Below are 72,089 nucleotides of genomic sequence, written 5' to 3'. Positions count from 1 at the left end.
TGAGGTTTTCGCCGCTCTGAGGAGGCGGTCGGCGGTTGAGCGGGAGACGAACTCAGCGGGGTAACGCCCACTCGGCTTGTCCGCCTCCACGAATGGTTGTAACCTGTGATTGACATCGCTTCGCACCAATGGGAATAGCGCAGCTCCTGAATCCTCTGTTGACAGCGGTGCGGGAGGGGCTGGTCACGTGATTATTAGCCCAGCCGTTTAACCGATAAAGCTCGAGCACAGCAGCGCGTGGGTGACGTAAGACAGGGCGCACGGGAGTGCAGATCCCGGTGTGGGGAGCCCATGTGTGACGTCAAGCGCGTGGGGGGAGGAGCTGTGTGACGTCACCTGTGGGAGAGCGCTGGCATTTAAAAGCACCTTAATGGACTTTTCAGTGGGACAACAACATTAATCACGGGTTTCATCACTGAATCCAGTGTTGTGGGATGTAAAGTCCGCTGTTATGTGTCCGGCTGTGCCGTGTTGTTGGTGGAGTGGGCAGCGTGGTGTTTGTCTCGATTCGGGTCACAACACCAGAATTGCCAGCGGGGTCCACACACAGTTATTAGTCAACAGAAAACCTCTCGTCCCTGCAGTCTTTGTCTCCTGGTAAACTCAACACCCTGACAGTGTGGACCATAGATACCCCTTCCTCTCAGAATCAGGGAATCACTCAGACAGCTGATCGCTGAGAGGAATTATATTTATTGGTCATTAAAGTTCACCCAGATTTGTTTGGACGGATTTGATGTGGAGTTCGGGGTGTCACAGTGAAAGGGCCGGACGGTCGAACTCTCTCCATTGTCCAAACATCCTTCCAGGTGAGGCGACACTTCACCTGTGAATCTTCCGGGGTCGCCTGTTGTGTCCGCTGCTCCCGTGCGGCCGCCTCTACACTGGTGCTTATCCCCACCCCCCTTTATCTTTCCTCTGATTGGTTCTCCACCTGGCGTCTCTAGCCCTTCCCCCTCCCCTATCTCTATTACTGGGCTTCGGCCCTCTCTTCCCCCCCCATTCCTGATGAAGGGTCTCGTCCCGAAACGTTGGCTACTCTTTTCTCACGGATGCTGAGTTCTTCCAGCGTTGTGTACGTATTATTTGTGATTTACCTCTCCGGTGCCCCTTCCGCCTCCGGCCACTGGTGCCGCTGTGCAGACCTCTGTCCACCGGTGTTGCTTCGGAGTACCTCCTGCTAAACGCAGGCGCGGCGTTTTCCTATTCGGGCAGCGGTGAGTAAGGGGCTGCTCCCGGGGTTGTGTAAATCGGGGCCGACTGCAGAGGGAAAGGCCTGGGATCGAGCTCTGCCGGACGGCTGGAAGCTCCGGGCTCTCCGGTACGGCAGCCCCGGTTTTAGCTTTGCGCCCGAACCCTGTGGGATCGGTAAGTTGTGGTTCCCCGAGCCGGAAGGATGCTTGGAACGAAGGGGATCTGTCTGTGTGTGTGGATAGAGCTGATAGGTGGATGTATAGGTGTGGGGTGAGTGGTCGGATGAGGGATGTGGGAGCAGAGTGGTGATCGGACGTTCCGTAACCCGGGGAAGAGAGGTCCCGGGACAAAATAAGTTGTTAATTAGGGAGAATCTGAGCAATTGGATGAGCCAGTTGGCGTGTCCTTTCAGGAAGCAGCAATTCTCTGTTCATATTAATTACTGTGCAATCTTGCTGTTAACATTGTGTTTGTTACAAAGCCGTAGAGTCTGCGAGCCGCTGTCACCATCATGGGCTGCGACTGCAGATTGGGAAGGGGGGGGGAGAGGTCAGTGACCTTTGCATCAGAGGAGGACACGGGTTTGTACAGATGGTTCGGATCTAGTGGGACATCTGGAGTTTGCAAAGGGAGAAAGAGTTATAACCAGCGCAGCATGGTCAGAGGTGGAGGGGTACAGGAGCTGTCTGATAGATCGTTTTAATAGTGTTTTTATAATCTCACAGGTGGTGACTGAGGAAGAGGTTTGTTGATGGAGGATACCCGGAGGTGAGCAGGTCAGACACGGTATCAGGAGAGTGACAGTGATGTGATTTCCTGTGTCACGGGTACAGACAGTCGTCTCAAGTGAGGAGTTTGTGTGGAGATGCAGCTTCCCTGGAGGTGGAGGAAAGAGGACACACCAACAGGTGGAACCAGCTGTGGGAAGACATGGTTTGTCAGGTCTGACGACGAGCTGAATGTACCATAACCTTCAGACTGAATGAGAAAACCATTCTGAGGGTATTTGAAATGTCAGAAGCAGGGGAGATGTGATCCCATGTCTCCATCAGACCCTCAGTGAGATGGTTCCAGTTATAACGTGCAGGGGTGAAAGCACAGTGTTTGGGGTCTGATTTAATCACTGATTCTGACACAGTGAGAGGGTTAGTTTTGCTGTAAGGCAGCAACATTAATGTAAGAAGACACAGAAACTTCATCAATTGCCAGTTGTTTAGCAGAAGTGACCAATCTCTATGCTACCTTGACAGAAACTGATACTCACAGTGGTGACAAAAGGGTGCAGTCTGGTTTATTTCAGGTTGGAGAGGGGTGTGGAGTTTTGAAATCAATGCCTTGCGGTGCCACCATCGTTAATTTAGCATGTCCGGAGTGGTGGATCACACAGCACGGAAACAGGCCTTTGGCCGGCCATACCTGTTCTGACCATCCACTCACTGTCTACACTGGCCCCATTTATCAGCACTTGGTTCATAGCCGACTGTATCTCGGCAGTTTCAATGCTCATCCTCTTCATAAATGTTGTGAAGGGACCTGCTTCCACCACCACCTCGGGCAGTGAGTTCCAGATTCCAACTACCCTCTGAGTGAGAAATCTCTTCCTCAGATCCCTCTAAACCTCTTCATCCTCTGCTTAAATCCATGCCCTCTGATCGGTGACACCTCTGTCCCAGGATCGGGGCTGATATGGGCATCAGTGAGGCCTTTGATAAGGTTCAGCATGGTAAGTTGCTGTGGAAAGTCAGATCACACGGGATCCAGGGAGAGCTAGCTCACTGGATGCACAGTTGTCTTGATGGTAGGAAGCAGAGAGTGATGGTGGGAGGCTGTTTATTGGACTCGAGGCCCCGGCCTAGTGAGGTTCCCCAGGGTTACAACCCATTGCTCTCATTATTCATTGATATTTAATTATATTTGCATTTGCACAGTTGAATTCGATGCTTCACTTGATCTTTCATTGATCCTGTTATTATTCTAAAGATTTGCTAAGTGTTCCTGTAGGAAAAACTATCTCAGGGTTTTATGTGGTATGTGACTATATAAAATTTATGTACTCTGATAATAAAATTTACTTTGAACATCAACCATTGCTACTTGTCATCTCGATCAATAATCTGGTTAAGAATATACAGGATATGGGGAGTAGGTTTGCAGCAAGTTCAAACAATTAGTTTTTCTCAAAAATATTAAGTATAAACACTTCGCTCTGTTTCCCTCTCCGCACTCGACCACCCCTCCCCTTACTGTCTTCCCTCTCTGCCCCATCCTCACTCTCACCCTAACATTGGACATAAGTTCAGGGTGAAAGTGAATTATTTTCGGGGAATCTGAAGGGGAATTCTTCACTCGGAGGTTGGTGAGAGTGTGGAATGAGCTGCCTGTGGATTTGGAGGATGTGGGTTTGATTTAGACACTAAAGAGGAATTTGGGTGAGGACGTGGATGGGAGGTGTATGGAGGCTCTGGTGCAGGTAGCTGGAAATGGGCAGTAACAACAAAAACAGGTCGGCATTGACTAGAAGGGCTGATGGGCCTGTTTCATTGCTGCTTGGCTCTGTGATTCTAATAATATTGTGATTTGTAATTTCCACAGTAAGTACATTGCTACTAATGTCTGAACCCAGAAATTTGCCCAAACAGGAATTGAAAGACTCTTGGCTGGCTACAAAAAGTGTCTACAAGCTGTGATACTTGCCAAAGGGAGTGCTACTGAACATGTAGGGCGCCCAAACATTTGCTTCTGGCCCTTTTCCTTTTGTTGTTATTTTCAAACTGTAATAGATTGAAATAAAAATGTAATCTTCCTTAAATATTAAAGAAATTTGTCATCTCTAACTTTATGCCTTTTGGAAATCAGGTCGTCTTTTACTCGCTGATCTATTCACAGTAGCAGACATTTTGACAAGGGGTCAAAATCAAGGAAAATCATTGGGAAAATCAGATCGCTACTGGAAGAGTGGATTGGGAAAATCAGGTCGGCAATGGAACTCAAGAGAGTGAATTTCTAGAATGTCTACGAGACGGCTTTTTAGAACAGCTTGTTGTTGAGCCCACTAGGGGATCGTCTGTACTGGATTTGGTATTGTGTAATGAACCAGAGGTAATTAGAGAGATGGAAGTGAAGGAACCCTTAGTGATGACAACATGATTGAGTTCACTGTGAAATTTGAGAAAGAGAAGCTGAAATCAGATGTGTCAATATTTCAGTGGAGTAAAGGAAATTACAGTGGCATGAGAGAGGAACTGGCCAAGGTTGACTGGAAAGGGACACTAGCAGGAAGGACGACAGAGCAGCAGTGGCTGGAGTTTATGCAAGAAGTGAGGAAAGTGCAAGACAGATATATTTCAAAGAAAAAGAAGTTTTCGAATGGATAAAGGATGTAACCGTGGCTGACAAGAGAAGTCAAAGTCAAAGTAAAAGCAAAGCAGAGGGCATACAAGGAAGCAAAACTTAGTGTGAAGACAGAGGATTGGGAAGTTTTTTAAAAAACTTATGAAAGGAAAGTATGAAGGTCATTAATATAGAAACGAAGAACTATGAAAGAAAGATAGCAAATAATATCAAAAAGGATACTAAAAGCTTTTTCAAGTATATAAAGAGTAAAAGACAGGTGAGAGTAGATATAGGACCAAAAGAAAATGATGCTGGAGAAATTGTAAATGGAGATAATGATATGGCGGAGGAACTGAACAGACTCCATGTGTGTATATGCAATTATGATAAGAAATACAGATCAGAAAACTTAAATGAGAAGCTGGCTCAGAAAAATAAATCATCACTCTGGAAGAAAACATTAACCAGTGAAATGAGTATGACCCTCCATGGGAGACATCCCAATGATCTGAGCAGATAAGATGGTGACAAGGAAGCATCGAGCACCTAACTGAGTGTTGGAGACCTCTTCCCGAAAACAGAGGAGTTCCTTGCGGAAATACAGGACGAGGTGGGTAACAAAAGTAAAACAAATCAAAACTTCATGAAATACAAACAAACAAGGCAGTACGTGCAGAAAAGGCCAAGATAAACCAGACACAGTCCAACACATTCCAGGATCCTGCAGCAGTTTAACTCAATCTGATTACTTACGCAGGTACAATCAAGTGGCAAATATCATTCACCAAAATCTTGCTTTAAAATACAAATGGATGAATGACCACGGTAACTTCATTAAGGCACCCTAAATTCAAGCCTGATTCAGTTAAGGACATAATCCACCAATTTATATGATAATCAATACATTATTTCAGATAGGATCATCTCAAATAACCATTTGGATATAATATTACAGGATAAACAAGCAGGAATAACTCCCTCAATAGGTATAACCATTCTCAACACACACATGTGCCTCCACCACAGGCATTGTTCGTCAGTCAGATAACCAAATTATTTTGTCTGCCAATTAGCGTCCAAATACAGGACAAAGTGGTTAACAAAAGAAAAAAAATGCAGAATACTTGAAATATAAACAAACAAGGCAGTAAGTGCAGAAAAGGCCAAGTGAAACCAGACACAATCCAACACTTTCCAGGATCCTGCAGCAGTTTAACTCAATCTGATTACTTACAAAGGTACAATCAAGTGGCAAATATCATTCACCAAAATCTTGCTTTAAAACACAAACTCACGAATGCCCTCCATCACCTCATGAAGGCACCATAAATTCAAGCCTGATCCAGTTTTAGAGTCAAAATCTTACAAATTATATGATCATCAATACATTATTTCAGATAGGTCAATCCATCTGGTTATATTACAGGATAAACAAGCAGGAGCATCTCCCCCAATAGATAAAACCATTCCCAACACACGTGTTCCTCAACCAGTGGAGCACCTCACCACAGGTAGTGTTTGTGTCATCAGTCAGATAACCTAGTTACTTTCTCCGTCAATCTGCTTCCAAATGTCATTCGTTGCCATGCCCTGCTGCTGAATCCCTTCTCCTCATCATACGTTCTTACCCCGACCATCGTTTAGAGCCCCAAACTCTGCTCTGTGCAGACTCGCCTCTGGTTTCTGAACCAGCTTCGTTGAAAATCCAATTGATGGTTTCCCACTCTGCTTTCAGTCTTTAGAGGACAGTGATGTTCGCTAACAACACTTTAGAAGTGGGGAAAGTGATCCATAATGTGGACATGAATCGTGATTAAGGAGGTTAACTCCCAATGTCATTCTTCCTCAGCCCGGAGATTAGAGGGGCGAAGAACATCTCAGACAGAACTGCAGTCAGCTCGACTTCTTCAGTCTGCAGAAAATTCAAGGGAAACCTCTTCACCCACACAGTGGTGACTATTTGGACCTCATCCCAGGGAGAGTGAGAGGTGAACAACAGGGGAAGATTTGAAAGATCTGTTGTGGAACAGAATCAATGGCAGGGTTCAGCTGGCCTGAGTTGACTCTCTACTGTATACTAGGTGTGTTATAAATTCACTAAGTACCGGAGACAGTGTTTAAGATAGAACTGATTCATTTGTCACAGATCTAGTCCCATTAAAGGTGAATATGCAGCAGAAGAAACTCCTCCCATGCCTGGGGAGCAGCAGCAATTACTGCAGAGTTCAACACCTACAGTCACTCTCAAAATTGCATTCAGCAACATTGATGGACAAATATCCAGCATGCAGCTTATTGAAACTTTCTCCCCTGTGTGAACCCGGTAGTGTGTTGTAAGTGTAACACGCTGTAAGGTTTCACTGTTGATTTAATGGCCTCTCTGTAATGTTTCACTGCTAAGGTAATGGTTTCTCTGTAGCAGCAATGTCTAGGTTACAACTAGAGATAAGAAGGTTTTGGAGTGCTGGGCTATCCAATGACAGAAATGTTCCTTCTTGTGAGTCTGGATGAGAGAATTTCATGGGCTTTTGCTTAGGAGAGATGAGAAGCCACGAATGGGGAGAGTGGGCCCTGTTTTTTTTTACTTCACTAACCCTATAGTCAAAGTAAGAATTATTAATCACATATTGTGTACCTTTTGTTATTTTGGGGTACTGATTTGTAACAGGGGACACGGCACAGCATCCACCCAAATTTGGCCGAGGTAGGGGGCTATCACCCCTATATTAAGCTGCTAGCCGGAGCGAGAGTTACATAAGGTTAGATGACTGAGTGAATACATTCCCACATTAACAGGGGGTGAATGGCCTCTCCCCAGTGTGAATTCGCTCATGTACCTTCAATTGTGATGACTGAGTGAATCCCTTCCCACAGTCTGAGCAGGTGAACGGCCTCTCCCCAGTGTGAACTCGCTGGTGTCTCTGTAGGTTGCATGACAGAGTGAATCTCTTCCCACAGACTGAGCAGGTGAATGGCCTCTCCCCAGTGTGAATTCGCTCATGTACCTTCAATTGAGATGATTGAGTGAATCCCTTCCCACAGAATGTGCAGGTGAACGGCCTCTCCCCAGTGTGAATTCGCTCATGTACCTTCAATTGAGATGATTGAGTGAATCCCTTCCCACAGAATGTGCAGGTGAACAGCCTCTCCCCAGTGTGAACTGACTGGTGTGCTTGTAGGACAGATAACTGTGTGAATCCCTTCCCACAGTCTGAGCAGGTGAACGGCCTCTCCCCAGTGTGAACTCGCTGGTGTCTCTGTAGGTTGCATGACAGAGTGAATCTCTTCCCACAGTCTGTGCAGGTGAATGGCCTCTCCCCAGTGTGAATTCGCTCATGTACCTTCAATTGAGATGATTGAGTGAATCCCTTCCCACAGTCTGAGCAGGTGAACGGCCTCTCCCCAGTGTGAACTCGCTGGTGTTTCTGTAGGTTGCATGGCAGAGTGAATCTCTTCCCACAGTCTGAGCAGGTGAACGGCCTCTCCCCAGTGTGAACTGACTGGTGTGCTTGTAGGGTAGCTAACTGTGTGAATCCCTTCCCACAGTCTGAGCAGGTGAACGGCCTCTCCCCAGTGTGAACTCGCTGATGTACCTTCAGTTGAGATGACCGAGTGAATCCCTTCCCACATTCCAAGCAGGTGAATGGCCTCTCTCCAGTGTGAACTGACTGGTGTGTCAGTAGGCAAGATGACAGAGTGAATCCCTTCCCACAGTCTGAGCAGGTGAACGGCCTCTTGCCGGTGTGAACTGACTGGTGTGCTTGCAGGCCAGACAACTGTGTGAATCCCTTCCCACAGTCTGAGCAGGTGAACGGCCTCTCCCCAGTGTGAACTCGCTGATGTACCTTCAGTTGAGATGACCGAGTGAATCCCTTCCCACACTCCGAGCAGGTGAATGGCCACTCTCCAGTGTGAACTGACTGGTGTGTCAGTAGGTAAGATAACAGAGTGAATCCCTTCCCACAGTCTGAGCAGATGAACGTCCTCTCTCCGGTGTGAACTCGTTGATGTACCTTCAGTTGAGATGACGAAGTGAATCCCTTCCCACAGTCTGAGCAGGTGAATGGCCTCTCCCCAGTGTGAACTCGCTGATGTACCTTCAGTTGAGATGACCGAGTGAATCCCTTCCCACACTCCGAGCAAGTGAATGGCCACTCTCCAGTGTGAACTGACTGGTGTGTCAGTAGGTAAGATGACAGAGTGAATCCCTTCCCACAGTCTGAGCAGGTGAACGGCCTCTTGCCAGTGTGAACTGACTTGTGTGCTTGCAGGCCAGAGAACTCTGTGAATCCCTCCCCACAGTCTGAGCAGGTGAATGGCCTCTCTCCGGTGTGAACTCGCTGATGTACCATCAGTTGGGATGAGTAAGTGAATCCTTTCCCACAGTCCGAGCAGGTGAACGGCTGCTCCCCGTTATGAACTCGCTGGTGAGCCATTAGGTCAGAAGACCGAGTGAATCCTGCCCCACAACTTCAGCAGATGAGCAGCCTCTGCCCAGTGTGAACTGACTGGTGTGTCCACAGGTGGGAAGACGACTGAATCCCTTCCCACACACAGAATAGGTGAATGGCCTTGTCCAGAGTTAACTTGCTGATGTACCTTCAGTTGAGAAGACCCACTGAATCCATTCTCACAGTCACAGCAGATGAACGGCCTCTCCCCTGTGTAAAATGACCGCTGTGCCAGTCGGTCAGTTGACTAAATGAATCCCTCCCCACAGTCTGAGCAGGAAGGATGATCGAGTGTATCCCTTGCTTCACTTACTAAATATCTGGACAGAGACAGCAAAATTGGCGTGTTGTGTTCGAGATTCCCATAGATAAATTCCTTGTTGTTTTTAGCCTGTAAAAAGATTTACAAAATCCATCAATTTGTGTAGGACAACTTTTCATATGAGATCACTTGAGTTGTTAAGGTGTGATCTGGCAACACACTCTTACAGTGAAGTTCATCCCAAGTTGGAGAGGGAAATCATCTTCTAACTGGGCAGAGTGCTGGTATCTGGAATGATCATCAAACTCTCTGATGCTCTTCCCGTCTCTATAAGAATGGGGCATTTCTGCCATCTCCAATCTGTGACCTGACTCAGTTTGACTCTTTCCATTGGTATTATTCCCTGTTCCCACTGAGCTGCATGGGCTCCTGGCCCCACAGTAACTGAAACACTCTCACACAAATAGCCTGCAGTGCATTCTACGCACCCACCACTCTCTGTGTAAAAAACTTGCCCCTGACATCCCCTCGGTATCTATTTCCAAGTACCATAAAACTATGCGCCCTCATGTTAGCCATTTCAGCCCTGGGAATAAACCTCTGGCTATCCACACGATCAATGCCCCTCATCATCTTATACACCTAAAAAAGGCTCTAAACATAAACAAGGAAATTGTACATTGCTTTGGGAAATTGTTAGAAGTATACAAGATTATGAGGGTATAGATAAGGTAAATGTAAACAGCTTTTTCCACCAAGGTTGTGTGGGATGACAACCAGAGGCCATGGGTAAGTGGGGAAGATGAAAATTTAATGGGAACATTTGGAAAAGCTCTTTACTGAAATGGTCGTGAGAGTGTGGAATGAGATGTCAGCACGTGGTGAATATGAGCTCGGTTTCACCATTTCAAAGAGGTTTTGAAGGAAGCCTGGATGGTAGGGGTATGGAGGGCGATGGTCTCGGTGCAGGTACTTGCAATAGACAGCTTAAGTGTTTTTTTGGCATTGACTAGATGGGCCAAATGGCCTGTTTCCATATTGAACGTCTCCATGATTCTATGACAGAGAAGCTGGACAAACTTGTTTGGAAGGGAAAAGGTTGGAGTGACAATGAAGCAGCAATGGCTGGAGTTTCTGGGAGCAATTCGGGAGCTGAGCGATCGATACATCCCAAAGAAATGCAAGCATTGGAAAGGCAGGAGGACACAACAGTGGCTGTAATGAGGAGCCAAAGCCAACATAAAAGCCAAAGAGAGGGCAAACAAAAATGCAAAAGCTATTGGGAAGCTAGAAACCAACAGACAACAAAGAAAGAAGAAGTTCAGATGAGCTCAGAGCATGGATGATGATTAAAGAGTCTTGGTAGCACCCAAAAGTCTGAGGCATTTAAAAGAACAAAATATCCAGGGCTTCAGTATCTCCTGAAAGCCAAGGTTCCCTGCACCAGTTACATTTCAACTTTTACATTGTTAGGCACATAGAAACTCTACACCCTCAAAATTTCACTTTTGAAGGCCTCCCACTTACAAAGTACTCCTTTATCAGAAAACAGCCTGTCCCAAACCACACCTGTCAGATCCTTTCTGACACCATCAAAATTGACCTCTCTCCAATTTAGAATCTAAACTCATGCTCCAGACCTCTCTTTTTCCATCTTTATTTTGAATTTCTTGGCATTATGATCACTAATTTCTGTCGCCAGCCCTGATCATTGCCTAACAGCTTATTACACACTTCTACATCGGGAATTTTACGTACCGATTAAGGGCACATTTGACAAACTCTATCCTATCTAGTTCTTTTACAGTATGGGAGTCCCAGTCAACACATGGAAAGTTAAAATCACTTACTGAATCAACTTTTGTTTCTTGGGATGGTCTGCAATCTCTCTACAAATTTGTTCCCCTGAATCCCTCAGACTGTTGGGTGCCACCACATCCCAATGATGTCTACAAATTCCCTTTCCTGAACTCATCTGGCTTTCCTAAGATGCTTCTTGCATTGTGACATATGGAGCTCAGCACATTCATCGCACCATGCTCAACCATTTGATTGCTGACTCTGTCTGAAGTCTGAACAACATCTGACTGGTATGTGTAGAGATAACATCTGAAGTTTGTGTAGAGATAGCAGGAGCTCTGACGGAGATCTTTCAGATGTCATTAGAAACGTGGATTGTGCCGGAGGATTGGCGTATTGCTCATGTGGTTCCATTGTTTAAAAAGGGTTCTAGAAGTAAGCCTAGCAATTATAGACCTGTCAGTTTGACATCAGTGGTGGGTAAATCAATGGAAAGTATTCTTAGAGATAGTATTTATAATTATCTGGATAGACGGGATCTGATTAGGAGTAGCCAGCATGGATTTGTGCGTGGAAGGTCATGTTTGACAAACCTTATTGAATTTTTTGAAGAAGTTACGAGGAATGTTGATGAGGGTAAGGCAGTGGATTATAGATAGATAGATAGATAGATAGATAGATAGATACTTTATTCATCCCCATGGGGAAATTCAACATTTTTTCCAATGTCCCATACACTTGTTGTAGCAAAACTAATTACATACAATACTTAACTCAGTAAAAATATGATATGCATCTAAATCACTATCTCAATAAGCATTAATAAATAGCTTTTAAAAAGTTCTTAAGTAGTTTACTTAAATACATTGAGTCCTAACCCCGGCACTTTAACATATCTTACTCCTGGCGGTTGAATTGTAAAGCCAAATGGCATTGGGGAGTAATGATCTCTTCATCCTGTCTGAGGAGCATTGCATCGATAGCAACCTGTCGCTGAAACTGCTTCTCTGTCTCTGGATGGTGCTATGTAGAGGATGTTCAGGGTTTTCCATGATTGACCGTAGCCTACTCAGCGCCCTTCGCTCTGCTACCGATGTCATACTCTCCAGTACTTTGCCCACGACAGAGCCCGCCTTCCTTACCAGCTTATTAAGACGTGAGGCGTCCCTCTTCTTAATGCTGCCTCCCCAACACGCCACCACAAAGAAGAGGGCGCTCTCCACAACTGACCTATAGAACATCCTCAGCATCTCACTACAAACATTGAATGACGCCAACCTTCTAAGGAAGTACAGTCGACTCTGTGCCTTCCTGCACAAGGCATCTGTGTTGCAGTCCAGTCTAGCTTCTCGTCTAACTGCACTCCCAGTACTTGTAGGTCTTAACCTGCTCCACACATTCTCCATTAATGATCACTGGCTCCATATGAGGCCTAGATCTCCTAAAGTCCACCACCATCTCCTTGGTCTATATATGTAGTCTATATGGACTTCAGCAAGGCCTTTGACAAAGTTCCACATGGAAGGTTAGTTAAGAAGGTTCAGTCGTTAGGTATTAATGCTGGAGTAATAAAATGGATTCAATAGTGGCTAGATGGGAGATGCCAGAGAGTAGTGGTGGATAATTGTTTAGCGGGATGGAGGCCGGTGACTAGCGGGGTGCCTCAGGGATCTGTTTTGGTCCCAATGTTGTTTGTAATATAAATAAATGATCGGATGATGGGGTGGTAAATTGGATTAGTAAGTATGCCGATGATACTAAGGTAGGAGGTGTTGTGGATAATGAGGTGGGTTTTCAAAGCTTGCAGGGAGATTTATGCCAGTTAGAAGAATGGGCTGAACGTTGGCAGATGGAGTTTAATGCTGAGAAGTGTGAGGTTCTACATTTTGGCAGGAATAATCCAAATAGAACATACAGGGTAAATGGTAGGGCATTGAGGAATGCAGTGGAACAGAGAGATCTAGGAATAACAGTGCATAGTTCCCTGTAGGTGGAGTCTCATGTAGACAGGGTGGTGAAGAAGGCTTTTGGAAGGCTGGCCTTTATAAATCAGAGCATTGAGTACAGATGTTGGGATGTAATGTTAAAATTGTACAAGGCATTGGTAAGGCCAAATTTGGAATATTGTGTACAGTTCTGGTCACTGAATTATAGGAAAGATATCAATAAATTAGAGAGAGTGCAGAGACGATTTACTTGGATGTTACCTGGGTTTCAGCACTTAAGTTACAGAGAAAGGTTGAACGTTAGGTCTCTATTCATTGGAGCGTAGAAGGTTGAGGGGGGATTTGATCGAGGTATTTAAAATTTTGAGAGGGATAGATAGAGTTAACGTGAATAGGCTGTTTCCATTGAGAGTAGGGGAGATTCAAACGAGAGGACATGATTTGAGAGTTAAGGGGCAAAAGTTTAGGGGAAACACGAGGGGGTATTTCTTTACTCAGAGAGTGATAGCTGTGTGGAATGAGCTTCCTGTAGAAGTAGTAGAGGCCAGTTCCGTTGTGTCATTTAAGGTAAAATTGGATAGGTATATGGACAGGAAAGGAGTGGAGTGTTATGGGCTGAGTGTGGGTAGGTGGGACTAGGTGAGATTAAGAGTTCGGCACGGTCTAGGAGGGCCGAGATGGCCTGTTTCTGTGCTGTGATTGTTATATGGCATCAAGAAAACAAACTCTCCCTCATTGTCACAAAAACAAAGGAGCTGATTGTGGAGGACAGGGGGAAAGGAGAGACAGACAATGCTGTCACCCTGTGACAGGTGAACAACCGACAGCTTCCCCAGTTTCCGAATCCCCAGTGGTGGGCACTTAATCTGGACTCCACCACATTTGAACCCCTTCTGCCAGCGGCCGACCCCTACGTGACTCTGTGCTATGACCCTACGGGGTGCTCAACTGAGGAAAGTCAATATCATGCACCCCACGAGGGACAGAAGTTCCCAGTCACGGTGATTGGACAGGATTAAGGAAAAGAGGGCAGTGCATTACTGGCCGAAGTTCCGGATTTCCTTTGGCGACAGACAGGACTGGTGGCTGCCCATACCTTCGTTAGGGTTTGCCCTGGGTTCAAGTCCAAGAGCCTAGGGTTCCTTGCCTACATCCTGACGAAACAAGCCTCCAGCAACAAGGGAGACTGGCAAGACTTGGCCGCGGGCCAACTCTGATACTGGAAGGAGTCTGAGGTGAAGACAGGACATCTGGTAAGTCTCTCGTTTAATATTGACTGAACCCAAGACATGGCACATAATCTCTGCTCAATTTCAGACAATGAAGTTGACAGCACCAACTGCCCCGCATCCAGATCACCATGAAAGAAGGACAGACTCTCCCATCCCTTCCTCAATATCCTCTCAAGCCTGAGGCAACATTTTCTGAGGATGGAAGCTCTTTTGTGGATCCAGCAGGGAAACGATGTGATAGTGACGGACAGTGAAGTAATTGAACAGGCCTCTTTTGAAGCAGTTGTCTCCGCCCAGAAGGCTGAGCTGTTTGCTCTGACTCGTGCCTGTATCCCAGCAACAGACTAAAGTGGGAACGTTTATACAGACTCCATTATGCATTTGGAATTGTACATGACTACGGGGATCTCTGGGAACATGGGGATTCCTGACTTCCTCTGGCCACCCCATTAGTAATGCCACCTTTGTAAACAACTTACTCACCGCTCTACACCGCTCACGTTTTGGTTGTTATTAAATGAGCAGCCCACACCCACATGTCGACTGAGTCACTAAATGCAATTCTTTAGTGGATGAGACAGCGAAAAGTACGGCACAATCCTCGGTAGTTGTAGTCCCCTCGGGTTCCCGTCAAGCATCCCTCTGTGACTTAAGCAGAACAGGTTTGCCAGACATGAGGGAGGTACGTACTTTTCAGGGGGACGTCTCTGAGGAGGACGCAAATTGTGGTCCCAGATGGGATGCCAGAAAGAACCCAACCTAGCTTTTTGGATTATCCAGCGGGACAGGTTTGTGTTCCTACACAATTTTTACCGATATTGGTCGATCATATACACAATTGTACACCCCTGGGAAAGGAGGGAATGGTTGGTAACCTATACCCTGCACACCGGGTATGTCTCCCTTGCTAGGTGGATCTTTTTGTGTCTACAAGTTGAATTGCCTAGAGTACATTGCTATAGATACTGCTTAGTTATTATCTGCTTAGTAGGTGGATTGAAGCTATTCCAACTACCAATAATACTGCTATGACAGCTATGAAGATATTATTACGGGAAATAATTCCCAGGTACGGCCTGCCAGAGATGCTGAGCTCTCACAATGGCCCACACTTTGTGGTGAAAGTAAACAAAGGGGTACGTAACGAACTAGCTATCAAGCAACAATTCCGCTGTGTACACCAACCACGGGCCGCTGGCAGAGTGGAAAGAGCCAATGGCACGCTGAAGAGTAAACTAGCCAGACTAACAGCGGAGACTGGACTCACTTGGTTGAAGGTCCGACCATTAGCCCGATTCCACATGAGGGTTACCCCACAGGGGAAAACAGGGTTGTCACCAGCTGAAATCATTTCTGGACGGCCCATGAGGACACCCTGGGAACAAAGTCTCAGGATTAAAGGCAAAGTGAATAAGAATAAGGAACCTTGGTTCTTGAGGGATATTGGAACTCTGATAAAGAAGAGAGAGATGTATGACATGTATAAGAAACAGGGAGTGTATAAAAAGTGCAAACAAATACTTAAGGAAGAAATCAGGAGGGCTGAAAGAAGACATGAGGTAGCGTTGGCAGTCAATGTGAAGGATAGTAAGAGCTTCCACAGGTATATTAATAGCAAAAGGATAGTTAAGGGATAAAATTGATCCTCTTGAAGATCAGAGCGGTTGGCTATGTATGGAACCAAAAGAAATTGGGGAGATGTTAAATGGTTTTTTTGTGTCTGAATTTACTAACGAAATTGGCATGGAGTCAATGGAAATAAGGCAAACAAGTATTGAGATCATGGAACCTATACAGATAGAAGAGGAGGAGGTGCTTGCTATCTTGAGGTGAGTAGATAAATCTCCAGGACCTGACAGGATATTCCCTCGGACCTTGAAGGAGACTAGTGTTGAAATTGCAGGGGCCCTGGCAGATATATTTAAAAGTCGTTATCTACGGGTGAGGTGCCAGAGATTTGGAGGATAGCTCATGTTGTTCCATTGTTTAAAGAAGGCTCTAAAAGTAATCCGGGAAATTATAGGCTGGCAAGTTTGATGTCGGTCATGGGTAAATTATTGGAAGGAGTACTAAGAGATAGGATCGACAATTATTTAGATAGACAGGGACTTATTAAGGAGAGTCAACATGGCTTTGTGCCATGTTTAACAAATATATTAGAGATTTTCGAGGCGGTTACAAGGAAAGTGGATGAAGGCAAGGCAGTGGATGTTGTCTACATGGACTTCAGTAAGGCCTTTGACAAAGTCCCGCATGGGAGGTTAGTTAGGAAGATTCAGTCACAAGGTATACATGGTGAGGTAGTAAATTTGATTGGGAATTGAGAATGGGAGAAGTCAGAGAGTGGTAGTGGAGGATTGCTACTCTGAGTGGAGGCCTGTGACTAGTGGTGTACCACAGGGATCAATGCTGGGTCCATTGTTATTTGTCATCTATATCAATGATCTGGATAATAATTTGGTAAATTGAATCAGCAAATTTGTTGATGATACAAAGATTGGAGGTGTAGTGCACAGTGAATAAGGTTTTCAAAGCTTGCAGAGGGATCTGTACAAGCTGGAAAAATGGCAGATGGAGTTTAATACAGACAAGTGTGAGGTATTGCACTTTGGAAAGTCAAACCAAGGTAGAACATACAAGGTAAATTGTAGGGTACTGAGGAGGGCACTAGAACAGAGAGATCTAGGAATACAGATACAAAATCCCCTAAAAGTGTCATCACATGTAGATAGGGTAGTAAAGAGAGCTTTTGGTACATTGGCCTTTATAAATCAAAGTACTGGGTATAAGAGTTGGAATGTAATGGTGAGGTTGTATATTGCATTAGTGAGGGGGAATTTGCAGTACTGTGTGCAGTTTTGGTCACCGAATTACAGGAAGAATATTAATAAGGTCGAAAGAGTGCAGAGAAGGTTTACAAGGATGTTGCCGGGACTTGAGAAACTGAGTTACAGAGAAAGGTTGAATAGTTTAGGACTTTATTCCCTGGAGCATAGGAGAATGAGGGGTGACTTGATAGAGATGTATAAAATTATGATGGGTATAGATAGAGTGAATGCAAGCAGGCTTTTTCCACTGAGGCTAAGGGAGAAAAAAAACAGAGGACATGGGTTAAGGGTGAAGGGTGAAAAGTTTAAAGGGAATATTGGGGGGGGGGAGCTTCTTCACAACTGTGTCTGACTGGTACTGGCATAACTGGTTCTTCGGGGCACATTCAGTCTCACTCCCAACTATTTCCTACCTTCCTTTGTACAGGTATGTAATGTCTAAAGGACAGTGTTTGAGTAAATGAGACTCACCAAACTTTCTCCTGACTGAATCACTGGAATCTCTGAGTCAGATGGGTTCTCTCCAGTTGATGCTCTCAATCCTCGGGCTGGTTCACATGTTGCTGTTCCCTCGTCTTCAGTCGTGGTTTTTCTTCCAATAAATCTCTCACTGCAGGTCTAACGTTAACATGAAAGATAATGAAGCACGTTAACAATGAAAAGGAGGACCAAACATTTTTGCTTAATGTTACTAGGAACAAAACTCACTGAAATTTAAACGTTGGCAAATATAATGATCTCAGTGAACAATCTTTAATTGTCCCTCACACATCACAAAACAATACGGGATAAGAAGGAGCCATCATTCAGTCATGGTAAGACACAAGACACAGGAACAGAATTAGGTGATTCAATCTATCTGGTCTGCTCCACCACTCAACCATTCAATCATGGCTGATTTTTATTCCAACACCATATTCCTGCCTTCCTCCTGTGACCCTGAAGCTACTCAGCAATCATCAGTATATTAAACTTCACAAATAGACCCAAATGGCAGCCTCAAACAAATTCTGCGGCAACAAATTCCACAGATCAGACATCTTTTGGCCAATTTTTTTTTCTCATCTCAGTTTTAAAGGGAAGCAAGTTTATTCTGAGACCGTGCTGTCAGATCACAGACTCTCTGTCTAATGGAAACATCCTCTCCATGTCCACTGTATCCAGGCTTTTCAACATTGGTAGGTTTACTTAACCATACATCCCTCCACCACCCCCACCATCCCTCTGAACTCCATTGAGCACAGGTCCAGAACCATCAAATGCTCCTCACACATGAAGCCGATCATTCCTGAGATTATTCATGTGAACCGCATTAGCAACAACTGCACCGGACACATTTCCAGGAATAACAGACAAATCGGTTCCAGGATAATTTAAAGGGAAAAGTTGTGCTTCCTTTACTGTTATACTATCACTCCATTTCTAGGTTAAAACAGGACCATTTCAGGAAATTTGTATTACAGATCCTAGGATACAGATCTTGTCTTGTCTATACTGGACCGACCGCCGTCGCTGGTCTATAAACGTGCAGGAGTAATGTATGGCTCAGCTCTACTGCGGGGAGCTGAGGCTCGAACCATTCTCCCCCTAGACTTCCCAGTCCCTCGGTAAAGCAGGCAGTGAAACCAAAGATCCCCACAACCTGGGACGTTCTCCTTTCTCACCCACCCCACTCCGGAAGAAGACACAACAGCCATAAAGCTCCAGAACAAATGTGAGAAGCCTCAGGAAACAAGGCGAGTTCAGGTTAAGTTAATGGGACTCAGCGGCCAAAATCACACCATGTCATCGACAAAGTATGTGAATAATAAAGACAACACCCATGGAAGCTTGACTGTTAAGTTTGAAAGTAACATAAACATTTGTCTTTTGCATGAACCTTTGTAGATGTATGTAAGCTAAGATCACACCTCCTTAATTATGTTGCTGAAGAAAGCAAATAAATAAGGTGGTTATTGAGCTGAAGTTTGATGCGACCAGGCGTTAGTATGGCACGTGAGGTTAAGGTATTCAAGAAAAAGGAGCACTGTACTTGTTACCTGTTTAGATACTGACTTGAATGTATAACAGTAGTACTCTGTGAAGAGAAAAGCTTGTGTAGTATGTAGATTCAAAAAAAAAATCCTGTGTCAACCTGTTTTAAACCGCTGGTTAAAAACCCGTTATGGGGGGAGGTGTTATGCCGTTGGCCCCCTCCTTCATGAGAATCGCAAGAACCCTAGTTAAGGGGGGTCAACTGACCCAAAAAGAGAGAGAGACCATGTTCTCCCAAGAAGCAGAATGAAGGTGACCTTGACTATTGTCTCATGGAGACCACGTGAAAAGCCCTCGGGCAAAGTGGGCTGGTTGAGAGAGAGATCGCATTACCTGCAACTTGATTGACACCTGCGATCCCGTGAAGAAGTATAAAGGCGGGTCTGAGGGGGGGACAACCCTCAGATGCACCAAGGAGACACCAAGGAAACACGATATCGATTCCCGTGGGAGCGGGACGCCATTTTGAAGGAAGCCACGTGCGTTAGATTCCGAATTTGAATCTGTGGCTAGAACCAACGAAAGACTGCTTTTAAATAACAACGGGGAAGTCTGCTCCCCTGATTCCAAGGATTTGCTCTGCCAAGACGACGGGCAAGTGTTTATCTTTTCTAAATCATCTCTTTCTCTCTACAACGTGAAAACCCCAGCGGTTCCCAAAAAGGAAAAGCCTGCAAACTTCTGAGTGACTCTTTATATTTCCGTTGGACTCAGTATTAACCCCTAGACAACTGTAGAGCTTATTTCTGATTGATTATGGTTACACCGGTGTTTTAGATTGAGTTTTGATGATGTATATGATCTGAATGTTTTGTATTAACCATACGTTTGTGCCCTTTTTGAATAAAACGCTTGAAAATAGTAGCATCCGACTCAGCTGATCCATCTATCTTTGCTGGTAAGTTACCTGGTTACGGGGTTTCGTAACAAGTGGGGGCTCGTCGAATCTGGGGCAAACAGCCTCACGTGACCTGTCGGCGGGACTTCCATTTCAATTCTGTGAAAACAGACAGCCTGGGCTCCTGGTTTGGATCGTTCAATGCAGATTAAGTGAAGTCGACACATTTCTGACGAGCCCATATAGTTTGGAAACAAATGAATTCCTGGCCCACAGTTCGGGGCTCACGGCCAACATCGGATCTCCCCGCTCGGGATCGGTCTCAATACTCACCGATCGGAAAGTGATATCTTCGGCCCGCAGACAGTGATCCCGACGGAAGAGACGAAAGTCTTTCACGAACACACAGCCGACCCCCTTCAGCTCGGAGCGGAGATGAAAACACCGTCCACCCGGAGACTATGAACATGCGCGAAGAGATTGTTACATCATCGGGAGGCGGGGCCTCCGAAACAGACGCGCAGATGCTGCCCATCTGTGGTTATATGGGAGGGACAAACGGGATCACGTGTCAGGATTGGGGTCTCCAGTCTCACCTCAGCCTGCACCGCTCTGGAGAAAACAACACAAGTTTGTCCAGCCTCTCGTTATAGCTCATGCCCTCTAATCCAGGCAGTGTCCTGGTAAACCTCTTCTGCGCCCTGTCCAAAGCCCCGACATCCCTCCGAGAATGGGGGCGACCAGAACTGTATGAAACACTCCAGATATGGTCTAACTAGTTTTATAAAGCTGTGTTACGAACTGTAACGTTTCAGAAACGAACCCGCAGCAATAGAGTTCACACTGGAGTCTGGTTTAGATGTTAAAACCACTCTCTTTATTAGTATCTATTTATAATATAGTAACTTAACGAAATAAAGAAAAGTTAGCAGTGTACTCATGCCTGACTCCCAAAAGGTTAATTTACAGGTTGAGTCTGTGATAAAGAAGACAAATGCAATGTTGTCATTTATTTCAAGGGGAATAGAATATAAAAGCAAGAAGAAAATTCTGAGTCTTTATGAGACATTAATCGGGCCATATTTCAAATGTCAATAACAGTTTGGGCCCAATATCTCAGAAGGCATATGTTGTCATTGTTGAATCTCCATAGGAGGTTCATGAGGATGATTCCAGCAATGAAGGGGTTAACATATGAACAGCATTTGGCAGCTTTGGGTCTGTACTCACTGGAACTTAGAAAAATGCTGAGGAATCTCATTGAAACCTACCGAATGTTAAAAGGACTGGCTGGGGTGAATGTGGAGGGGATGGGTCCTGTGGTGAAGGTATCCAAATCTAGAGGGTGCAGCCTCAAAATTGAGGGGCAACCATTTAGAAAAGATTAAAGAAGGATTTGTTTTAGTCAGAGAGGAGTGAATCTATCACAGACTCTAGTGGAGGACGTCCATGGGTATATTTAAGGCAAAAGTTGATTGTCTCCTGATCGGTCAGGGCATCAAAGGATATGGCGAGTAGGCCATATGGGGCTGAGTGGGATCAGAGATCAGCCATGATGGAATGGCAGAGCAGAATCGATAGGCTGAATTCTGCTCCTGTGTCTTATGGTCTGGTGACTGTCACAAACTGATTTTTTTAAGGAATCATGAAAACATGTTTTAGAATCAACTACAGAGAATGTGAGTCGGAAGAAAAAAAATATAGAATTCCGGAAACTCGCAGCATCGACTGTAATAGGTAACATGGTTTTGAGATAATCGATTTTGTTCTTTGTATCAGTTTTCACATTCACTGATGTTCCCTGCAGCAGAAATAGTTAAGCAGACTAATAATGTGAATGTTTTCACACCTGAATCAGAGTGAAACATCAAACCAGTTGTATATGGTTTTAGCAGAACGGCCGCTCACAGTTCTGTGGAATGAGCAGGGCCAGACAGCTGCTTACACCAGACCCTAAGCTCAGAATCTCACAGAAAAAACAACCTGCAAATTTTCCCAGTACTCTTTCAACCTTCTGTAGGTAGGGTATCAAAACTGCAATCAATATGCCAAATTTGGATCACCAACGTCTGATACAACCTCAAAATAACATCCCATCTCTAGGATTCAGTACATTAATTTATGCAGGCAATCTGGCAAAGGCTCTTTTTTTATGACCCAATCTACCTGTGGCACTACTTTCAATGAATTATGGACCTGTATTCCCAAATCATTTTATTCCACTGCACTCTTTCGTGCACTATCATTTACTGTGTAAGACCTACATAGTGCAACACTTTGCACTTGCCAACATTAAACTCCATCTGCCATTTTCAGCTCAGTTTGCAGCTGCGTCAGATCCCACTGTAACCTGCCTCTCTGCTAACTACACCCCTGATCTTGCTGACATGCAAATGCACTTATTAAGTTAAACACATTATCATAGATGACAAGTAGCAACGACCCAACTGCCATTTCTGTGGCTCTCCACCGGTCATAAACCCCCAATCAGGGAGACAACCATCTACTATCATTGTCAGCCTTCGCCCAAAATGCCACTGTCTACTCCAATTTACTTCCTTACATTGAACGTGGAGCAAATGAATTTTCTTTACCAAACTCCCATGCAGGATTGTCAAACGCCTTGCAAAAGTTCATGTTGCCAACATCCACAGCATTGACTTTACATACTTCCCTCGTAACATTCCCCCTAACCTCATTGGAAAAAAACTCTATGTCATTGCCAAGCACACAGGAAATCATGCTGATCATGCCAAATTAGTCCTGTCTTTTCAAATAATTATGTATGTGGTGCTTCCAACACTGTTTACACTACTGATGTCAGAATCACTGGCCTATAGTTTTCTGGTTTAATTTTTCAGCATTTCTTAAACAGAACAATGTTAGCTATCCTCCAATCCTCCAGTACCTCACATCACCAAGTATAATTTAAATATACCTGCCACAACCCCTGCCTTTCCTGCATTTGCTCAGTGTCTAAGGGAACAATTTGTCAGTCACTGGAGATTTAATACACTAATTTGGCACAAGACAGCAAACTCCTCGTCTGTAATTTCATTGGGTTTATGACCTCGCTTTTGCTTTGCCTCACTTCTGGAGATTTGGTGTCCCTTTCCCAAGTAAACACAGATGCAAAAAAAAAATCAATTTAAGATCACCCCCTTTGTGATCACTTGATGTAGACAGTTATACTGCACAAACTTCTGTCATGTGTCCTATCTCATTCCCTAACAGGAGATCAAGTGTCACACACTCTCTCATTAGAACATCAATATATTGATGAAGAAAACCTCCCTGAACTCATTCGACAAACTCAAGTCCATCCAGCCATTTCACAGTATGTGAGTCCCAATCCATATGTAGAAATTTATCTAGTATAACAAATTATTTTTCTTGCAATAGTCTGCGATTATCTCTAAAAAAAAAGTTCCTTTAAATCCCTCAAACTATAAAGGGATCTGTAACATAGCCTAATTAATGTGAACATAACTTTTTTTAAAATTTGTTTGGTCTTTCTATAACACCTCACTGTCCCGATTGAGCACCTCCGCAACATTTTCTCTCGATAGTAATGCCCCCCCCTTTAATTCTGCACACTTGGTCACGACTAAAACAAAGGAGACCCGGAATATTGAGCTGCCAGCCCTCCCATCCAGCAACCAAGTCTCACTAACTTTATAATATCACAATTCCATGTGTTGATCCATGCCCATAGCTCATCTGACTTTTCCATCAATACTTACTGCATTGAGATCATTAATACATCGCATTTCACTGAATAAACCATCCGGTGTGGGATGTGGAGAATGGCAGTGCTGCACGGAGCAGATACGGAGACTGGGAATCGGGTGCAGTAAAACTCCCAGTGTGGAATACGGACACCAGAAACTGTAATCTCACCATCGATTTGCTCACTGACTTGTGATTAAACATAACTCACTGCCCAACATCAGATCTCCAGACTTGACACTGGCCTCAGTACTCACCGATGGGAATCTGAATCCCTGCCCGAGGGGGCGAGGACCCGTTCCCTCCCTCTCCCCCACCCCCCGCAGACGATCCGCTTCAACAACGAACGGGATGAAAATAAACCACCGCCCACCGGGGGCTGTGTGAGCATGCGCAGTGATTATTGCGGACGGAGCAAATTCCAGTGACCGACCCAGCAGACTCTGTGAGGAAAACAAACTCGCCCCTCACATCTTCTGCAACCTACCTTATCAGACACATTTGAACTCTGGGGGAAAAGTTATCGTCTGTCTATTCTACGTATTCCGCTCGTAATCTTTAAACGTCCATCCAGTCTCACCCCAGCCTGCGCCGCTGTGGAGAAAACAACACAAGTTTGTCCAGCCTCTCGTTATAGCTCATGCCCTCTAATCCAGGCAGGGTCCTGGTAAACCTCTTCCCCGCCCTGTCCAAAGCCCCGACATCCTTCCGAGAATGGGGGCGACCAGAACAGTATGAAACACACACAACCCGGACCGACCCCGGCAGATTCTGTGAAGGAAGCGAGGCGAGGCCGCCAATTCGGGAAAGTTCATCCCCTCCCCCTTCAGGTTTCACCGATCATATTGTGTTTCTCTCTCCCTCCCCACCCCCACCTTTTATTCTCCAGTCCTGCCGAAGGGTTTCGGCCGCTGATGTCGACTGTACTCTTTTCCTGGATTCTGCCCGGCCTGCTGAGTTCCTCCAGCATTTTGTGCGCATTGCTCACATTTCCAGCATCTGCAGATTTTCTATTGTTTGAGTTCGGGAAAGCTAACGGGACTCTGAAGTTTAAAGGGACTTTTAAGTTAAAGGGAAAGTTAAAGCTCGGGACAGGCATCAACACTCACCAATTGAAAGTCATTGGTGTCGCTCCGCAGAGAATTATCCGTCTCCGGCTCCCCCCGCCCAGGGGGCGATGATCCGGACCCGATGCCGATCCGACCACCGACCCGCTTCAACAAAGAACGAAAAACAACACCGCCCCTGCTGCACTGAGCATGCGCGATGTCTTCAGGGCGTCATCACAGCGGTGGGCGGGGCCTCGGCTACGAACCACCCGATGCTGCTGCTCCGCGGTAAAACGGGATCACCTGACGGTGGAGGGTCTCCCAGGTGACCCGGTGACTCTGCTCATCGCCCCTCACACGCTGCCCGACCCTCAGCCGCATTTCCCACATTATTTCATATTTACACCAGATACGTTTTGCATTTTCCTTATGTATCTCCCCGTCCGATCCTCCACCTCCCTGGGTCGTGGTTACGGGTTCGATTCCCATTCCGGTCCGACACACAGTTCAGACCCAAAACAGAATTGCTCACACAAAATGCAGGAGGAACACAGCAGGAACGTCAGGAACGAAACGTCGACAGGGCCTCTCCCTATAGATGCTGCCTGGCCTGCTGTGTTCCACCAGCATTTTGTGTGTGTTGTTTGAATTTACAGCATTTGCAGATGTCCTCGTGTTTGCTCCAAAACAGAATTGTTCTGGTTTCATTTAAATAAATCTGTGTTTATAAATACTAATTTCTATTCACATTCCTCAGGCCTCACTGGACAGGAACACTGAAGCATCAAGTGAGAAACAGCAGGATGTGGCCATTCGGCCCCTCTAACCATCAACAAGATGGCGGCTGCTCTCCCATCTCAGCCACATGTTTCTGTCCGATCCTCATTTTCCCGATCCCTTCGCTCTCCACACATCTGCCGACCTCTGTTTTACGTGGGGACGATCACTGAGTCTTCACCGCCCTCTGTGGTGGGGACTTACAGACATTTACCACCCTCGGAGTGGAGACATTTCCCCTCATCTCAGTCCCGGACAGTCCATCCCCTTTTTCAGAGAGTGGGATCCCTGGTTCAATGGGTTCACCTCTCAGTCCTCGATTCTCGAAATAAAAGGGTTATCGCATTTGATCTTTCTTCATATGATGACCCCACCACTCCAGGGATCAGTCTGGTGAATCTTCATTGCACTCTCTATAACAAATACTCTCTAACCTCTTTGTTAATCCTCTATGGAATTAATTTCCATCTTCTGCAGCCCCGTGTTGCCCCAACTACTCACCTCCCACCCCTATCACTATTTCCACCTTCCCACCTCCCCCTCACCTGGATCCACCTCTCACTCCCCAGCTCTTGCCCCATCCCCACCCCTCACCTCTTTTCTCTGACTATTTCCCGTCCACTCTCAGTCCAGAGGGAGGGTCTCGGCCCGAAATGTTGACGGTCCATTTCCCTCCACAGATGCTGCCCAACCCACTGAGTTCCTCCGGCAGTTTGTTCTTTGGTCTGTATAACCCGTGTTAGTATGGGGAGCGGGATTTTACACCATATTCCTGGTACAATCTCAACAAAGCCCAAATAATTGTCACTTTGCCCGGACCATTGTCCCCGCTTGCAGGGCAACAGTCTGCCGGTGTTTACCCCCAATGTGGTGAATCCCTCTGCTCGACACCACCGTGGGCCCAGACATTTCCACAGATGAGCCCCTCCTGTCCCCACCGGGACAAACATCCTGTCCACCCCTCTCTCACCATCTTCATCCTTTCAATAAAATCCCCCTCTCTCCCTCCCTCCATGGGGAACTGGCATCAAACCGATGGGCCGAGCGGTCTCCTCCTACCTCTCAGCGATACATCAGACTCCGGCCGCAGGAGACGCTTCACAAACGCCCCAACTTCCCTCGGAGGGAAATGGAAATAAATCGGAAAGCGGACATTTACTTTGAGGGGTTGTGTGGCGTCACCTGTGGGAGAGCGCTGGTATTCAAAAGCACCTTAATGGACTTTTCAGTGGGACAACAACATTAATCACGGGTTTTATCACTGAATCCAGTGTTGTGGGATGTAAAATCCCCTGTTATGTGTCCGGCTGTGCCGTGTTGTTGGTGGAGTGGTGTTTGTCTCGATTCGGGTCACAACACCAGAATTGCCAGCGGGGTCCACACACAGTGTATTAGTCAACAGAAAACCTCCCGTCCCTGCAGTCTTTGTCTCCTGGTAAACTCAACACCCTGACAGTGTGGACCATAGATACCCCTTCCTCTCAGAGTCAGGGAATCAGTCAGACAGCTGATCGCTGAGAGGAATTATATTTATTGGTCATTAAAGTTCACCCAGATTCGTTTGGACGGATTTGATATGGAGTTCGGGGTGTCACAGTGAAAGGGCCGGACGGCCGAACTCTCTCCGTTGTCCAAACATCCTTCCAGGTGAGGCAACACTTCACCTGTGAATCTTCCGGGGTCGCCTGTTGTGACCGCTGCTCCCGATGCGGCCGCCTCTACACTGGTGACACCGGCTCCTCTGCAGTTGTGCGGGGTAGGGATTTTTTTTGCGGGGGGGGGGGGAAATCGATGATATTATTCCCTTTTGTACGGGAGGGGTGGGTTTGGGGGTTGATGATTGGGATGACGTTCTTTTTTATGCGGGGGAAAGAGTGTGATTTTTCTCTCTGATAGATGCTGCCCGGCCGGCTGAGTTCCGCCAGCATTTTGTTTGTGTTGCTCCGAATTTCCAGCATCTGCAGACTTAGTCGTGTTTGTGATTTACCTCTCCGTTGTCCCTCCCGCTTCCGGCCAGTGGTCCCTCTGTAGGGACCCCCGACCACGGCTGGTGCAGCCCAGAACCTCCTGCTAAACGCAGGCGCAGTGCCGACCGTAGCTATTATTCTGTTCAGGCGTCCGTGAAGAAGGGTCTGATCTCGGGTTTGTGGAAATCGGGGGCCGGCTGCCGTGGAACCACAACTTTGTGGGCCGAAGGGCCTGTATCGTGTTGTAGGTTTTCTATGTTTCTATGAAAAGTGCCGGGAACGAGCTCTGCCGGACGGCTGGAGGCTCCGGGCTCTCCGGTCCCGCAGCCCCGGTTTTAGCTTTGCGCCCGAGCCCGGGCTGTGGGATCAGTTAGTTGTGGTTCCCAGGCTCGGAGGGGTTTGGGGTGAAGGGGATCTGTCTATGGGTGTGGGTAGAGGTTATGGGTGGACTGTAGTCGGGGTGGGGGGGGGGGGGAGGAGTTGCTGTTGTGAGGAAGTTGGAGGATCGGATGTTCCGTGACCCGGGTAAAATAAAGTTGTGAACAGGGGAGGATCTGCTCCGTTGTATCGGACGCTCGAGTGTCCTTTCAGGAGGCAGCAATTCTCTCTTCAAATGAATTACTGTCTAATCTTGCTGCTAACATTGTGTTTGTTACAAAGCCCCAGTGTCTGGAAGAGCTGTCACTGTCATGGACTGTTGGTGCAGACTGGGATGGCGGTGGGGTGTCAGTGACCTCTGTATCAGAGAACAACACGGGTTTCTACATCCTCCTGTGAGATATAAATGTCCTCACAGTGGATTCGGATCAGCTGGCATAGCTGGAGTTTGCAAGGGGAAAGGGAATAGTGAGGGGTCTGAGGACAGAGTGTTTTAGTCAGCAAACAATCGTCCGGGATGGAGGGGTACAGGAGCTGTCTGATAGATCGTTTTACAGTAATTGTGTTTTTATATAATCTCACAGACGGTGACTGAGGAAGCGGCTTGTTGAGGGCGGATACCCGGGGGGTGAGCAGGTCAGACACGGGATCAGGAGAGTGACAGTGATGTGATTTCCTGTGTCACGGGTACAGACAGTCGTCTCAAGTGAGAAGTTTGTGTGGAGATGCAGCTTCCCTGGAGGTGGAGGAAAGAGGACACACCAACAGGTGGAACCAGCTGCGGGAAGACACGGTTTGTCAGGTCTGACGATGAGCTGAATGTACCATAACCTTCAGACTGAATCAGAAAGCCATTCTGAGGGTATTTGAAATGTCAGAAGCAGGGGAGATGTGATCCCATGTCTCCATCAGTCCCTCAGTGAGATGGTTCCAGTTATAACGTGCAGGGGTGAAAGCACAGTGTTTGGGGTCTGATTTAATCACTGATTCTGACACAGTGAGAGGGTTAGTTTTGCTGTAAGGCAGCAACATTAATGGAAGAAGACACAGAAACTTCATCAATTGCCAGTTGTTCAGCAGAAGTGACCAATCGTTACGTTACCTTGAGAGAAACAGATATTCCCAGTGGTGACAAAGGGGTTTATTTCAGGTTGGAGAGGGGTGTGGTGTTTTGAAATCAATGCCTTGTGTTGCCACCATCGTTAATTTAGCATGTCCGGAGTGGTGGGTCACACAGCACGGAAACAGGCCTTTGGCTGGCCATACCTGTTCTGACCATCCACTCACTGTCTACACTGGTCCCATTTATCAGCACTTGGTTCATAGCCGACTGTATCTCCGCAGTTTCAATGCTCATCCACTTCGTAAATGTTGTGAAGGGACCTGTCTCCACCACCACCTCGGGCAGTGAGTTCCAGATTTCAGCTACTCTTTCTGATCGGTGACACCTCTGTCCCAGGATCTGGGCCGATATGGGCATCAGTGAGGCCTTTGATAAGGTTCACATGGTAAGTTGCTGTGGAAAGTCAGATCACACGGGATCCAGGGAGAGCTGGCTCACAGGATGCACAGTTGTCTTGATGGTAGGAAGCAGAGAGTGATGGTGGGAGGCTGTTTATTGGACTCGAGGCCCTGGCCTAGTGAGGTTCCCCAGGGTTACACCACATTGCTCTCAATATTCATTGATATTTAATTATATTTGCATTTGCACAGTTTGTTGAACTCTATGCTCCACTTGATCTTTCATTGATTCTGTTATTATTCTAAAGATTTGCTAAGTGTTCCTGTAGGAAAAACAATCTCAGGGTTGTATGTGGTGTCATATATGTACTCTGATAACAACATTTACTTTGAACGTCAACCATTATTGTCATCTGGATCAATAATTTGGTTGAGAATGTACAGGATATGGAGAGTAGGTTTGCAGCAAGTTCAATTACATTTTTCTGAAAGATATTAAGTATAAACTCTTCACTCTGTTTCCCTCTCTGCACTCGAACACCCCCTCCCTTTACCGTCTTCCCTCTCTGCCCCGTCCTCCCTCTCACCCTGACATTGGACATACGTTCATGGTGAAAGTCAATTATTTTTGAGGAATCTGAAGGGGAATTCTTCACTCGGAGGTTGGTGAGAGTGTGGAATGAGCTGCCAGTGGAAGTGGAGGATGTGGGTTTGATTTAGACACTAAAGAGGAATTTGGGTGAGGACGTGGATGGGAGGTGTATGGAGGCTCTGGTGCAGGTAGCTGGAACCAGGCAGTAACAACAAAAACAGGTCAGCAAGGACTAGAAGGGCCTGTTTCGGTACGGCTGCTCTCTGTAACTCGAATAATATTCTCATTTGTAATTTCCACAGTCAGTACTTTGCTACTTATGAGTGAACCCAGAAATTTACTCAAACAAGAACTGAAAGACTGTTGGTTGGCTACAAATAGTGTTTACAAGCTGTGATACTTGCCAAAGGGGGTGCTACTCAGTAATGACCATGCAGGGCGCCCAAACTTTTGCTTCGGGCCCTTTTCCGTTTTTGTTATTTTGAAATTTTAAAAGATGGAAATAAAAATGTAATCTTGCTTAAAATATATTTTTAAAAAGTGTCATCTTTAACTTTATGCCTTTTGTAATCAGGTCATTGTTTACTCGCTTAGCTATTCACAGTAACAGAAATTTTGAACAGGGGTGCCCAAACTTTTGCATGCCACTGTATATATCCTGTGCCTTCCAAAAATTCCAGACATTGCTGCTCTGTTTTCGTCCCGGCCCATGTTTTTTTAGATCAATTTTGACCAATTTTTCTCTCGTGCCTCTCTAATTCTCTTTATTCCATCTGACTTTAGCTTCTCCTTCTCTAATGTCAGGGTGAATTTGATCACATTAAGATCACTTACCCCTAAAGGTTCTTTGGACTTAAGTGACCTAATTAATTCTGGTTTATTACAACACCCAATCCAGAAAAGCTGACCCCCAAGTGGGCTCAATCATGAGCTGCTCTAAAAAAGCATTTTGTAGGCATTCAAGGAATTCCTCCTCTTGAGACCAACACCATCCCAATTTTCCTAATCACCTGCATGACAATCCCCATGACTACTGTAACATTGCCCTCTTGGCACGCATTTTCTATCTCCCATTGTAATTTGAGGACCACATACTTACTACTGTTTGGGGGTCTCTGTACAATTCTCATCAGGGATTCTTTTTTACATTTGCTGTTCCTTAATTCTACCCACAGATTTTACACCTTCCAACCCTATGCCACTTCTTTCTAATGATTTTATTTAATATTTTACCAACAGAGCCACACAACCCCACTACCAGCTTGTTCTTGGCTTCTTCTTTCAAGAAACATATAAGTATCTGGGAAACAAAAGGACCTGCAAATGCTAGAAATCTAGAGAGCCACACACAAACTGCTGGAGGAGCTCAGCATGTCAGGCAGCATCTATGGATGGGAATCAACATTTCGGGCCAAGACCCTTCATCGGGACTCTTGATACCCACGTATCTGGAATATCAACAAGTGAAGAAAATAGAAAGTAGTGCAAAATAGGGAAAACCTTTGACAAAATTCAGTTCAAGGCTTTAAAAAAAACTACCAAATAGAGCTCAGTAATTAACAAATACAACACAGGCAATAAACACTTCCATCAATACTGACATCGACATTTTTTTTTAATAAAAATATCTTGGTCCCATTTCAATCAGTAAAATTTAGAAAGATAAACAAGAACTTAAGAAAGCTTTAGAAAAGACTATTTACACTCAAACCCACTGAGATTAACACTACCTTGGACAGATGGAGGAAGAGAAATAACACACATGAAATAAAAAATATCACATAATAGTCAGATAAAACTTCTAGGTATATATATTTTCATCAAAAATGAACTGGATTCAGCACTCCATGTGTGTATATGCAATTGTGATAAGAAATACAGACTGGAAATCTTAAATGAGAGGCCAATTCAGAAAAATGAATCATCACTCTGGAAGAAAACATTAACCAGTGGAATGAGTATGACCCTCCATGGGAGACATCCCAACGATCTGAGAAGATGAGATGGTGACAAAATTATACATTAAGCAATACGTTATTTAGAATAGGACAATCCATAATAACCATCCGGATACAATATTACAAGATAAACAAGCAGGAACAACTCCCTTAATAGATAAAGCATTTCCCAACACACACATGTTCCTCGACCAGTGGAGCACTTCACCACAGGTATTGTTCGTGTCATCAGTCAGACAAACAAAAGATTTTCTCTGTCAATCAGCTTCAAAATGTTTCTACTCTGACATTGCCACGCCCCACTTCTGATTTCCTTCTCCTCGACTTCTTCACTCTGCAGAAAACTCAAAGGAAACCTCTTCACCACAGAGTGGTGTCTGTTTGGAATCCGTCACCACTGGATGATGGATCCAGTGGTGGATCTCACCATCCAGGGAGAGCGAGAGATGAACAACAGGAGAGGATTTAAAAGGACTGTCGTGGAACTGAATCACCGGCAGGGTCCAGCTGGCCTGAGTTGATTCTCTACTGTACACTAGGTGTGTTATAAATTCAGTAAGTACCAGAGACAGAGTTTAAAATAGAACTGATTTATTTGTCTCAGATCCAGAATATTAAACTCCAGTTTAAACACCATTAAAGGTGAATATGCAGCAGAAGAAATTCCTCCCATGCCCAGTGACCAGGGTGCAGAACCGGGTGTGGTGAGCAGCAGCAATAGTTGCAGAGTTCAGCACCGACAGTCACTCTCGAAATTGCATTCAGCAACGGTGATGGACAAATATCCAGCATGCAGCTCATTGAAACTTTCCCCCCAGTGTGAACCGGCAGTGTGTCACAAGTCTTACATGCTGTAAGGTTTCACTGCTGATGTAACAACCTCTCAGTAATGTTTCCCAGCTGAGGTAATGGTTTCTCAGTAGCAGCAATGTTTAGGCTATGACTAGAGATAACAGGGTTTTGGAGTGTGGGACTATCCAATGACAGAAATGTCCTTTCTTGTGAGTCTGGAAGAGTGATTTTCATGGTCTTTTGCCAGGGAGAGATGAGAAAATGCAAATGGAGAGAGTGGGCCCTTTTTCTTTTTTTTATTTGTTTTCTTTACTAACCCTCTGGTCAAAGTAAGAATTACAAAGCTCAATTGTTTAATCACATATTGTTTACTGCTATTTCAGGGTACTGATTTGTAGCAGGGGACACATCACACAGCATCCATCCAAACGAGATTTCTTAAGTTTAGCCAGGCTGGGGTCTATCACCCCTTATATTAAGCTGCTAGCTGAAGTGAGAGTTACGCAAGGATAATTCACTGAGTGAATCGCTTCCCACATTCACAGCAGGTGAACGGAATCTCCCCAGTGTCAACAGTGATACACATTTGGTGGATTTGGCTGAGAGAATTTTTTCCCAAAGTCTGAGCATGAAATCGGCCTCTACCCAGTGTGAACTCGCTGGTGTCTCTGTAGTTGAGATGTCCGAGTGAATCCCTTCCCACAGTCTGAGCAGGTGAACGGCCTCTCCCCAGTGTGAACTCTCTGATGTACCTTCAGTTGAGATGACGAAGTGAATCCCTTCCCACAGTCTGAGCAGGTGAATGGCCTCTCCCCAGTGTGAACTCTCTGATGTACCTTCAGATGAGATGACATAGTGAATCCCTTCCCACAGTCTGTGCAGGAGAACGGTCTCTCCCCAGTGTGAAATCGCTGATGTATCTTCAGTTGAGATGACGAAATGAAACCCTTCCCACAGACTGAGCAGGTGAACGGCCCTTTCCCTGTATGGGCTGACTGGTGTGACAGCAGGTGAGATAACCGATTGAATCCCTTCCCACAGTCTGAGCAGGTGAACCGCCACTTCCCAGTGTGAACTGACTGGTGTCTCTGCAGGAAAGATGATTCAGTGAATCCCTTTCCACAGACTGAGCAAGTGAATGGCCACTCCCCAGTGTGAACTCGCTGATGTACCTTCAGTTGAGATGAGCAAGTGAATCCCTTCCCACAGTCTGAGCAAGTGAACGGCCGCTCCCCAGTGTGAACTCGCTGATGTAACTTCAGTAGACATGACTGAGTGAATCCCTTCCCACAGTCCAAGCAGGTGAATGGCCTCTCTCCAGTGTGAACTCGCTGATGTACCTTCAGTTTATATGACCGAGTGAACCCCCTCCCACAGTCCGAGCAGGTGAACAGCCGCTCCCCACTATGAACTCGCTGGTGAGCCATTAGGGTGGATGATTGAGTAAATCCTTTCCCACACACTGAGCAGGTGAACGGCCTTTCCCCAGTGTGAACTGACTGGTGTACCAGTAGGTAGGATGACTGAGTGAATCCCTTCCCACAGTCTGAGCAGGTGAATGGCCTCTCTCCAGTGTGAACTCTCTGATGTATCTTCAGCTTAGATGACGAAATGAATCCCTTCCCACAGTCTGAGCAGATGAACGGCCTCTCCCCAGTGTGAACTCGCTGGTGAGCCATTAGGTCAGATGACCGAGTGAATCCCTTCCCACAGTCTGAGCAGGTGAACGGCCTCTTCCCAGTGTGAACTCGCTGGTGAGCCATTAGGTCAGATGACCGAGTGAATCCTTTCCCACAAATTCAGCAGATGACCAGCCTCTGCCCAGTGTGAACTTGCTGAAGTACCTTCAGTTGAAATGACCGAGTGAATCCATTCCCACTGTCTGAGCAGGTGAACTCCCATGTAAAATGACGGGCATGCCAGTGAGTTAGATGATAGAGTGAATCCCTCCCCACCGTCTCAGCAGGAAGGATGATCGTGTGAATCCCTTGCTGCACTTCTTAAATATCTGGACAAAGACAGCAAAACTGACGTGTTGTGTTTGAGATTCCCGTAGACAAATTCCTTGTCATTTTTAACCTGTAAAAAAGATTTACAAAATCCATCAATGGGTGTAGGACAACATTTCAGATGAGATCACTTGAGTTGTCAAGGTGTGATCTGACATCACACTGTTACAGTGAAGTTCATCCCAAGTTGGAGAGAGAAATCATCTTCTAACTGGGCACAATGCTGGTATCTGGAATGACCATCAAACTCTCTGATGCTCCTCCTGTCTCTATAAGAATGGGGCATTTCTGCCATCTCCAATCTGTGACTTGGCTCAGTTTGACTCTCTCCATTGGTGTTATTCCCTGTTACCACTGAGCTGCATGGGCTGCTGGCCCCACAGTAACTGAACACTCTGACGCAAATAACCTTTGCTAACATGCAGATGGGAATCTCACACAAATGTCTGGAAGCGCATTTCACGCACCCACCACTACCTGTGTAGAAAACGTACCCCAAAATCCCCTCGGTATCTATTTCCAAGCAGCTTAAAACTATGCCCCCTCATGTTAGCCATTTCATCCCTGGGAAATTTCAACCATAGAAACATAGAGCATTACAGCACAGAAAGAGGCCTTTTGACTCTTCTTGGTTGTGCCGAACCATTTTTCTGCCTAGTCCCAATGACCTGCACCTGGGCCATATCCCTCCAAACCCATCTCATCCACATACCTGTCCAAGTTTTTCTTAAATGTCAAAAGTGAGCCCACATTCACCACTTCATCTGGCAGCTCATTCCACACCTCCACCACTCTCTGAGTGAAGAAGACACCCCAATGTTCCCTTTAAACTTTTACCCCTTCACCCTTAACCCATGACCTCTGGGTTTATTCTCCCCTGGCCTCAGTGGAAAAAGCCTGCTTGCATTCACTCTATTTATACCCATCATATTCTTATACACCTCTATCAAATCACCCCTCATTCTCCTACGTTCCAGGGAATAAAGTCCTAACCTATTCAACCATTCTCTGTAACTCAGTTTCTCAAGTCCCAGCAACATCCTTGTAAACCGTCTCTGCACTCTTTCAACCTTATTAATATCCTTCCTGTAATTAGGTGACCAAAACTGCACCCAATTCTCCAAATTCAGTCTCACCAATGTCTGATACAACCTCACCATTACATTCCAACTCTTATACTCAATACTTTGATTTATAAACACTAATGTAACAAACCTTTGGCTATCCACACGATCAACATCCCTCATCATTCTATAAAATTAAAAAAGTCTCTAAACATAAACAAGGAAATTACACATTGCTTTGAGGATTTGTTAGAAGTAAACAAAATTATGAGGGTATAGATAGGGTAAATGCAAGCAGCTTTTTCCACTGAGGTTGGGTGGGACTACAACCAGTGGTCATGGGTAAGCGGGGAAGGTGAAAATTTAATAGGAACATGTGGAAAAGCTCTTCACTGAAATGGTTGTGACAGTGTGGAATGAGATGTCAGCAAAGTGTTGGATATGAGTTTGGTTTCACCATTTAAAAGAAGTTTGGATGGGAGCCTGGATGGTAGGGGTATGGCCGGCGATGGTCCCAGTGCAGTTAGTTGCATTAGACAGCTTAAATGGAAGCATTGGAAAGTCAGGAGGACACAACCATGGCTGAAATGAGAAGCCAAAGCCAACATAAAAGCCAAAGTGAGGGCAAACAAAAGAGCAAAAACTATTGGGAAGCTTTTAGAATCCAACTGAAGACCACTAAACAAAAAGTCAGATAAGCTCAGGGTGTGGCATTAATTACTGTACTCATTAATGAGTCTTGGTTGCACCCAGCAGTCTGAGGCATTTAGAGGAACAAAATATCTGGGGTCTCAATATCTCTTGAAAACCAAGGTTCCCCGCACCAGTTACCTTACAACTTTTATTTTGACAGGCACATACAAACTCTACACCCTCACTTCTGAAGAACTCCCACTTACAAGTACTCCTTTACTAGAAAAACAGCCAGTCCCAATCCACACTTGTTAGATCTTTCTGATACCATCAGAATTGACCTTTCTCCAATTTAGAATCTCAACCCATCGTCCAGCCCTCTCTTTTTGCATGTTTACTTGGAATCTTATGTCATTACGATCGCTAGATACAAAGTGTTCCCATACACTAATTTCAGTCACTAACACTGGATCATTTCCTAACAGTTTATTGCACACTTCTACGTTAGGAATTCTACATCCAGATTAAGAGCACATTTGACAAGCTCTTCCCCATTTAGTCCTTTTACAGTATGGGAGTTCCACTCAATATATAAAAAGTTAAAATTGCTTACTATATCAACCTTTGTTTCTTAGCACAGTCTGTGACCTCTACAAAGTTTGTTCCTCTAAATCTCAGAGTGTTGGGTGCAACCAAGTCCCAATAATGGCTACAATATCATAATTCCCTGTCCTGAGCTCATCTGGCTTTCCTACGATGCTTCTTGCATTGTGATATACACAGCTCAGCACATTCATCGCACCAGGCTCAACCATTTGATTGCTGACTCTGTCTGAGGTCTGAACAGCATCTGTCTGGGTGTCTAGAAAGCAACCTCTTCCTCAATGTCACAAAAGCAAGGGAACTGGTTGTGGATTACAGAAAGAATGGAGACGGGCTAACCCCTATTGGCATCAATGGATCTGGGGTTGAGAGAGTGAACAGCTTTAAGTTCCTCGACATAAACATCACTGAGGATCTCATGTGGTCTGTACATACCGACTGTGTGGTATGTGGCCGTATCCACATATGGTATGTATATGGTATTTATCCACCCCCCCCCCCAACGGTTTATAAAGTGGTCTACCTGTTGTTGTAGGAGATGGCCCCAAGGCTATTCTGCGATGGTTGTTTAACCTCATTCCCCTTTCTGACTCTCACCCAGTTTGATGTGTCCTGTACCTTGGGTGTAACTCCCCTCTCTTGATGTCATAACTATCACCCCCTCTGACTCCCAGATGATCCAGAATTCATACATTTCCAGCTCCAGCTCCTTAAAGTGCAGGGCTACAAGCTGCAGCTGGATGATATCTTGTATGTGAGGGCATCAGGTACACTGGAGGTCTCCCCACCTTTCCACCAATGTCCCATCTAATTTGCGATGACAGGTGTGTCAAAACACCTTGTGCTGTGCAATTTTCACCCACTGACAACAAGACGTGCACACTGAATTTTAAATAGGGTGGTATTTCTTTTAACAGCTAGCTAGTATTGTATGTAGTTTTGCTACAATAAGTGTATGGGACTTTGGAAAAGATGTTGAATTTCCCCATGGGGATGAATAAAGTATCTATCTATCTATCTATCTAAATCACTGTCGATAAGAGCTTTGATCTCATCTGGATTTGATCGAGTTCATCTGCACTCTCACACAAAATATGTCGCAAGCCTGTTGCAGGTTATGAAGGATTTTCTCACTAGAGCTTTTGCACACCCTCCGTATGTGATTTGCTTGCTAAATGATACTTTACAAAGACAGATTTCCAAATATCACTCCACTTCTTCCCACTTGTAAATTTTCCAACTGTAATCGCCACAATACTGTAACACCAGTTTCTGTATTGTACATAAATATTTCCCCTGAACCCTCCCCCAAGTGACAGATGGTGTTGAACTCAGTGTGGCAATGCCATTGAACATAAACGGAAGGGCAGTAGTCTTTCTGTCTCATTGGAGTCTGGCACATTTGTGATGTGAAAGCTATTAGTTGCCCAGGACAAAGGTGTTTGATATCATTATGTGCCCAGAGAGAATGGGACAAAACATGTTCTCACCGGTAGAAAAGTGCAGACCGAGAGGCGGTAGCTCAAGCAACACACACAAAATGCTGGAGGAATTCAGCAGGCCAGGCAGCATCTATGGAAAAGAGTACTAATGCTGAGTTCCAGCATCTGCACATTTTCTCTTGTCTACGATTGGAGAAAGAACAAAGGTGATTTTCTCAACTGGTGATGTAAAAGATGTTTTTTTCCCTTTCTCCGAGTTCCTAATCCTTGCATTTAGATAGCTGGAGATCCATCGGTTCCCATTCCCTCATCAGCCGGAAGCTCCCCGGGGCCCGCGTACGGATCGTGGGGCTGAGAGAGAGGGAACCGAGCAGGACTGTCCCAGGATTGCGGACTATGAGGTCCAGAGTTCACAGAAAATGTCCCTCAGTCGGTGTTTAAGATAGTAGCCCGGAAAATCATTCTTACCTTTACCGATCATCCGGAGGTCCTTTGTGTACGGTTGTGACCCTCCACAGGAAAAGGAGGAGGAGTCCATGGAGGAGGGGAGAGCCGAGGGGGAGGAAGGCTGGAGCGTTGTGGGCAAACGAAAGAATGCCCAAAAAGCTCCGGCCAAACGACAGAGGGCGGAACGGAAGGAGCTCGTGAAGAGAAAGGCAGGGGACCACGCAGCCTCCGGTAACCTGTCCACGTCAGACGAGGAAGGAGTTGGGGGAGGCCAGCAGCAGCCCCAGAAGACAAAGCAGCGGGCAAAGCCAACGGAGAGGAGGAGAGAGAGGGTGGGGAAAGTCTGCTGGCCACCCCCCAAGAACAAGCACAGGAGGCGGAGACCACCAGAGACCCCCAGCTCCGGGAACCCGGGAGCGGAGCCACGTATGGAGCCTCGCAGCCTGAAGGGGCAGCAGGCCTGGGAGACACCAAGTCCCCAGGCACAGAACAGGAACTGCCACACCCAGGGGAGAATGACCTGCAGTTCCTGAGCACACAGAAGGTGAAGGACTTCACAAAGGCCGTGGGCATGAAGGCTCAGGACTGCGAAGGTAAGGACAGTGTGCTTCTGAAATAAAGAACCGGTAAAGGCCGACGTGACCTTCCTCCAGGAGTGCGGACTGCCACACCTCCGCAACTACCGGAGGTGGTCGCGTTGGTGGACCCGGGGTTTGTCGGTGTGGTGTGGGACGGTCTGGTAGCAGACGTCAAATACCGGGACACTCCGCTCCGGCTGACCGCCGTGTGCGCCTCCCCCGTGCGGAGCGAGCGGCTCCCACCGCTGCTGGTGACGTCCCGGCCGGAGACTTCAACTGCACCATTGATGCGGCTGGACCATCCGGCAGCGCCGACGGCAGGCTGGACAGTACCTCTATCACGCAGATCTTAGACGACGGCAAGCGGGAGTGTCTGGAGCAGCCACTGACCCTGGACGAGCTGACTGGCTCCGTCCGTTCCTCTGAGTCGGGTAAGACTTCCGGAAGCGACGGCTTACCGGTCGAGTTGTACTCGGCTCTGTGGAACCGGATGGGCCCCGACCTGCTGGAAGTGTACAACGCTACGCTCCTGGCAGGCAGCATGTCCGAATCCATGAGGAAGGGCATCATCACCCTCATCTACAAGCATAAGGGGGAGAGGGAAGACATTGGGAATTGGAGGCCCATCTCACTCCTGAATGTGGACTACAAGATCCTGTCCAAGGCTATCGCCAACATGGTCAAGTCTGCACTGGAGCTGGAGATCCACCAGGACCAAACCTGTGCTGTACCGGGCAGGAAGATCTCAGACAGCCTCGCGCTGCTGAGGGACACCATCGCCTACGTGCAGGACGGGGGGGGGGGGGGGGGTGGACGCCTGCCTGGTCGCCTTGGACCAGGAGAAAGCCTTCGACAGGGTATCGCACACGTACATGGCGGATGTACTCTCCAAAATGGGATTTGGGGAGGGAATCCGGAATTGGATCAAACTGCTCTAAACGGACATCTGTAGCGCAGTCCAGGTCAACGGGTGGGAAACAGACAGCTTCCCCATCAGGGCTGGAGTCAGGCAGGGCTGCCCGCTCTCCCCTGTCGTGTGCTGCATAGAACCCTTTGCCGAAGCCATCAGGAGGGATGAGGGCATAAGAGGGGTGACGCTGCCAGGCAGCGGAGGGGCACAAGTCAAAACCTCCCTGCACATGGACGACGTCACCGTCTTCTGCTCCGATCCGAGGTCAGTTCGCAGGCTGATCAGCGAACAGTTTGAGCTGGCGTCGGGGGCCAGGGTCAACCGCACGAAGGACGAATCCATGCTCTTCGGCAACTGACCCGACCGATCCAGTGTCCGCTTCGCCATCCGGTCTGATGACGTGAAGGTGGTGGGGATCTGGTTCGGAGGTGCTGAGGCGTGCAGGAAGAACTGGCAGGAGCGGACTGCCAAGGTGAAACAGAAACTGGGACTGTGCTGAGGACGCTCCCTTTCGATAACGGGCAAGAACCTGGTCATCAGGTGTGAGGTGCTCTCAGGGCTGCTGCACTTGGCGCAGGTGTGGCCAGTGTCCCGCTCCTGCAGCTTGGAAATCACCAGAACCGTCTTCAGATTCGTCTGGGGATCGAGGATGGAGTGAGTCAGACGGGCAGTCATGCACAAGTTCCTGGACAATGGGGGCAAGAACGTTTCCAATGTCGCCCTCACCCTGATGGCCAGTTTCGTGTGTGGATGCATCAGGTTGTGTGTGGATCCCAGGTACGTGGGCACCAAGTACCGCATTGTGCCGATGTTCTACCTGTCCCCCTGGCTACGAAGGATGGGTCTGGTCCCTTTCCCGCGCAACACCCAGTCAGCTGGTCGTTGCCGCCATGTCTGTCCTTCGTAGAAAAGTTTTTCCAGGTCAACGCCTTTGACCACAGGGCCATCAGGCAGTGGTCAGCACGTAATGTCCTGCAGGCACTGCAGGAGAAGGACATGATGGACACAGTGGGGTGGTTCCCTGAGCAGACCATCCAGTTCATTTGGCAAAATGTCTCATAGCCAGACCTCACCAACAGGCAGCAAGACCTCGCCTGGCTGGCCGTGAGAGGGGCATTCCCAGTCTGATCCCTCCTGTACACCCGGGACGTCGCCTCCACAACCTGCTGCCCACGGGAGGACTGCAGTGAGGAGGAGTCGGTGACCCACCTCTTTGCACACTGAGGGTTTGTGGAGAAGGGTGGAAGGGACGGTGTCGAGATTCATCCCCAGCAGCTGCGTGACAGAGGACTCTCTGATCTACGGGCTGTTCCCGGGGACGCACAAGGAGACCAACATCCGGTGCTGCTGGCAGATCATCAACTCGGTGAAGGTCCAGAAACTTGATGGTCTTCCAGCACACGGAGATGACCGTGGGGGAATGCTGCCGACTGGCACCTTCTAGGTTGCAGGAGTATGTGCTGAGGGACGCGCTGATACTTGGTGCAGTCACCGCAAGGGCCCAGTGGGGAAGGACCACGGTTTAGGGTTCTTCTCCAGCAGGAGTGTGTGGGATTGGGTGGTGGGGAGTTCACCCCTCAACAATGGTGTGTAAAGATGAACCAACAGAGTGTCACATGAGTGGCTGAAAGTGTGGAAATGCATAGAAACATCTGTAAAGGACAGAGTCATCAAATGGTTTGTTGTAAATAATTTTATTTTTGAATACAGTATATCTTGATTTTAAAAAAATCTCACGCCACAGAACAGGAGAGGGCGAAATGGACAGCGCAGAGGAAGGCAAATTCACTCTCTGTCTGACGCTGTGAGTGTGTGATGGGACGGTGTGGAGGGAGATTTTCTCCTCGTCTCACCCCGGGAGTGTGTGATGGGACAGTGTGGAGGGAGATTCACTCTGTGTCTGACCCTGGGATTGTGTGATGGGACAGTGTGGAGGGAGATTCACTCTGTGTCTGACCCCAGGTGTGTGTGTGATGGGACGGTGTGGAGGGAGCTTCACTCTGTGTCTGACCCCGGGAGTGTGTGATGGGACAGTGTGGAGGGAGATTCACTCTGTGTCTGACCCTGGGATTGTGTGATGGGACAGTGTGGAGGGAGATTCACTCTGTGTCTGACCCCGGGAGTGTGTGATGGGACAGTGTGGAGGGAGCTTCACACCGTGTCTGACCACGAGAGTGTGTGTTGGGACAGTGTGGAGGGAGCTTCACACCGTGTCTGACCACGGGAGTGTGTGATGGGACAGTGTGGAGGGAGCTTCACACCGTGTCTGACCACGGGAGTGTGTGATGGGACAATGTGGAGAGACTTCACTCTGCCTTTAACGCTGGTATTTCATCCCCCATCCGTCTTGTACTTGGGACTTCATGGACACACCTCTATTATAGTCGATTTTATCTGATGCGGGGCAGTTAGCCACGATGTGGGTTGGGTGGAGATGAGATCCTGGGCACCCAGACTCTGCCAGTCCGACCTCCCTCAGCCTGGAGCTGAGACGCTACTGTGTCAGTGTGAGGAGCTCCGACCCACTGTTGCAGGGCACAGGGTGCGGGGGGCAGCAGAAACCTCAAATAAATCTCGAGTCCGGCACCAGGACAGGAAGTTACAGCGGTTTATTGATTTCATCATGACAAATGTAAATGAAACAATGTGTGAGCTGCTGACGTGCGGGAATAAATAAGCTGCTCCCGACTCACTCACAGTCACACACAATTAACTGACCAGCGACAACGAGTGACAGTTTGAATAATCAGTCCCGTTTCTCACCGTCACTCTGCATCGGGGAACCGATGATTATAAAATCACAATTCAGGGCCGTGTCCGGGATCGATGCAGATCCAGGGTCACTGCCGAGGGATTTGTCAATTTAACATCATTATATCGGCCAGACTGCCGAATGCACCATCCTCAGCAAAGGGAGCAAAAAGATTCTCACCTTGGATAATCCCACCCCGGGACACCGCTGTCCCAGACTGAGCCCTGGACCCCGGGCTCTTCCGGTCTTTGTACTTCCTGGGGCAGTCTCGAACCCACACAGGTGGCAGCTGGACAACAGGCGGAAATAGGTCACTGCGGAACGGCTTCCGATGTCACCGAGCCCGATACTGGAGCCGGTTCCGTTAAAACCATTGGGAACTAAATCCGGCGCGCGGCCATTAAAGGTAATGGCGGGCGTTAAAGGGGAGGGTGGAGAATCGGGCAAAATGCCACTATTCCACGGACAGGGATGTTCACACATTCAGATGTTCACAGATCACTCTCAGTCCGGGTCTGACTCCCTGCAGACATCTCAGTTCCTTACCCCCGATCTCACTGAACTGATTCGACCCCAGGCTGAAACAGTTGGGAGAATAAAGATGAAATAAACAGATTACACAACAGTGTCAGTAACAGGGGACTGGGGTTAATGTTTTAACAACTCTCACAGACAAATATCACCAGAAAACCCGTAGATCTGCTGATATTTTATCACATTAAACATTAACACAAACACTCACCAGATCCACTCCAGACTCGGGAGGGTCAGTATGAGGCGGCAGATAGCGGGGACAGATCGGTCTGTCAGCGAGTTGTATCCCAGGTTCAGCACCGTCAGTGATGGGTTTGTACTGAGAGCGGAGACGAGATCCTCGGCACCAGAATCTGTGAGACCGACATTGTCCAGCCTGGAGATGAGTGAGAGTGAGGGTGAAGGAGACAGAGAGACAGGAGATGGTACAAATCCCCAGTGTTTATCAGTAACACAATTACTGATCACATTAATGTTCACTGTCAGACACCCAGTGACGGTAAACACAATCTCCCACAGTCTGGTACTTACCACAGTTTCTGTATTTTACACTCCGGGTTCCTCAGAGCCGCAGACACCAGTTTCACTCCTGAATCGCCCAGGTGATTATCACTCAGGTTCAGCTCCGTCAGTGATGGGTTTGCACTGAGAGCGGAGGCGAGATTTTCGGTACCAGAATCTGTGAGACTGACATGGGTCAGCCTGGAGATGAGAGAGAGTGCGGGTGAAGGACACAGAGAGACAGGAGACGGTATAAATCCCCAGTGTTTATCAGTTACACCATTACTGATTTTTTTCTTCAGCACGACTGTGCAAGTCAGCCAGTGAGAACAGCAGAAAGAGTTTAAAAGGAAGACAGATTTACAAAGCGAGCGTCAGAGGAGCGGGAGACAGAGTAGGAAGGCTTTGGCTCAACGGGGCTTCGACGATAAAGGGTCGAGGCGAGGTAGGTTATCTGTTGACAATACAGACAGAGAGTATGTGTGTGAGGCTGGTTTTCTGTGCTCGGTGTCAGATGTGGGAGATCCTGGAGACTCCCAGCCTCCCGGACGGCAACATCTGCACCCGGTGTGTCGAGCTGCAGCTCCTTAGGGACCGAGTTAGGGAACTGGAGATGCAGCTCGATGACCTTCGTCTGGTCAGGGAGAGCGAGGAGGTGATAGAGAGGAGTTACAGGCAGGTGGTCACACCGGGGCCACGGGAGACTGAAGAAGTGGGTCACAGTCAGGTGAGTGAAGGGCATGAAGCAGGTACTAGAGAGTACCCCTGTGGCTGTCCCCCTTGACAATAAGTGCTCCTGTTTGAGTACTGCTGAAGGGGGGGACGGCCTCCCTGGAGGAAGAGGATGGCAGCAGTGATAGGGGACTCTATAGTTAGGGGTTCAGATAGGTGATTCTGTGAACGCAGGAAAGAAACGCGAATAGTAGTTTGCCTCCCAGGTGCCAGAGTCTGGGATGTTTCCGATCGCGTCCAAGTTATCCTGGAGTGGGAGGGAGAACAGCCAGAGGTCGTGGTACATATTGGTAAAGAAAAAGGGAAGAATTTCTGAAAACAGACTACAGGGTGTTAGGAAGTAAATTGAGAAGCAGGACCGTAAAGGTAGTAATCTTGGGATTACTGCCTGTGCCATGTGGCAGTGAGAATGGAAATAGAATGAGGTGGAGGATAAATGCGTGGCTGAGGGATTGGAGCTGGAGGCAGGGATTCAGATTTCTGGATCAATGGGACCTCTTTTGGAGCTGGTGTGACCTGTACAAATAGGACGGATTGCAATTGATTACCAGGGGGACCAATATCCCGGCAGGGAGGTTTGCTAAAGCTACTGGGAAGAGTTTAAACTAGAATTGCTGGGGGGTAGGAACCGAACTGATGTGTTGGAGGAGAGGGAGGTTGGCTCACTAATGGAGAAAATTTGGAGACAGTGCGAAAGGGAGGATAGACAGGTGATATAGAATGGACGCGCTCGGTCCAATGGTTTGAGATGTGTCTATTTTAATGCAAGGAGTATTATGAACAAAGCAGGTGAGCTTAGAGCGTGGATCAGCACTTGGAGATATGATGTTGTGGCCATTACAGAGACTTGGAGGGTGCAGGGGCAGGAATGGTTACTTCAAGTGCCGGGTTTTAGATGTTTCGGGACGGACAGGGAAGGAAGCAAAAGAGGTGGGGTTGTGACACTGTTGATCAGAGATAGTGTCACGGCTGCAGAAAAGGAGGACGTCATGGGGGGGTTGTCTATGGAGTCTCTGTGGGTGGAAGTTAGGAACAGGAAGGGGTCAATAACTCTACTGGGTGTTTTGTATAGACCACCCAACAGTAACAGGGGCATCGAGGAGCAGATAGGGAGACAGATTCTGGAAAGGAGTAATAATAACAGGGTTGTTGAAGTGTGAGATTTTAATCTCCCAAATATTGATTGACATCTCCCTAGAGTTAGGGGTTTAGATGGGGTGGAGTTTGTTAGGTCTGTTCAGGTAGGTTTCCTGACACAGTGTGTAGATAAGCCTACAAGAAGAGAGGCTGCACTTGATCTGGTATTGGGAAATGAACCTGGTCAGGTGTCAGGTCTCTCATAGGGAGAGCATTTTGGAGATAGTGATCACAATTCTATCTCTTTTACCATAGCATTGGAGAGGGATAGGATCAGTCAAGATAGGGAAACCTTTAATTGGAGTAAGGGGAACTATGAGGCTATCAGGTTGGAACTTGCAAGCATAATTTGGAAACAGATGTTCTCAGGGAAATGTACCGAAGAAATGTAGAAAATGTTCAGGGGATATTTGCGTGGGGTTCTGAGTCGGTACATTCCAATGAGACATGGAAAGGATGGTCGTGTACAAGACACATGGTGCACAAAGGCTGTTGTAAATCTAGTCGAGAAAAGAAGGGCTTACGAAAATTTCAAAAAACTAGGTAATGATATGAATCTGTAAGATTATAAGGCAAGCAGGAAGAAGCTTAAGAATGAAATTAGGAGAGCTAGAATGGGCCACGAGAAGGCCTTAGCGGACAGGATTAAGGAAAACCCCAAGGCATTCTGCAAGTACGCGAAGAGCAAAAGGATAAGATGTGAGAGAATAGGACCAATCAAGTGTGACAATGAGAAACTGCGTATGGAACCGGAGGAAATAGTGAAGGTATTTAAAGAAGCATTTGCTTCAGTATTCATGACGGAAACGGATCTTGGCGATTGTAGGGGTGACTTGCAGCAGACTGAAAAGCTTGAGAATGTAGATATTAAGAAAGAGGATGTGCTGGAGCTTTTGGAAAGCATCAAGTCGGATATGTCACCAGGACATGGCGGGATGTACCCCAGGCTACTGTGGGAGGCGAGGGAGGAGATTGCTGAGCCTCTGGCAATGATCTTTGCATCATCAATGAGGACGGGAGAGGATGCGGAGGATTGGAGGTTTGTGGATGTTGTTCCCTTATTCAAGAAAAGGAGTAGGGATAGCCCAGGAAATTATAGGCTAGTGAGTCTTACTTCAGTGGTTGGTAAGTTGATGGATAAGATCCTGAGAGGCAGGATTTATGAACATCTGGAGAGGCAAAATATGATTAGGAATAGTCAGCATGGCTTTGTCAAAGGCAGGTCGTGCCTTACGAGCCTGACTGAATTTTTTTGAGGATGTGACTAAGCACATTGATGAAGGTAGAGCAGTGGATGTAGTGTATATGGATTTCAGCAAGGATTTGATAAGGTAAACCATGCAAGGCTTATTGAGAAAGTCATGTGGCATGGGATCCAAGGGGACATTGCTTTGTGGATCCAGAACTGGCTTGCCCACAGAAGGCAAAGTGGTTGTAGACAGGTCATATTCTGCATGGAGGCCGGTGACCAGTGGAGTGCCTCAGGGATCTGTTCTGGGACCCTAGTCTTTGTGATTTTTATAAATGACCTGGATAAGGAAGTGGAGGGATGGGTTAGTAAGTTTGCTGATGACACTAAGGTTGGGAGTGTTATGGACAATGTGGAAAGCTATCAGAAGTTACAACGGGACATTGATAAAATGCAAAACTGGGCTGAGAAGTTGCCCATGGAGTTCAACCAAGATAAGTGTGAGGTGTTTCATTTTGGCAGGTCAAGTGTGATGGAAGAATATGGTATTTATGGTAAGTCTCGGCAGTGTAGAGGATCAGAGGGATCCTGGGGTCCCAGTTCATAGGTCACCCAAAGCTGCTACGCAGGTTGACTCTGTGGTTAAGAAGGCATACGGTGCATTGGCCTTCATCAGCCGTGGGATTGAGTTCAAGAGCCGAGAGGTAATGTTGCAGCTATATAGGACCCTGGTCAGACCCCACTTGGAGTATTGTGCTCAGTTCTGGTCGCCTCACTACAGGAAGAAAACCACAGAAATGGTGCAGAGAAGATTTTCAAGGATAAATCAACAGGCCCGAAACGTTAGCTGCTCCTTTCAACGGATGCTACCTGACCTGCTGAGTTCATCCAGCTTGTTTGTACGTGTTGATTTGACCACAGCATCTGCAGTGTGCTTTGTGTTTCCAAGGATGTTGCCTGGATTGGGGAGCATGCCTTATGAGAATAGGTTGAGAGAACTCGGGTTTTTTCCTTGGAGTTACGGAGGATGTGAGGTGACCCGATAGAGGTGTATAAGATGATGAGAGGTATTGATTGTGTGGGTAGTCCGTGGCTTTTTCCCAGGGCAAAAATGACTTGCATGAGAAGGCTTAGTTTTAAGGAGATGTCAGGGGTAAGTTTTTTTACGTAGAGATTGTTGAGTGTGCGGAATGTGCTGCCGGTGGTGGTGGTGGAGGCGGGTACGATAGGGTCTTTAAGAGACTCCTGGATGGCTACATGGAGCTTAGAAAAATAGAGGGCTTTGAGGAAAGCCTAGTTAGTTTTAAGGTTGGGACATGTTCAGCACAGCTTTGTGGGCCGAAGGGCCTGTATTGCGCTGTAGGTTTTCTTTGTTTCTACTGATCACATTAATGTTCAGTGTCAGACACCCAGGGACTGAAAACACAATCTCCCACAGTCTGGTACTTACCGTAGTTTCTGTATTTTACACTCCGGGTTCCTCAGAGCCACAGACACAATTTTCACTCCTGCATCTCCCAGTTTATTCTCACTCAGGTCCAGCCCCGTCAGTAATGGGTTCGTACTGAGAGCGGAGGCGAGATCCTCGGCACCAGAATCTGTGAGACCGACATCGATCAGCCTGGAGATGAGAGAGAGTGAGGGTGAAGGACACAGAGAAACAGGAGATGGTACAAATCCCCAGTGTTTATCAGTAACACAATTACTGATCACATTAATGTTCAGTGTCAGACACCCAGTGATTGTAAACACAAACTCCAACAGTCTGGTACTTACCACAGTTTCTGTATTTTACACTCCGCATTCCTCAGAGCCACAGACACCAGTTTCACTCCCGAATCTCCCAGTTCATTCTCCCCAAGTCTAAACACAAACAGACAGATTGATTAACAAAGTGATTCAAACCATGGGTCTGAGGGAATTTCTCTCACTCTGATATTTCAGGAAACATTAAACCCTTCAGTAAATCACTGATCGAGGTTCCCATCACTGTCAATGTCCCTCACTGTCCAGCTCCAGCGTATTCACCGAATGTCAGTAATTTAGTTTGTTGGTGTGACCCTGTAATCTGCACATATTCTGTCTCTTTCCCTGATGGTTAGAAAAGTGTTCCTGACGTGAGAGGGTCGGGAGGGGCAGAGATGAAGGATGGGAGAAAGTCCCACAGTGAGGAAGAGTTGTGAATATGGAAATGTCGATAGGAGACGGTGGAAGATTCCCCACCTGAGGAAAAGGGATGGGAAGACAGAATCTGCAGGAGGAAGGGGGATGAGGATTAGAAGACACTCAGGAGGAAGAGGAATGAGGATGAGAAGTCCCGCAGCAGTATACCGATGGGAAAAGATAATCCAATAGGATAAGAAGATCCAGAAATAGATTGCAAGGGAGGGGTGTGTCTGAACTTAGACCCACAATCGGGAGAGGAGATGCACCCATGGGGTCTGGGTATCTGATAGTGAGCACAGTCACACAGGTGGACTGATGGTGATAATCACACACGGGGAAGGGCAAGGGAGGACAATCTCACGATGGTATTTCTTTCCTTCTCACTGGGACAGTCTGCTGACGGTCTCTTGTCCGTCACCGGGAAGCGCGTGGGAAACTCTGACCCACCTGCTGCAGTCAGTATCGGTCTGGGTGTTAGTAACAGTGAGAAGGAACATTGTCAATGGATGTGTCACAGACAGCAAGAAACACAGCCATTCCTGTGATTTACTGCCATTAAACCAATGGCCGATGTTCACTGATCTGATGAAGTCTCCAACATCCCTTCACAAGTAACCACAGAACCCTCCCATCCTTGGGGAATTACTGACGGATCCCTGGGTCATTTGTCACCATTCTTCACAATCTGAATTACTGCAGTTTTAAGCAAATCCCTTTACATTGAAACAACATAATGGAACAGTTTCACAGTTCAGAGTGAGAGATAAATCAAGTTACCTCAACTCCTGGCACTTGTGCAGCCCGGGTCCCAGCCGCTGGATTCCTTCGCACTGAATGTGGCAGTTCCCCAGGTTGAGGTGTTTTATTCTATCACAGAGTCCGATGACATGAGACAGGACCGCGCAGTCAATCGGTGTCAGTGTCATTCCACTGAATGAAAGTGTTTCCACAGATCCCAGTGCGGCCTGAGCCAGTCCACGATTCTGAGACTCAAACAGGTAGTGCAATGTGTTCAGGAGGCTCCTTTTACCAGCTTCACTCCCCGTGTTTCCACTCTGGCGTTTAATCTCCTCCATCATCCAGTCAATCACCCGGCAGGTTGTTTGATGAGGAAATGGACCCAGAAACTCCTCCAGGCCCCGAGCTGTCATTGGGTTGGAGAGACCAGCAACAAAACGGAGAAATACCTCAAATCGACCATCTGTCGTGTAGTGAGCTTCAGTGAGGAGTTTCATAATATCTCTGCCATCTGAAATCAAGAATTGTGCGACTGCAGCTACAAACTCTTGGATGGTGAGGTGTGGGAATGTGTACACCACGCTCCGGGCCGAATCCTCTCTCTCCAAAAGCTCCATCAGGAACCCGGACAGGAACTGGGAAGGCTGCAGATTGTACTTGATTAAATCTCCATCTGTAAACACAATCTTCTTCTCGGACACCCCTCTGAAGGCCATCTGACCAACCCTGAGTAACACATCACGGGGGTTCTCAATCTCACGGCCGTGGTTTTTCAGGATGTTGTAAATATAGTAGGAGTACAGTTGGGTGATGGTCTTGGGAACTCGGTGTGAGTCCTTGACTCTTTGTGTGAAGAAGGGGCCCAGTGCCAGAGCGAGGATCCAGCAGTAGGAGGGGTTGTAGCTCATGGTGTACAGGATCTCGTTCTCGTTCACGTGTTTGAAAACAGCTGCCGCCACCGTCTGATCTTCAAAATGTTTGATGAAGTATTCCTTCCTTTTCTCACCAACGAATCCCAGGATTTCAGCCCAGACACTGATCTCAGCCTTTTCCAATAAATGTAATGCAATGGGACGGGTGGTCACCAGCACTGAACACCCTGGGAGCAGATTGTGCTGGATTAAACTGTACACAATGTCAGACACCTTGCACTTGAAATCAGGATCTGTGCATGTGGACCGAGGTTCAGTGTCTCTTTGACTGTCAGTAAAAACAATTTTGTCATTGAATTCATCCAAACCATCAAATATAAACAACAATCCCTCTGGGTTCTTCCAGACGTCTCTCAGGATATTCCCAAAGTAAGGATACTGATCTAGAATCAGTTCCTTCAGGTTTATTCTACAGTTAATGGAGTTTAAATCCCGGAATTTGAAACTGAATACAAACTGGAACTGTTGGTATATTTCCCCCGCGGCCCAGTCATAAACAATCTTTTGTACCATTGTTGTTTTCCCAATCCCCGGTTCTCCAGCCATTGCTGTCGAACTCCCAGATTTGGATTTACTCCGGGTAAAGCTGCTCTGGAACAACTGATCAGTCCGGATTTTTTCCAGCTTTCCGCGGAGATGGTTCTGTCTCCACTCATCGTTGTCTCTGCCTCTTGCCAGCAGCTCATGTTCCACCAGTCTTCGATCTCGAACAGTAGAAATGACCGTGAGCTCAGCGTATCGATCAACCAGCTGGAAAACCTTCACCTTCTCCCTCATCAGGATCGTGTTCACTCTCAGTGTTTCAGTTTGTGCCCGCAGAGTCTCCTTGTGTTTCTGTTGAACATCTTCAATGGGAACAGACAGCAGACAAACTGTTAGATGCCTCAACTCAGAACTCAGTATCTAAGCACACGAGAGTTATCTCAAACCCATGGCATTAATGGATTCATCAATGGATGTTCGTACAGTAAAGTAAATTTGATTAAAAGACCCCTGACTGGACAGAGAGGCCTGGTCTAGATAAACACCAGATGATCACATTTCCACATTAATTGTGCAGTGAAGGTGAGTATTTCCCTGGTAGTTTACTGATGCCCGACTATCCCGTACTGGACAACATCCCACTACTGTCACAGATATCATTATTCCTGTGGAAGAAACTTTTAATCCCCTGTGTTGATGTGGTGTATAGACATAGCAAAGAGGGTAGTGGGAATGCTACCAAAGGAACAGGTCAGGGAATCACAACTTCCCCCTCTTAGCATCACTGATTCAAAATGCAGAGGCAGATTTGCTGATCAGCACATGCACTGTGGGTGGCTGGTTGGGGTGTGCGGGATCTCAAAATGTGTTCGAACCCTTTCATGGGTGTGTGGGGTCTTGCAATGTGCCTGGCTCTCACAGTGTGTCAGCATACTGTCGGGATGTGTGGATTCTCACAGCGTGAAAGGGGTGTGTGGGATCTCATACTGTGTCAGGAACCTGTTAGGGTTGTGTGGGGTCTCTCAGTGTGTCCGGGCCCTGTCAGGCGTGTGTGGGGTCTCACACTGTGTCAGGACCCTGTCAGGGGTGTGTGGGATCTCACACTGTGTCAGGACTCTGTTAGGGGTGCGTGGGATCTCACAGTGTTTCCCGACACTGTCAGGGGTGTGTGGGATCTCACACTGTGTCAGGACCCTGTCAAGGGTGTGTGGGGTCTCTCAGTGTGTCAGGACCCTGTCAGGCGTGTGTGGGGCCTCACAGTGTGTCAGGACCCTGTCAGGGGTGTGTGGGGTCTCACAGTGTGTCAGGACCCTGTCAGGCGTGTGGGGTCTCACAGTGTGTCCGGACCGTGTCAGGGGTGTGTGGGGTCTCACAGTGTGTCAGGACCCTGTCTGGTATGTGTGGGGTCTCACAGCCTGTCCGGACCCTGTCAGGTGTGTGTGGGGTCTCACAGTGTGTCCGGACCCTGTCTGGTATGTGTGGGGTCTCACAGTGTGTCAGGATCCTGTTAGGGGTGTGTGGGATCTCACAGTGTGTCAGGACCCTGTCTGGTGTGTGTGGAGTCTCACAGTGTGTCAGGACCCTGTCTGGTATGTGTGGGTCTCACAGTGTGTCAGGACCCTGACAGGGGTGTGTGGGGTCTCACAGTGTGTCAGTACCCTGTCAGGTGTGTGTGGAGTCTCACCGTGTGTCAGGACCCTGTCTGGTGTGTGTGCAGTCTCACAGTGTGTCAGGACCCTGTCTGGTATGTGTGGGGTCTCACAGTGTGTCAGGATCCTGTTAGGGGTGTGTGGGATCTCACAGTGTGTCAGGACCCTGTCTGGTGGGTGTGGAGTCTCACAGTGTGTCAGGACCCTGTCAGGGGTGTGTGGGATCTCACAGTGTGTCAGGAGCTTGTCAGTGGTGTGTGGAGTCTCACAGTGTGTCAGGACCCTGTCAGGGGTGTGTGGAGTCTCACAGAGTGTCAGGACCCTGTCAGGGGTGTGTGGGGCCTCACAGTGTGTCAGTACCCTGTCAGTGGTGTGTGGGATCTCACAGTGTGTCAGGACCCTGTCAGGGGTGTGTGTGGTTTCACTGTGTGTCAGGACCCTGCCAGGTGTGTGTGTGAATTCACAGTGTTTCAGGACCCTGTCATTAGTGTCTGGGTTCTCACCGTGTGTCAGGACCCTGGCAGGAGTGTGTGCGGTCTCTCACTGTGTCAAGAACCTGCCCGGTGTTTGTGGTGTCTGAAAGTGTCTTACAGTGTGCCAGGATACTGTCAGGGGTGTGTAGGGTCTCACTGCGTATCAGAACCCTGTTATGGGTGTGTGGGGTCTCACAGTGTATCTGGATCCTATCAAGGGTGTGGGGTCGCACATTGTGTCAGGACCCTGTTAAGGGTGTGTAGTGTCTCACAGTTTTCTGGACCATGTTAGGCATGTGTGGGGTCTCACAATGTTTCCCAACAATGTTAGGGTGGGTGTGGAGTCTCACAGTGTGTCAAGACCCTGTCAGGGGTGTGTGGGGCCTCACAGTGTGTCAGTACCCTGTCAGGGGTGTGTGGGGTCTCACAGTGTGTCAGGACCCTGTCAGGGGTGTGTGGGGTCTCACAGTGTGTCAGGACCCTGTCAGGGATGTGTGGAGTTTCGCAGTGTGTCAGGACCCTGTCAGGCATGTGTGGGGTCTCACAGTGTTTCAGGATCCTGTCAGGGGTGTGTATGGTCTCACAGTGTCCGGATACTGTCAGAGGTGTCTGGGGTCTCACTGTGTATCAGAACCTTGTTACGGGCGTGTGTGGTCTCACAGTGTATCTGAATCATATCAGGTGTGTGTGGTGTCTCACAGTGTGTCAGGACCCTTTCAGGGGTTGGTGGTGTCTCACACTGTGTCAGGACCCTGTTAGAGGTGTGAGGGGTCCCACAGTGTTTCCTGACACTGATAGGGGTGTGTGGGGTTTCATAGTGTCTCAGGACCCTGCCCGGCGTGTGGGGGGGTCTCACCATGTGCCAGGACACTGTCGGTGGTGTGTTGGGTCTCACAGAGTGTCAGGTCTCTGTGACATCTCACAGTGTGTCAGGACCCTGCCCGGTGTGTGTGGTGTCTCACAGTTTTCAGGACTCTGTCAGGAGTGTGTGGTGTCTCACAGTGTATCAGTATCCTGTCAGCCATGTGTGGAGGCTCACCGCGTGTCAGAACACTGTCAGGGTTGTGTAGGGTCTCACTGTGTGCCAGGACACTGCCAGTGGTGAAAGCAATAACAGATGACAGAGGCGTGAACAGCTTGAAAACATCCTCTGTTACCATTTGAAAATTAACGTCCTTGGAATTTGTTCTTGGAAATGAGACAGGCTGAATGAACGTTGTGGCCTTATATTTCTGGTCAAGGGCTTCGAGTAATCAGTTAAAGCATGGACTACTGTGAGATTAATAATCTTTACGATATCTGTCTTTCCTTCGCCCTCTCCTCTGTCAAATGTGCAGTGAATTTCTTATCCAGACGATCACAATTTAATTAATTGCAATATTATTTATAGATAGTTTCAGTCCTTTCCACCTTTTTGCCACAATCCCACAACCCTCGGTTTCTCTGTCCTAATTCCCATCTCTTACCCTTCCACCGTGTCCACACAACACAGACACACATGAATTTCAGCTGAGGATTTAGTCTCTGATCTCCCCCTCACTAACATTGTTTCCTGATGGAATTCCAGGATTACTGAGTGGGAAATTGAGCTGGATAATTTTAGCAGAGTTTGCACTAAGGGGTTGCAAAGTTGGAACGAGTGGGGTTCATATGCTGCTCTGGGATTAAACAGACTAGTTGGGGTGTTAACTGCTTTTCTCATTAAATGGACGTTGTCATGCTTATTCTGTGACGATAACTTCAATGGATTCCCAATTCTAAAAAATGATAACCTGTAGGATCTGAGGGAGTTTAGAAATGTGGTTCAGGATGAGGGTGTTGGGTTGGGTGGTAGGGATATTATTTCATTTTTCAGAGTGAGAAATTTCCCATAGTTTCGCTCCTCAGATTGCCCTCTTCTCCATTCTAACCCCGGTAGGGGGACCTGTCTTTGCAGGACCCAGAGAGGAGTGATCCCTTTCAGCAACGCCCCCAACTCTCTGCGTGCTTCCTCATAATGTCCTGTGAAAACTCTCCCTCCAGCAAACATTTTTCCATGTGTCTCACTGTGTGTTGTGACACGGTGGAACATTTACCTGATCAAATCCTCCTGGCTCAGCAACGATAGGTCCCTACACAACATCAACCATTGATGGAAACAGCGGTTTCTTCATTTACCTTTCAGCTCCCTGGGAATCTCCGGTAAGGGTTGATGGACCGGAACACAACCTGTTCAGATTTAAAATAATTTTACACGTTTCAATTCCTCAAATTTTAAGTATGTAATATTTGAATCCAAAAGTAAATTAATATCTGATATCTCACCATGTTCCTGTATTTCTTTCAGTATTTTGTCCAACTCTGGGACACCAATCCGCATTTTCACAAAGGTTTCCCACATCACCCTCCCGGCGCGGGAGCCTTTCTCCATCACCAGGCTCAGGAGGAGTTTAGAACTGTCCGCCCGCTCTCCCTTATCAGCGAGATCAGAGATTTTCTGTGAAGAGTAACAGTGAACATATTGGGGACTGACAGATTCACACAGAGAATGAGAAGTAAATGATGTGCTCTGTAACGGGATCACACTGAGCAGTCACCCGGACGGGTGCTGATCCTGTCTGGACATGGACTGTACATTCTGAGTGCAGAGCACACGGAGGGACATTCACCGTGATCCTGGTCCACCAGTCAATGAGATCCTGGCTGGTCTGTGACCTCTTCATTGACGTGGCTCCAAATCCATAAATAATTCCTCACCGGATTTGACGGTGTAAAACAGAATCAGAAAATATTGATCACAGATGAAGAAAGAAGTCAGGAGGGTTTTTATAACAGAGTGAACAGTCTCAGAGAAGTTGCAGAAAAGATGATGTGATTCATCCCCTCAGTCCGCCAGTGTCCAACATGACAGCGGATTACCGGCTGACTCCTGATGCCTTTCCTTTGCCTTTTCCAGTGGAGGTTTATTCAGTGATTACACATTACAACATGGCAGTATTCCCCAATCCACACTGTTTGCAGTTACAGATTGTAACAGAATGATCTCCACCCAGAACAGAACACACTCGAGCTCCTGTGACATCCAGTCGTAATGCCCCGGTTCTTACTGAATCCTGCCGTCACACTGTACACTCTTCCCGAAATAAAAATTCCTACCGTATTTCCATTTAAGCTCGTTTATTGCAACATCATAGAACTGTTGCCTACTCCCCTCGCTCTGAACATTGAGCTGCAGCAGGGGTATTTACAACTCTTTCAATCATTCCTTCAGATTCACAGCTTTAAGAATTATATATATTTATTTCTGATTTGTTGTTATGCTCTATTATCCGATGAGTGAGAGTCCCGACACCCATCAGTCCTGTGATGTGTGAAAATTCAAACCCATTCGCTCTCCCACTCACCCGATGTTCCTCTCCGCTGAACTGATTCTCGGCCGTTAACGCCAGACTCACTCCGTGCACCCCTCTTTCCATGGTCTGTTCCAGCCTGTCCCGGTAGAAATCCGTCAACTGCAGCAGCTGGAAATCGTCCCAGCTTGCCAGGAGCTCGGTGATCACTGAGCTCGGACCTGTGAAGGAAAATTAGGAGCATTAAAGACATTTCAACACCATACAGGGTAGTAACTTTCTCTCTGGAACCTAAAGATCACAAAACACAGTCCGGGCGGGGTGGGGGGGGGACGTCACGTGATGACGTAGGATGGAGACGCGGGAAACCAGCTCCCGTAAAAAATCAGTAGATTGATGTTTACGTGAAGAAAAGTTAGTAAATACTTTCTAAAAGTTACTTATAAACTACTCCGGATTGTTTCAAACTGTGTCTCATAAACAGAAGACGAAGAAAACTATTACCGTGAAGACAACGCAAATTGGAACAGAATCAAGGCCCACCTCTGCGAGAGAACCGCGGGCTCAGGTACATTTCACCTGCGGTGATACAGAACAGGAAACTGCGGCAACATTGACCATTTCTAAAGAAAAAGACCAACAAGAACTGCGCAAACGTGAAGGAAGGAGCATGCGCAAACGCGAGCAACTCAAACTACAAATCCCAGTTACGATTGAAACCGGAAGTGCAAGTGAATCTGCGGCCGATTCAGATTCTCTGGATAAATCAGACGAAAATGGAGGTAAAAGTTTTTGTGGAAATATAGAAAAAACTTTGATGCAAATAATGCGTAAATTAGAAAAATTAAACGCATTAAAAGAAATAAAAAAGATAAATATGGAGATTATGTTTGATAAAATGATAAAAAGACAGGAAAAAATGATAAAGAGAATTATAGACTTGGAAGCAACAACGGAAGACATGGTTGAAAGAATGAATAAAATGGAAGATAATATCTCTGCCTGGACATTAGAAAGAAAACAATTGTTGGAAAAAGTGGATAAGCTAGAAAATTTTAGCAGACGAAACAATATTAAGATTGTTGGACTTAAAGAAGATATAGAAGGAGAAGATCCAATAATTTTTTTTCAAGAATGGATCCCTGAGAACTTGGAAATGGAAGAAGAAACTCTAATTGAAATTGAAAGGGCTCATAGAGCCTTAAGATCAAGACATCAAGCTGATCAAAATCCGCGATCAATTTTGATAAAATGCTTAAGATACCAAGATAAAGAAAAGATCCTGAAGGCGGCTGCCCAATGTGCCAGAAAGAGTAAAGTGACATTGATGATAGAAGGGAAAGCAGTTCTTTTCTATCCTGATATAAATTATAACCTTTTGAAGAGAAAAAAGGAATTTAACCCAGTGAAAAAAGCTTTATGGGAAAGGGGTTATAAATTCATAATGCGTCACCCAGCAACACTGATAATTTCCAAGAGATTTCCAAGCGTAATGGATTAAAGATGAAGACAGAGACAGTGAATGGAATTGATGGACATTTGAGGATGATACAGGGGGAGAAATATTAATTGCGAGTAGTATTTTTCTTCACATATATATACTTTTTATGTCGTGGGGGAGCTGGGTGAGCTTTGGATCGATTGCTACGGGATTCACGTGTGTAGTCATGGCGATTGCCATGACCCGTAAAACAAAGGGGGGTAATGTTGTGGTTTTTTTCATCCACAACATTAGTAAGGGGTATTTTGTTTTTTTCTTTATAATCTATTTTTCTTCTATCTTTCTTTATTTGCCTGGATGATCGGTGGGGACACACATAGCAACATGGAGAATTTTAAAAAGATTCCCCAAAGTACCACAAAGTTGAAAGATTATGTATTATTATAGATTGGAGTAACCCAATTAAAAATAATGACCAATTTACTAAATTTTTAAAGTTTTAATGTTAATGGGCTTAATGGACCGGTGAAAAGAAAAAGAATCTTAACACACATTAAAAAAATGAAAATGGATATACCTTTTTTTACAAGAAACACACTTAATAGAGAAAGAACATCAGAAATTAAAAAGAGATTGGGTTGGAAATGTTATTGCAGCTTCATTTAACTCAATGGCGAGAGGAGTTGCAATTTTGGTTAATAAAAATTTACCAATTAAAATAGAAAATGTATTAATTGATTCGGCGAGGAGATATGTAATTATACATTGTCACTTTTTTCAGAACTATGGACTCTTATGAATATTTATGCACCAAATGAAAATGATGAAAAATTTATATGAGGTCTTTTTGAATTTGGCTAACGCACATGACAAGATATTAATAGGTGGAGATTTTAACTTTTGTCTAGATCCAGTTTTAGATAGATCAACAAAGGTTGTCACAAAATCAAAAGTAGCAAAATTAACTTTATAATTAATGAAAGATTGATATATGGAGAAGAATTAACCCAAAAGTAAGAGATTATTCATTTTATCCAAATAGACATAAAACTTAGTCAAGGATAGATATATAGAATATTCAAGACAGTGAAAAATATGGAATATAATGCAAGAATATTGTTAGATCATTCTCCTTTGATAATGACAATGATAATGATAGATAAAGAGGAATCAATTTGTAGATGGAGATTTAATTCAATATTACTAAAACGTCAAGATTTTTGTGATTTTTTGAAAAAGCAGATTCAGGTTTTTTTAGATACAAATTCACATTCAGTTGATAATAAATTTATATTGTGGGAAGCAATGAAGGCATATTTGAGAGGTCAGATAATAAGTTATACTTCTAAAATTAAGAAGGAATATATGATAGAAATAGATCAATTGGAAAAAGAGATTACAAAATTAGAAAATGAATCTCAAAGATATCTGACAGAAGAAAAACGAAGACAACTTGTTAATAAGAAGTTACAATATAATACACTTCAGACATATAGAACAGAAAAAGCAATTATGAGAACTAAACAGATATATTATGAACTAGGTGAAAGATCACATAAGGTTCTTGCTTGGCAGTTAAAAACAGACTAGACTTCTAAAACGATAAATGCAATTCGAACAAGTAAATAAAATTACTTATAAACCTTTAGAAATTAATGAAACTTTTAAGAATTTTTATTCCGAACTGTATAAATCAGAACCACAAAATGATAATGTCAAGATAGAAAGGTTTTTATCACAAATAACTCTTCCAAAATTGAATTCGGAAGAACAGAAGGCATTAGATGTGCTTTTTACATTAAAAGAGGTCGAAGAAGCTCTAGGATCATTTCAAAGTAATAAATCCCCTGGAGAAGATGGTTTTCCACCTGAATTTTATAAAAAGTTTAAAGATCTATTAATTCCTCCTCTTATGGAGTTAATACATCAAGCGGAAAGAATGCATAAACTTCCAGAATCATTTTCGACAGCTATTTTAACAGTATTGCCAAAAAAAGATAAGAGATCTTTTAAAGCCAACATCATATAGGCCTATTTCTTTGTTAAACACTGACTATAAAATAATAGCAAAAATCTTATCTAACAGATTATCTAAATACCAAAATTAATACATATGGATCAAACAGGATTGATCAAAAATAGACAATCGGCAGATAATGTAACCCAGTTACTTAGCATAATTCATTTAGCACAAAAGAGGGAGGAAATGAGTGTGGCAATTGTCTTAGATGCAGAAAAAGCATTTGATAGATTGGAATGGGATTTTTTATTTAAGGTATTGGAAAAATATAGATTAGGAGTATCCTTTATAAAATGGATTAAAACCTTAAATACTAATCCCAAAGCTAAAGAAGTGATAATTGGTCAAATTTCAACAGCATTTCAGTTAACAAGGTCAACTAGGCAAGGTTGTCCATTATCACCTGCTTTATTTTGTGTTGGCGATAGAACCATTAGCTGAATTAATTAGAATGGACCCAGATATTAAGGGTTTCAGAGTTAACCAGGAGGAATACAAGATTAACTTATTTGCTGATGATGTTCTGCTTTATTTAACAAACCCATTGTACTCGTTGCATAAATTATACTCTAGATTAGAAGAATATGGGAAAATATCAGGCTACAAAATAAATTGGGATAAAAGTGAAATTTTAACTCTTACTAAAGGATATTATAGTCAATGTCGATTAATAACTCAATTTAGATGGCCGATAAACGGTATAAAATATTTAGGTATAAGAGTTGATAATGATATAAAGAACTTGTATAAATTAAATTATTTACCATTATTGAAAACAATTCAAGAAGATCTTGATAAATGGATGATATTACCAATAACATTAGTAGGTACAGTAAATACCATAAAAATGAATATATTCCCTAGATTACAATACTTATTCCAATCACTACCAATACAACTGCCCCAGAAGTTTTTTCAAGAGTTAAATAAATATGTGAGGAAGTTCCTTTGGAAAGGTAAGATGTCAAGAATATCGTTGAAAAAATTGACATGGAACTTTGATCTAGGAGGGTTACAACTTCCAAATTTTAAGAATTATTATAAAGCAAATCAACTTAGATTTATTGCATCTTTTTTTGAGAAAGATAGACCGTCATGGATTAGAATAGAACTAGATAAAATAGGAGAAGATACACCAGAAGTTTTTATATATAAATGGGAATCTAAATGGATACGGGAAAAGAAAGAATCTCCTATATTAAAACATTTGATTTCTGGAATAAGATAAATGTTGATGATGAGATAAAGAAATCTTTATTAGCAAAGAGATCTTTAATTCAAAATTGACATTCCTTTTATAATGGATAATCAATTTTTATATAATTGGTTTCAGAAAGGGATTAGATATATAGGAGATTGTTTTGAAGGAGGTATATTAATGTCATTTGATCAATTAAAGAATAAATATAAAATATCAAACAACACTCTTTTTTGTTACTTCCAATTAAGGGCTTATTTAAGAGAAAAATTGGGTCAAACAATGTTATTGCCGAAATCTAATGAAATAGAAACTTTAATTCAAAAAGGAAGAACTCAAAAAAATTATTTCTTGTATGTATAGTTTGATTCAAAAACAGGCAATTAAACAAGGAATCCATGTCAAGACAAAAATGGGAAATTGACTTGAATATTAAAATTGAAGAAACAAATTGGTCAAGACTATGTCTTGATAGTATGACAAATACAATAAATGTCTGGTTAAGATTAGTGCAATATAATTTTTACATCACTTATATATTACACCACAAAAAAAAATTAAACCAAAATTTATCTGATCAGTGTTTCCGATGTAACCAAGAAATTGGACTTTTTTACATTCTACTTGGTCTTGTTCTAAAATTCAACCTTTTTGGACAAATTTAAGAGTTTTACTGGAACAAATTATTGGAACACAACTTCCACATAACCCAATATTATTTTTATTTGGCGATATTGAAGGGATAAAACCAAAACCCAAATTGAATAAATATCAGAATGAATTCATAAAAATTGCACTGGCAGTAGCCAAAAAGGCTATTGCAGTTACTTGGAAATCGGATTCATACTTAAGATAGATCGTTGGAAGAATGAAATTTCTAGCTGTATTCCACTTGAAAAAATTACTTATAATTTAAGAGATAAATATGAAACATTTTTGAAAATTTGGCACCCTTTTTTTACAAAAGACAGGATTAAATATATAGGTGCTCCGAAGATAAAATAATTGGTTATTTGGGGAAATAAATAAATATATATACTAAAGTTATTATGAACTCCGTGGAGCATGTGGGGATCTTCCAATATCGAGGCATTCTTTCTTTCTTTCTTTCTTTCTTTCTTTTTTCTTCTTTTTCTTTTTCTATTCTTCTATAGGGATGTTAGGGGGGAGGGGGGAAGGGTAGATTTTTTTTTCTTTCTGTAATCATTTGAAAACTCAATAAAAAATTTTAAAAAACAAAACACGGTCCGAAATATATATATGGGAGAACGGGTTTGGGCCGGAGGGTAGGGGTCGCCGGTGGTGTAGGAGGTGGTATAGTTCCATCTGTTGAAGTCTGCTCTTTCATGTCCGCAGGAATATACCTCCCTGTTTTGAAAGGACTCTGCTTATTCCTGAGAATATAGTAACCCATCAGCATCACTCTCCTGGTACTACCCATCACCACCGCTTTGCTCTCGGTTACTGTCTGCCTGCCTGGTCAACCCCTTCCTTAGCAAATCTCTAGGATTTCTCACAAAATGCTGGAGGTACTCAGCAGGTCAGGCAGCATCTATGGAGGAGAATAAACAATCAACGTTTCAGGCCAAGGCCCTTCATTGGACTGGAAATGAGGGGACAGAAATTCCAGATATTTCCACATTACTTTGTATTCCTTGTTGTCCTGATCTGAAATGTTGACTGTTTATTCCTGTCCATGGATGCTGCCTGACCTGCTGAATTCTGCCAATATTTTGTGTGTCTTTTTGTTGCCCGAAACTTTCAGCACCTGCAGAATGTCTTGTCTTCTGGAATGACTCGCTATTTTAATGTGCATCACAATCTGTAAGAGGAGCAGGAGCAGACGGTAACTGTACTCCTTCCACGTGTGACTGTGTTTCCCCAGAGATGTTAACTCTCTCTCTCTCTCTCTCTCTCATCTCCCTGCTCAGTTTTGACAAATACTTTGTGAATTGCCTATATTGCATTAAACCCAGACGCAGAATCCGCAGAGTATTTATAAATTAAAATAATTCGCCAACATACCCGTGTCCTTTCTCGACGTTGACGTCACTGGAGCTCCTCCACTGCTCGAACCTTGATGCATTTTGGGGACAGGTGTGATCAGTTTTTACTGTTCTGTAACAAAACAAAACAACAACAGGAGGGTCAGACATTAATTAAAGGAGAATACTGTTTTGTTTTTAAACAGAGGCAAACACTTCCAAACATCTTGGGCCGATCCACTGAAGCCTTGACATGGCCTGATCCACCTGTGCCCATCCACCCACAGTCACACAATGTCCATTTCCGATCTCTCCATGGATTGTACACTGGACCAGGATTTTCCAGGGTATCTACTCTCTGTATTGCAGGCAATTCCCTTTTTGGAACCAATCTTGTGTCCTGGACCAGGTGTGTTGCGTCTACGGAATGGCAAGGCAGATTGGGCAGACAGCGGCCACGGCTTTGGTCCTCCTACCACTGGTGGCGCTGTGGTGAGTAATGGACAAGTGTTACAGCAGTGTGGGGTGAATCATTTCTGCTGATGATGAGACTTCTATTCCTCTCGTCACTGGATTATACAGATTTCTCGGTCAGACCTGATTCTCACCGTCTCCTTTCAGTTTAACATCGCCTGGCATTGACACCTACGGCAATATAGGATTTGAGTCTACAGAGAGACACTCCGACATCCTGAACAATGCAATATCACCTATAGCATCGTGACATCTTGTCCTGAACCAGTATAGCTTTTTTCCGGCAGGACTTTAAGACCATTATTAGCACCAAAACTCAGTTACGATTCCTTTCAGCATATCACCTGGCTATTATCAGATAGTTAGTTATATGACACAATGTCGACATGCCATACATCCAAAACAACAAGTTGGGGAAAGTCATTAACATAAATAAAATAAGATGCTGGAGTTAATCAACAAGACAGAGAGTATGTTAACATTTCAGGTGGAAGACTCTGTATCAGAGCTGAGCCTGTGTGTAGGAGCCATGTATCTGTTCTCTATCAGCATTGTATCCTGCGTTGTGAATTTATGATGTTTTTTATGGTAACTGGTTGCATCAGTGAGGGTGTGGTATGCGCAAAGGGAGTCAGTTATATATTTGTGCTTTGTTCCATGCAGTACACAGCCCTAATGCCCTTCCTTCAGACAACATTGGTGGCGTGGAGAGGGGAGACTTTCAGCTTGGGCGACTGCCGATCTTCCATAAGAAAAATACCTTGCCCAGGCTTGCGCCCTGGAAACGTTCCAAGGTGCAAATCCATGTCTATCGAGACTAACGGAGGCCTACTACACTACCCAGCTGGGGACTGACGGATGTCATATATTTTGTTATTATCCACTCAAATACGCTGAACCTAAACTTGGGTACAGATCAGTTTCATCGCTTCAAGATTGTATGTTTACTGATTGCTAATAAAGGATCGAATACTTATCACCGACATTTGTAACAATCATTATTGGATTTGAGGGCACGTCATGCAAGTAGAACAAACCTGTGGGGGGTCGCCAGCAATGGAAAATTAGCTTGGTTACATTTCACCGCTACATTGTCAACAAATGTTTCTCAACCTGCCGATCATTGAAATATTCTGAGATGCTGAGTATTTTGCTTCAGTTCTCACCAGTGAAAAGAACCTTGGCAATTGTGGGGATGACTTACAGCAGACTGATACACATGAATGTATGGACTTTAAGAAAGAGCATGCACTGGATCTTTTGAGAGGTTTTAAGTTAGATAAGTCGCCGGGACTGAACGAGATATACCCCATGCTACTGTAGGAATCGAGGGAGGAGATTGCTAATCCCCTGACGATGCTCTTTGTATCATCAATTAGGTGGGAAGAAGTACCAGAGGATTGGAAGGTTGCAAATGTTGCTCTTTTGTTCGAGAAATGGAGTAGAGATAACTCAAGAAATTATAGACCAGTGAGTCTTACTTCCGTTGTGGGCAAGTTTTGGAGAAGATCCTGAGAGGCAGGGTTTATGAGCATTTGGAGAGACATGGTCTGATTAGGGATAGTCAGTATGGCTTTGCCGAAGGCAGATCACGCCTTATGAACCTGATTGAATTCTTTGAGGATGTAACAAAACACATTGATGAAGGTAGAACAGTGGAAGTACCGTATATGGATTTCAGTAAGAGGTTAGCAAAGGTTCCCCATGGAAAGCTCATTCTGAAAGGAATGAGGTAAGGTATCCAAGGAGACCTTGCTTTGTGGATCCAGAATTGGCATGCCCACAGAAGGCAAAGGGCGGTTGTAGATATTTTGTATTCTGCATGGATGATGATGACCAATATTGTTCCGTTGGGTCTGTTCTGGGACCCCTTCTCTTTGTGATTTTTACAAATGACCCGGATGAGGAAGTTGAAGGATGGGTTAGTAAGTTTGCTGATGACAGAAACGTTGGGAGTGTTGTGGATCGTCTGCAGGGTTGTCAGATGTTACAGTACAACATCGATAGGAATCAGAACAGGGCAGAGAAGCGGCAGATGGAGTTCAATACTGATAAGCGTGAATTGGTTCATTTCGGTCAAATTACAAGATAATATAATATTAATGGTAATACTTTCGTCAATCTGGAGGATCAGTGAGATCTTGGGGTTAGTATCGATAGAACACTCAAAGCTGCTGCCCACGTTGACAGTGTTGATAAGAAAGCATATCAGTTGACATTGATCAGCCATGGGATTGAGTTCAAGAGCGAGAGGTAATGTTACAGATATATAAGACCTTGATTAGACCCCGCTTGGAAGTACTGTGTTCAGTTCTGGTCACCTCATTACAGGAAACGATATGGCTGCTGTAGAGGGAGCACAGAGGAGATTTACAAGGACTTGCTTTGGATCCAGAATAACAATTATTTTGTTCTCCTTAACACTTGTTAACAATCTTGAATCTTGAACCCTGCGGATAATTCCACGACCAACCACATTATCTATGCTCCCACTTGATTTCATAAACTCCTACAATTTCACCCTCATTCTCCTCTGGAATAAAGATTCAGCTCGGCCAACCTCTGCCTATGACTCGGCCCTCTAATCCAGGCAACATCTTCAGCAATCTCATCTGTACCCCATCCAACTTGATAGTATCTTTCCTACGGCAGGGTCAACACAACTGTACAGAATACTCTGTGTAGCCACACCAACAATATAATGCCCATAATCCAGAACGCAATGCCCTAACTGATGAAGGCCAGCATGATTAAAGCCTTCTTTTCCACTCTCTATACTTGCACGTCCACTTTCAGTGACTATACTCTTGTACTCCCAGGTCGCTCTGTTCCACAACACTCGGTGCCCTCCCATTCACTATACCAGTCCCACCTCGTTTGACTGTCCAAAATGCACCATCGCTCACTTGTCCAAGTTGAAAACCATTTGGCATTACTCAGCCCATCTCCGTAACTGACCAAGATGTCTTTGAAATTCATTGTCACCTGTTGCCTTATAAACCAGTCTCCCGAATTTAGCCTCCCTGTATGCTCATGACTGTGTCGCCACCCACAGCTCTAATCTGCTAATTAAGTTTGTCGACGACACCACATAGATTGGCCTCCTCTCAAGCAATAACGAGGTGGCCTACAGGGAAGAGGTCATCTCTCTGACACAGTGGTGGCAAAGTAACAACCTCTCCCTCATTGTCACAAAAACAAAGGAGCTGGCTGTGTACTACAGGAGGAATGGAAACAGGATAACCCCTATTGACATCAATGGATCTGGGGTTGAGAGGGTGAACAGCTTTAAGTTCCTCGGCATCCACATCACCGAGGATCTCACGTGGTCTGTTCACACCAGCTGTGCAGTGAAAAAAATCACAAAAACACCTCTTTCACCTCAGAAGGTTGAGGAAGTTAGGTATCGGCCCCCAAATCCTAAGAACTTTCTACAGGGACACAATTGAGAGCATCCTGACTGGCCGCATCACTATCTGGTATGGGAACTTTACTTCCTTTAATTGCAGGACTCTGCAGAGAGTGGTGCGGACAGCCCGGCGTATCTGTAGTTGTGAACTTCCCATGATTCAGGACATTTACAAGGACAGGTGTGTAAAAAGGGACCAAAGGACCATTGGGGACCAGAGTCACCCCAACCACAATCTATTCCAGCTGTTACCAGCCGGGAAACGGTACCGCAGCATAAAAGCCAGGACCAACAGGCTCCGGAACAGCTTCTTCCACCAGGCAATGAGACCAGTTAACTCACGCTCAATTGAGTGTACTCTATAGTATATGGACTGTTCAATATATTATAAATTATTATAAATTACTTTCATTGCACATTGCACATTTTGACCGAGACGTAACGTAAAGATTTTTATTCCACATGTTTGTGAAGGATTTAAGAAATCAGTTCAATTTAATTCAATTCAAAGTTGCTCGTCGTGCCATGTACATCCCTATACAAATCAATGGCATGAATTAATTACACAGGTCTCGACACTGACACACACGTCCCACTCATCACAGGGCTCCATTCGCTAAAACCATCTTTAATCATCTCCCCCTGCTTCTTGTTCTCGAGCCCGGTGTGAATCCCATCGCCAGCTCCCCGTGACACCCACGTGACCGAACCTTCCCGATCAGCTGCCATGCGGGATCTTGTTACGGACTTTACCAAAGTTCAGATGATCAACATCACTGTCCAACTTCACCTAACTCCCTAGTTAACTCTTAAATAATCTCCAAAATACTTGACAGATGTGATGTCCTATTGGGCAGTGTTGACGGTGACTTCCCCATAACCAATGTCCAACCGACCGAGACTTCAGCTTCAGTGCAGACTGAGAAAATTCCGATCCCAGCTGTCCAATTACCAACCTGGACTGTAGCCCGTATACTGCCAGTTCCATATCCTCAGACTCACCGGCCCAATATTATCACAAATACAAAGACGCCTTGGTGCCGGCGATTTGCCGTGGTGTTCCCACCATTTCCGATTTACAACCTGATGTGGAATTGGAACTAAATGACTCTCTACCGGGGCCGGTGCTCAGGCTGGTTCCCCGGTCTGCATTGAGGATGCGGATACAGTTCAGCCTGATCCCAGCAGCTAAACCGAGCACATTTGAACACAATCTTTCTGCTGTTTGGGATCCTGTCCAGCACAGCTGGCTGCCATGTTTCCTGCTATGTAGCAGGAACAAAATGTAAAATTATAAAGTAGAAAATGCTGGGAGCTCAGTACATCAGACTACATCTCTGAAAGGAAGAACGTTGGAAGACCCAGTTCCAGAACTGAGACTGTCCAAGATGCTGCCGATCTGCTAAGCGTTTCCAGTATTTTCTGCTCTTCACTTTAAATTTCCTGCAACTGTAGTATTTCTCCCTCTTCATTTTAATGCACAGATAGTAACTGATTGCTACCCTAGACTGTAAATACCATCCCACCCCAACAAGTTTGCTAGTTCTCAGTTCATTCTGACCCTGGTGTAATACATCCCACACAGTCAATGCTCACAGTATCCTTTCCTCCCACTATCATTCTGTTACATTTGCTCCCGAGGCCACTGTCTCTACACTGAGAGGAGGTGACCACAGAGCGATAAAAACTGCAACACTTGCTGCAGCTCTGATGGGCCGTTACCCTGGAAACGGAGGAAATGTCTCACCGAAAATAACCGAAAAAGGAAATAACAAACTTAGCTACAGATGCTATGAGTTGCATTATGATGAAGATTAGCACTGCAGCCATTTTGTAACGGTGAAACTAAGTTTGAAATGGTTGCTTTTACCCGGCCACGTGTTGTGTTCAATTAAACCTCTGGTATTTCTAGCTAGCGAAAAACCAATTCTGGAAACGATGCAAAACAAAACTTCACAATGAAGGCAAAGTTTGAAAGAGAGGTTGTTGAAATATATCATTGCAGCAATGGGGTACAGACTGGACAGAGGTTGAACAAGATAGTTGATATATATCATTGAGGTGGTGGGATACAGGCTGGACAGAGGTTGAACAAGATGGTTGATATATATCATTGAGCTGGTGGGATACAGACTGGACAGAGGCTGAACAAGATGGTTGAAATATATCATTGAGATGGTGGGGTACAGACTGTACAGAGATTGAACCAGGTGGGCAAGGGATGAGCAGATGGAGCCAGATGGGAGAAGGGGATGAAGGGCGATCTCCGATGGTCCTCCCGCAATACATAGATGCTAAAATAAAAGTACGCACGAGTAGATAACAGAATGCCAGAACAAACAATAAGAGTTTTGGTATATGCGAAAGCCTCAGATGCTGCAGATCTGCGTTTGATAGATAGATAGATAGATAGATAGATAGATAGATAGATAGATAGATAGATAGATAGATAGATAGATAGATAGATAGATAGATAGATAGATAGATAGATAGATAGATAGATAGATAGATACTTTATTCATCCCCATGGGGAAATTCAACATTTTTTTCCAATGTCCCATACACATGTTGTCGCAAAAACTAATTACATACAATACTTAACGCAATAAAAATATATGCATCTAAATCACTAACTCAAAAAGCATTAATAATAGCTTTAAAAAAAAGTTCTTAAGTCCTGGCGGTTGAATTGTAAAGCCTAATGGCATTGGGGAGTATTGACCTCTTCATCCTGTCTGAGGAGCATTGCATCGATAGTAACCTGTCGCTGAAACTGCTTCTCTGTCTCTGGATGGTGCTATATAGAGGATGTTCAGGGTTTTCCATAATTGACCGTAGCCTACTCAGCGCCCTTCGCTCAGCTACCGATGTTAAACACTCCAGTACTTTGCCCACGACAGAGCCCGCCTTCCTTACCAGCTTATTAAGACGTGAGGCGTCCCTCTTCTTAATGCTTCCTCCCCAACACGCCACCGCAAAGAAGAGGGCGCTCTCCACAACTGACCTATAGAACATCTTCAGCATCTCACTACAGACATTGAATGACTCCAACCTTCTAAGGAAGGACAGTCGACTCTGTGCCTTCCTGCACAAGGCATCTGTGTTGGCAGTCCAGTCTAGCTTCTCGTCTAACTGTACTCCCAGATACTTGTAGGTCTTAACCTGCTCCACACATTCTCCATTAATGATCACTGGCTCCATATGAGGCCTAGATCTCCTAAAGTCCACCACCATCTCCTTGGTCTTGGTGATATTGAGACGCAGGTAGTTTGAGTTGCACCATATCACAAAGTCCTGTATCAGTTTCCTATACTCCTCCTCCTGTCCATTCCTGACACACCCCACTATGGCCGTGTCATCAGCGAACTTCTGCACATGGCAGGACTCCGAGTTATATTGGAAGTCTGATGTTTACAGGGTGAACAGGACCGGAGAGAGTACGGTTCCCTGCGGTGCTCCTGTGCTGCTGACCACCGTGTCAGACCTACAGTCTCCCAACCGCACATACTGAGGTCTATCTGTCAAGTAGTCCACTATCCAATCCACCATGTGGGAGTCTACTCCCATCTCCGTTAGTTTGTGCCTTAAGATCTTGGGCTGGATTGTGTTAAAGGCACTAGAGAAGTCAAGGAATGTAATCCTCACAGCACAACTGACCCCATCTAGGTGAGAGAGTGATTTGTGCAGCAAATACGTGATAGCATCCTCCACTCCCACCTTCTCCTTATACGCAAACTGTAGCGGATCCCGGAAATGGGAGCGAGAAACTTGACGGGTGGAGGGTCTCCCGTCTGAACCTGTGACTCTGCTCCTCGCCCCTCACACACTGCCCGATCCACCTGCCGCATTTTACACATTATTTCATATTTACCCCAGCTACATGTTTTATTTTTCCCTCGGTACCTTTGAGGTCCCCATCGCTCCACCTCTCGGATCTCAGAGTTCCCATCCCGGTCCGATACTCAATGCCTACCCGACTTGTGCAGGCTTCATTGAAATTTCTTCTGTGTTTATAAATACTAATAATATTCACATTCCTCCGGCCTCACTGGACAGGAACAATGAAACATCAAGTGAGAAGCAGCAGGAAGTGGCCATTCAGCCTTTCTAACCATCAACAAGATGGCGGCTGCTCCCCCATTTCAGCCACATGTTCCTGCCCGATCCTCATTTCCTCGACCCCTTCGGTCTCCACACATCTGCCGACCACTGTTTTATGTGAAGACGATCAATGAGTCTTCATCGTCCTCCAGGAATCAGTCTGGTGAATCTCTGAAACAAACACTCTCTAACTTCTTATAATCCTCCATGGAATTAAATTCCATTTCTGCAGCCCCGTGTTGCCCCAACCACTCACCTCCCATCCCTGTCACTCTTTCCACCTTCCCATCTCCCCCTCACCTGGATCCACCTCTCACTCCACAGCTTTTGCCCCATCCCTACCCTTCACGTCTATTCTCTGACTATTTCCCGTCCACTCTCAGTCCAGATGGAGGTTCTCGGCCCGAAATGTTGACGGTCCATTTCCATCCACAGATGCTGCCCGACCCACTGAGTTCCTCCGACAGTTTGTTCTTTGGTCTGTATAACCCGTGTTAGTATGGGGAGCGGGATTTTACACCATATTCCAGGTACAATCT

At 45.6% G+C, this 72,089-nt stretch overlaps 2 protein-coding genes across 3 annotated transcripts in view; both read right to left on the bottom strand.

Annotated features, from left to right (window-relative positions):
- The window catches only part of LOC140722625 (uncharacterized), a 121,779-nt gene extending 96,882 nt beyond the window's left edge, over positions 1-24,897 (bottom strand). The window contains 5 exon segments of the mRNA XM_073037328.1: positions 1,175-1,357; positions 7,319-9,369; positions 17,518-17,664; positions 24,135-24,241; positions 24,757-24,897. Coding sequence (XP_072893429.1) covers positions 1,175-1,357; positions 7,319-8,963 — 1,828 coding nt within the window. The 5' untranslated portion in view covers positions 8,964-9,369; positions 17,518-17,664; positions 24,135-24,241; positions 24,757-24,897.
- Positions 24,898-42,901: 18,004 nt separating this feature from the next.
- On the bottom strand, positions 42,902-63,703 carry LOC140722662 (NACHT, LRR and PYD domains-containing protein 3-like). Of its 2 annotated transcripts, XM_073037375.1 has the most exons (10): positions 63,607-63,703; positions 56,977-57,143; positions 55,898-56,069; positions 55,751-55,801; positions 50,096-51,833; positions 48,929-49,015; positions 48,603-48,773; positions 44,125-44,295; positions 43,802-43,969; positions 42,902-43,637 (listed from the first exon to the last, which is right to left on the bottom strand). In XM_073037375.1, the coding sequence occupies exons 1-10, from the start codon at positions 63,665-63,667 to the stop codon at positions 43,535-43,537; spliced, it is 2,889 nt and encodes a 962-aa protein (XP_072893476.1). In that variant the 5' UTR covers positions 63,668-63,703; the 3' UTR covers positions 42,902-43,534. The 2 variants fall into 2 exon arrangements, with proteins under 2 accessions (XP_072893476.1, XP_072893477.1); XM_073037376.1 differs by lacking the exons at positions 55,898-56,069; positions 56,977-57,143; positions 63,607-63,703 and having other exon boundaries at positions 55,669-55,784.
- Positions 63,704-72,089: the final 8,386 nt, after the last annotated feature.

The sequence above is a fragment of the Hemitrygon akajei genome, unplaced genomic scaffold (genome assembly GCF_048418815.1).
Source record: "Hemitrygon akajei unplaced genomic scaffold, sHemAka1.3 Scf000082, whole genome shotgun sequence".
NCBI lineage: Eukaryota > Metazoa > Chordata > Chondrichthyes > Myliobatiformes > Dasyatidae > Hemitrygon > Hemitrygon akajei.
This window is presented reverse-complemented; position numbering and strand designations above follow the sequence as displayed.

Bases quoted from the DNA above. Each gene is read 5' to 3' on its own strand.
- LOC140722662 (XM_073037375.1), bottom strand. From the start codon at position 63,667: ATGCATCAAGGTTCGAGCAGTGGAGGAGCTCCAGTGACGTCAACGTCG. The intron at 57,144-63,606 runs GTATGTTGGCGA...TTTCCTTCACAG, and splicing joins AACGTCGAGAAAGGACACGG to GTCCGAGCTCAGTGATCACC. The intron at 55,802-55,897 runs GTGAGATATCAG...AAATCTGAACAG, and splicing joins GAAAGAAATACAGGAACATG to GTTGTGTTCCGGTCCATCAA.